General features: G+C 36.6%; 2 protein-coding genes across 4 annotated transcripts; one reads left to right on the top strand and one right to left on the bottom strand.

Annotated features, from left to right (window-relative positions):
* Positions 1–10,956: 10,956 nt before the first annotated feature.
* Positions 10,957–12,799, bottom strand: LOC110167515 (heat shock factor-binding protein 1). Its single transcript, XM_020932877.2, has 3 exons — positions 12,592–12,799; positions 12,418–12,484; positions 10,957–11,502 (listed from the first exon to the last, which is right to left on the bottom strand). Exons 1-3 carry the CDS (start codon positions 12,637–12,639, stop codon positions 11,408–11,410), a joined length of 210 nt encoding a protein of 69 aa, XP_020788536.1. The 5' UTR covers positions 12,640–12,799; the 3' UTR covers positions 10,957–11,407.
* A 653-nt stretch (positions 12,800–13,452) lies between these two features.
* slc66a2 (solute carrier family 66 member 2) lies at positions 13,453–50,069 on the top strand. Of its 3 annotated transcripts, XM_055157361.1 has the most exons (6): positions 13,453–13,735; positions 13,913–14,228; positions 14,932–15,065; positions 15,640–15,690; positions 28,596–28,812; positions 46,527–50,069. In XM_055157361.1, exons 2-6 carry the CDS (start codon positions 14,026–14,028, stop codon positions 46,735–46,737), a joined length of 816 nt encoding a protein of 271 aa, XP_055013336.1. In that variant the 5' UTR covers positions 13,453–13,735; positions 13,913–14,025; the 3' UTR covers positions 46,738–50,069. The 3 variants fall into 3 exon arrangements, with proteins under 3 accessions (XP_055013336.1, XP_020788381.2, XP_020788382.1); XM_020932722.2 differs by having other exon boundaries at positions 13,453–14,228; XM_020932723.2 differs by lacking the exon at positions 15,640–15,690 and having other exon boundaries at positions 13,453–14,228.
* Positions 50,070–52,393: the final 2,324 nt, after the last annotated feature.

Below are 52,393 nucleotides of genomic sequence, written 5' to 3'. Positions count from 1 at the left end.
ATGGTCCATGATATTATTGTGAGAACTTTGACGATACAAGATTGTGATATTTCAGTTAGTGTTACATCCCTAATAATTACATAATAACTCAAATGTATACAGTTAAATGTGAAACATATTACACAGGTATTTATGAATCAGACTTTTCCACACTATGTCTGCTGCCTCTGCTCTTGCGCTACCTGAACACAACACACGCATGCTCTGACTGTGTGACCTCCTCCTCCTCCTCATGCTGATGTGATGATCCGTTCCAGACATCCATTCCAGACACCTGCAGAGAAAACACTGATCCAGAAGAGCCCTGCACCAGAGGAGCTCCCTCCTCTTTGAACAGCACTTCACTTTTAAGGTTCATTTTATATAATTTTCTATTTTTATTATCAAATGCAATACCTTAACAGTTCATACTATTTTAAAGTTTAGATTCAAATATAACGTGCATTTCTTGACCATGGAAGCAAGACATGGACATACACCAAATATCCCATGGATTTCAGAATGATGAAATATTAGGACCTCTGTCATTATCAATTTATAACAAAACATTTAATATTTTGACTGGTGAAAAGTCTGAAAATCTTCCTTATAAGCTGAAACCCATGAATACGCTGCAGATATATCCAGTGAAAAACAACAAAATGAGGCTGTTGGATTGATAAATATATTCTCGATCATGTGGCTCGTTGTGGGAGACAGGAAGCCAGCCCTCTTTTGTCAAATGCGATACAATGGGCTCTCAGACAGACCTCATTTCCATCTCTCATGTTCCAAATGCTCCAGGTGACAAAAATACTGGCCGTCATTTGGAAAACCTTCAGCGCTAATGGTTAAAGTGTCAGGGGGAATATACAAGCACACAGGAATATTTGTGCCTTTTGTCTTACTTTATAGAGCTACAGCCTTTAGTAACGCAGTGCTTGCTCCAACGATCGGACGCATTGATTTCTTATGCTGACGTGGTTTTACATAATCTATTGACTTTATGTCCCATTATATTTATTCAGAGTTTTCAAAATGGATATAACTTTTCAAATTAAGTGAGAGTAACATTTATTTTATTTTGAAATGTGCACTTGAATGTCCAACAGTACAGTAGTGCGTTAAAAGTATGCATTTGTTTAATTTGATGTTTTCATTGCTTAGATAATACCTTGGAAAAACATGCATTCTTACTGTCACACACATCTGACCTGTATCTTCTAAGGAGATAGATCAGTTTAATGCAATACAATGGAAAATTCCAAGCTGAGCAATAACATCACCATGGAGAAGACAGGTGGCAGTCACTCTGCACCTTCCATAGAAAGCATGAGGACCAAAATATAAAATAAAGATTCTTATAACCCTTTTAGGGTTAATAACAGTAGACTACTTTTTGATCATACCACAGGGGAAATAGATTTCTCTTAGGAGTTAGTCTTTTTTTCTTGATCATATTGATATCATCATTTGTAATCATGATATAATTGTAAATGGCAGTGTAAATAAATATAACAAGAATAACCAATTACAGTCAGTACTCTGCTGTAATGGCTTAATACAGTGCAATCAGACACAATTAGGAGCTTGTGATGGTCATTAGTAAACGTATAAATAGCCGGCCCTGGTGCTGTGCAGTCAAGGTCGCTGGAGCCTTCTGTGGGGCTGTGGGAGGGGCTTCACCTCTGGACCAAGGTAAGCGTCCATCAGCCTGAGGGAGGACTGACCCACTGCATCGACTTTGTGCTCGTCCTTCAGTCCAAGGTGCTCATCAGTCACATGGACTCAAACAGAAACACATGATGGACAACTGCCTGGATGTGGCTTTGAAAAGTGACCAGATGAAATGAAGTTAATGTGTGTGGGAGGGTTTGCCATTTACTTGTCTTCATGGAGTTAATACTTTGCTTATATTGTTCCACAGTGTGGTATTAAACTTCTCATCATGGAGAAAAGCTTTCCACACCAAAAGGCAAAATTACAAGTCACATCTGTGGAGAGGCAACCATGCTCATGAATTAAAATTTAAAACTGTCTTCAGTTTTAAACTGAAAAAAAGTTTTAAGCTGTTGTTTGGTTGTATCATATAATTTTGAGAAATTGCTTACTTTAATTATAAAAGTCTAATTCTAAAAATGATTAACCAATTTATCAGTTCAATCTAATAAAAAAAAAATGCATTACTGCATTAATGAGACAGTGGAAGTTCATTTAAAATAAATCACCTCTAATTGAAACATACTTTATTAAAAACAGCATAAATTTGATATGAACCTCTGCTCCTCTTTGGCCCTATGAATATTCATGACCTGAATCTGTGTCCATCCTGTTGCCACGGGAGACAACCCTCTCATCCGTCTCTCCTCTCTTTCATCTCGCCCTCCCTCTGTCTCTACACAAACATCCAACCCTCCCTTTGGCTCTGCAAGGTGGAGCACTTGGCTTGACCCATACTATTTCCTCCTATTGAAGTTAAATACTGTTACTTAGAAATACGATGTAAAAAAAAAAAAAAAAACACTACCATCAACACTACCAGCAACTATATATAAATATTTGATCCACCCCAATAAAGAAAGTTTATGTTGTAAGTTTACTTTTTAATGTATAGATTATAATTATGAATGCTATAACATTGTGCAGCTTGAAAACCCATTCCCAGTCTTAATTTAAACACAGGTAAAACCCTTTTTTACTAGTAATATTATGGCAACAAATCCTGTTTATTTTGAATTCAGTCAACTAAATAAACACTTTGGGATAATCCTTGGCAGCAGGCTAATATGGACACAGAAGTGTTAGTATTTAATGTGGCGTGTATTCCCTGGACACGAGCCAATCAAGTATTTACATCTTGGGAGAGATGGCATGCGAAAATGAAATTCAGATCTGTGTTATGGCTTCTCAAACAGTGTCAGCATTCTACTGTATGTATTTCTGAAGGTGATGGCCTCTTAACTCTAACAGAGAGAGTTCTACAGCACACAAAGAATAAATGTACCTCCTGTCTCAGATTTCTTAATAGTAGTTTCATTTTTATCTTCTTGCAGCTTTGAATTCTGAATATTCTCTTGGCTGACACAGAGTAACTGGAGAAACTTTGATTATGTTGTAGCCTGTTTGATTGTTATTGTCTTAAAACCATGAAAAATCGAACTAGATAATTTAAAGCGATTTAGAGTGTCCAAAGAGTGTTTCGTAATTGTTACTGGCCACAGCTGAGTTTTGCCATCAAGGAAATGTTAGCACAAAACTAGCATGCTAACCACGCACTTCCAAACAAGAAAATGCTTTATAATTTGATGCGGACAGTACACTTCTGAAGAATTTTGACCTCAACAGTTGCTTATATATACCTGTACTGGGGCAAGAAATTATTATTGTAAAGGGATCTTATAATTCAAAAACTACACTAGCGGTAGGATTGTTGATTAGACAATTACTTACTTTTAATGTTTGTTTTTTTTCTAACTATTCCCTTTTTCCTGACCACCAATAAATAGTAAAATTATATTGCTCATTGTATTATCCATCTGTGTCTTTAATCTTATTCTATCATCTTAACCCCGAACCAAAACAAAATCCATGCCTGTTATAATATACTATCTTTAAATCTCACCAATATGTTACAAAAGTGGCTAAGAAACTTTTTTTATTTAACGCAAAATTTTACAAACACAATCCAACCTAAAAGAACCGACCTTTAGATTAGAACCAAAACTAATAACAACTGGTGATAAAAGACATGAACACCTCATAAAGAACGTTATTCACCAATGTTACGGTCTCTTTTTGCAGCTGTCAAAACAGAAACATTTGTCCTTTTAAACCAGACTGATGACATTCTTGTATCATTTCTTATAATAACCTTTTTATGGTTCTTTTTTTATGTCCAAATTTAATGACAGAGAGAAAATGTCTTGTAGTGATCTCTCCATTGCAGGTCACGATTTGCCATTTTGGTTTTACTTGTACAATTACAGGACTGTTGAGCAGCTAGTATTGAGTATATTGGGTATATTCTACTTCTATGGGATATTAATTGCGAACACATAACTTATTAGATCACCATGTTAACTTTTATTGTTTTGAAGATGCAGTATTTGCCGAAAAGTTTCACGTTCGTATTTGATGCTTTGAGTCTCCCTTCCCTAAGTCACTCCCCCTTCAGAGTGCTATCACAACAGAATCAGCATGCGTGCCACTAATTAAACTACAACAGATAGCATCAGGTTTGTCAAGTTGCTGTGTACAGTTTTGTTTACTGCTTTTGTATATTTATGGAGAATTGCCATGTGGGAGCATAGATGACATAAGCTTGTGTGCTGAGCATTGCAGAATTTGTCGTTTTGAATTTTAAAAAGAAATAAGTGGAGATAATTGCTGAATGATGAACAAAGTCGCTCATCTGTGCAAAGATTTTCTCCCTCTGTCACTCACTGCTATCAGCGCAGAGAAAATGAAAGGTTTACTCAGGCCTAATTGGCTATTGTTCAAATTCCTGGCCACGTCTTGCAGTCTGAATCTAAATCAATGCAGCTTCAAACCCTCAATTTGTGCAGGGTGGTGTTTATGGTAAAGGTTCAATGCACCTCTGACTAATGTGGACTAATGAGGTTTAGGTTATGACACAAAGACACTTGCACTTATCTGTAACACTATGATATAGAAAAAAATGATTTGTGCCCATAAACTGTATATAGAAGTGTATAAGGGAATGTGATGTCACCAATAATGTTTGGCTCCAATCAAATGAAACTCACAACACTAGCGGTTATAGGAGCAGAGTACCATATTAGTAATAGGAATTTATTTATGGACAAACCAGTGCAATAGAAACACCAGAATCATGTAGAGTGGGTTAATACGAACATTTTAAGGCTTAAATGACAGGGCTCACTGCAGCAGTTACAATTTTTCATTGTAGAGTCAATTGGAAACAGAGTTGATGGAGCCAGAAGCACCTCTATGTTCACTGTCTATTCTAGTGGGTTAGCTATGTCCATTTATACAGTATATACAGCCTATGTTTGTGCTATATGAAAGAAAAATGAAATGACATTCATTGGGGAGCTAAGGTGGGTGAAGTCAAAGTGTCACAACATAACGGTTGTTTGGTTCTAGTAATATTCAGGCACTACAGCTATAATCATCAGCAGACTACCAGCCAACGGTTTGGATAAAATTTTTCATCCAAGTGTCGTCTTTATTTCTATTTTACAATGTAGATTCTCATTGAAAGCATCAAAACTATGAATGACTCATATGGAATGTAGCAAAAGAAAAAACTCAAAATAACAAATAATTTCTTTTAGATTTTTATAAATAGCCTTTACCATTTGCCTTGATCAGTGTTTTGCACTTTTAGCATCTTTTGACCCTGACATAGCACAACTTTCTGAGACAATTCCATGTATCTTGGATCATATATTTGACATCATATGTAGAAAAAATTTGAAAGTATAAAACTTAAAGGTTCCATATTTTACAAAACTGACTCTTGAGCTTTTAGCCAGGTTAGAATTTTGATACCTCCTCAAAAACATATCTGAAGTTGTTTCATTCACACATTAGCCCCTTATGTCTGTCTGCATCTCTAAAGCTCAAAATGTTCAGTTCCACCTTGTGAAATCATGAAGCAGTTGTTTTAAATTAAGAGCTACCTTTTACCATTAGTTCAGTAGAGATTGTCAATTCCAATGCTGAATTTATCCAAATAATTCTAGTGAAGGTGTATGGAGTTTAAAAACACAGTGGAGCACTTCCTGTATCACTACATGACATCACAAGGTGAAACAAAGTGTTTGAAAGATGTTAGCCTAAAAATGCAGGGTTTGTGTGTTAAACATGTGTGAATGAAATATAACACAACTCCAGATATGTTTTTGATGAGGACATCATTATAACATGGATCAGAAAATAAGCTAATGTGGAACCTTTAAAGAAAAAAAATAAGTTGAAAAAGACAGTTGTCCAAACTTCTGACTGTAAACACTTCTGATTGTGTAGATTGTGGAATTCAGCACAATCAGACATTTAAAAAACAACATTCTAATCAATTTGTCCAATATCCTCATCCACAAACCACATTGGGATTCAGAAGAAAGAATCTTTTGGATAAAATATTTCCACATTCAACATTTCTTGCTTCTACAGGGAATTTAAATTGCTCCGCCTAGAGCTGTCTAATATGTTAAATATGTTAAAACTTTCACTTCTTTCCCTGAAGCAATACACTCCTTTTTAGTTCTAACAAGTCTCATCTCCGTGGCTGGACTTCACTAGTGCTAATGGCCCTGTCTTTACCCAGACCAATGGATGTGCCACCTTGGGCACTGAAGCGCTTAATCATAGAAGGGCTGAGAAGAGGAAGACTACAGGGAGAAATGATGTGACCAAGATGAAGGGTGGACAGAGGAGGAGAATGGTAGGGGGCAGGTTAATAGGACAATGGATTCACATGGATGACGAGCAGGGGTGCAGGAGCACAAAAAACCCAGGCAGAGGAGGAGGAAGGAAGGTTGTCTGGCAGATTCTTAATTAGGTGTGGTAATGAGAGGGAGAGAGGGAAACAGTGTGATGCTTAACACCTGAATGCATCTGCAAGGATTCATTATAGTCCATTCAAGCAGCAGCCATATGCTCATTATGCACGCACGCCTCTGTTGGTAATTCTCACCTGGTAACAATACTGAACTAAACCACGAGGAATGTTGATTTGTTTTTCACAAAATAATACTTAAATTAGCAGCAGTTGTATATTCATTGCAGTAATTCGACTAAGCAAAGCTAATTATTATGATTATTATTATTATTTTTTTTTTACGTTATTTATTTAAAGGTGCATTATGTGACGATCAATCAGTTAGAGGCAGAGTATTCCACATTATAGTAAAGTTTATCTAAATTTATCTATTCCTATCTAAGCATCTGTGGAGAAGTGACCCTGTTTACAGTAAGAAAAACATGTTTTTGCAAAGTATTTTGAACAATGAAAACCCTTTGTTGAATAAATGTGAGAAAAGTGAATTCCATTCCAGGGAAGGCATTCAACGAAACTGAGGTGGCAGGCCCTCAACCACAAATGTTATATAATGTGTATCATTAGTTTTCAACAAGTTAGTGGAATTACATTGTATGCCTAAGCCATTTTAGATCAATATTGCTATTTACAGTAATCACGATTTAAAATCATGATCTACAGAGATGATAGTTTATGACAAAATATATGAAAAAAAAAATGAATAAGTCTTCTTAACACCGGTGTTAACAACATTCCACTTTTATCCACTCAGATCAAGACATTTGTTGCTGTCTGACACTTTTATTTCTTTGGTCTTCTTGTCAGATTGCACCCAACCTGAACAGTGCAGCAGTTGCACACACTACTGCCATGACGACTGCCAGGTTGACCTGGTAGCCATGGACACGGATCCAGGACGGATGCTGACGGACAAAGACGTGCCTATTCCTGAGATAGAGGTGAGGGTGAGGGAGCAGTCAAGCAGTGGAAAAGAAGTGTGCCAAATATTATGATTATTTGGAAACACTTTACCAATAGCTCTTCACTTGTAACTTTTCTGGTAAAGACTGCATCACCTGCTTGTCTTCATTGAGATATTATTGCTTTGTCTGAAAAAGAATGTATGCAAGATTTTTTTTTAGTAATAAAAACTTGTAATTGAATAAAAATAGTGCACCTTCAAGAATATCCGATGCTCTAAATATTTGTCAGAAGTTATTAAAAGGCTAAATCTGCTTCCGCTGCTTCCAATCTGTGGCCATTGTGACCAATTGGCAGCCATGATTCTGTGAATTAGTCCCGGGGGAATGAGTAAACAATGCTATGCACTTCGATCAACAGGCATTATATAAATTCCGTGTATTATATTGCCCTACTTCTCAGAATCTACTGCATGAGTATTTTTGTACATGAATAGACCATACAAACCAAGTACACAAATACAGCGCTTGAGTGGTTCAAATATATGTTTCTAAGTGCAGCCTGGCAAATAGTTGTAATCTGTCGCACAGCAACAGTAGTGAGTCCACAAACAGGCTGAGTCATTGACGCTTTCAAAACTGAAGCACAGGGTAATCTCACTTGGTTTTTGGTATTTCAACAAAAATCATTATATATTTCCCCCAAAGTAATTTATTTTGCAGCATACTTTTTCCAGTAGTCGAGTTATAGTGAGGCATTAAATATTCACAGTAACACCTTAAATCATATTGTTGTTTCAACTAACATTGCATGTCAGTGACTAGAAGGGGATTATCATGAACAAAACCAGTCAAATAAAAATTATGCTAGAATTAAAAACACAAAAGCCAAAGACATTCAACATTTTGTCTTTTATTTTGAAAGCATCACTAAGGTCTGTGAACCACCTAATCATCTAATCATCTAATGAAATCAATCTGGTTTGGAGCAGAGCAGACTTTGGAAAAACACTTTTGTGTTGAAAGTACACTATGTCACTTTTTTCTGGTGGAGGGTCTTCTGCTTATAAAGCTTGTTTCCCTAGAGAAGCTATTCCTTTGGAATGTTCCACATTAAGGCATTAACTTCATCCATCTTGCATTTATTCATACCTTTACTAATACTATCTTTGCACAATAAAAACATCTTTGCTCAAAGATTTCTTGGAAAACATTCTTACTGTGAGTAGTGTCACCTTTCCACAGATCTGACTTGCAACTTGGCCTGGTGACAGAAAAGTGCAATAATATTTCCATAGAGACAAGTAGGTGCTGGGTCCTCTTCCAAAAGTTGCATAGTGCACTTATAAATTGCAATGATTAAAAGTATGTAAAAGCCTTCTTATATTGCATTAATAAGAATAATAAGACAAAATACATTTGAATAAAAAATTGGCATAGATCAATAGGAGGGAAAAAAATCATGATTTATTTTTATCATATTAAAATTTACATATGTTTCCTGTAAAACTCAACAATGCAAGACTCTCTACAACTACAAAGCCACTACGCACACTGCACCATCTGCTGTCTCTGTCAAGGTCATCCCTCTTAAAGCTACAACGTTTTCATTTACAACATCAACAGTCAGACCAAAGGAGAGAGGAGTTATAACAAATGAAGTCATAGAAATAGAAACATTTCTTTATTTTACTATATAGTAAGCTACACTGTGAACACCTGTGTGAGCCCACCACCTGCGGCTCTTTGATTCCTGGTGTGCTTTAATCTGAGCTGTCTTTTGAAGTGAAAATACGCCACGTCCAACCAGCTCTCTCTCCCTCCCTCTCTGTGTCCCTCATTCTTTCTCTACCCCTCTCCTCTTCTATCCCTCTCTCTCCATCACCGTGCCTACCATTCACTCTCTATGCATGTAAACAAAGCCACCTCACCACCACCTGTTTCCTTTGTCGTTAGTTTCGGCTGCCTAGCGATATCCCAGCAGAGGTGGAGTATTGTAATTGGGGTGACAGAAATAACATACCACCAGGATTTCACTATTTACAGCTAGAAGTAATGTAAATATATGCAAAACACTAAGTGGCAGTAATTAAGCCCTGATTTGAACAGCATGAACACCCTCTACTTTTGTACCGAAAGGAGTTCAAACAAAGCTAACAGCAATACCTTCAAAGTGGAGATGTACAAGTATAGTGAAGATAATTCAGATGCATTACGTAACTTTTGGTTGTCTCCATGGATAAGTCATTGCTCTGCCTGGAATGTTGCACAATATGATATTAGACATGGCTATTTTCATTAAAACAGTCATGTGACATCACCGAGTTAAGTTACAGGCCAGATTTATGAAGAGGTGACCATGCTCATAATAAGAATGCATATTTTTCAAGGTGTTTTTGAGCAATAAAAACAACTTTAATTGAATGAATGCAAAAGTGATATGTCTAATGGTGTGATATGGAATATTCCAGACAAAGCGTAAGTTTATTAGTTATATTGCATGTTTTTTTAGGGTTTTTCAAAGCAATAAAACGCCCAAATGCTAGAAAGTAGGTTAAATGATCCATGGTGAGAAGCAGGTGGCCTCATTCATTCAATGCACCTTTTAATGACAAATTTGGAAACACTTCCTGGATTAGCACCTAATGACATCACAAGGTGAATTGAAAGGGACATATGATGGGCTATGGCTTAATGAAAAAAAATGTAATAATGCTCATGTGTTTTCGATGTCTTAGTTTGTTCACATAAGTTGATTTTACAAGATTTTTAGAATAGCTGACCTCAACATGCATGTGGTCTGGTCCAGCAACTTAGTATATAGACTGGTGCAGAAGTGATCATAATTATTAAATTTTGTATGTTCACTTTGTAATTTCCTGTTCTCTTACCACCTCCACATCGAAGAACCAGACACATTGATACAACCAGACTATATTTTCCCTCTCCATCTGTGTGCCAGCTCTAAATTTAACTCCTCGGTTATTTCAGGCTCTGTAACATACATCACCGTCTGTCTGCTGTAATACATTTTAATCTACAGGAATAGAAACTGATTACAACTGCTGCTGCCGGTTCTAAGACATATGCAAGAGCAAGGAAGAGTTTCAGTGTTAAACCAGCCATCAAAGTTCACAAATGCAAATAGATTAGATAAGTCTTTCACTCTGTCTGCAGTGTGCTTCATTGGCTGTTTTAGTTTTTTCAGTATATCTGATATTATATATGACCATGTATATGGAATGATGTTTTTGTTTGCTGAATTGAAATTAAAATCAGGATAACAATATCGCTGTATCTTGGTAATAGAAAAAACAATTCAACTGCCCTCAACATTCTTTGGCAGAGGTGAGGCATTCAGGACCATGGACAGTGCCCCACTAACAATAGCATTTTACCACTAGAGGGAAACATATGCAGATTTATTCTTTATTCATTGAATATATATTGTTTTACCAAATGTGCATTAGGAAGTAATATTGTGTTACACAAACTGAAGCCGAGTGCAAAACTGTAACCATCAATGTAAGGTAAAGTTAAAAATATTCTTTATTTGGCAATCAAAGTGTACAGCTATAAAGAAATCTTAGTAAAATCAAAAATATAGGTCCATGTCAAAATAGTGGTAAAGCATTGTAACCAAAGCACAATGGGGATATTTACAAGGAAAACTATAAAAATTAAAAGACACTTAATATATTTTGGCAGTTTTTCAAAGAACAATGTGCACAGTGATAATTGTGGCAGTAACAGTGAAGTATCAAAACTAAAACCTCTTATGTTACATCAGTGTGGCTGACAATATCCACAGGAAAAAAAAATCATCAAACTTAGTTAAGTGGTTTAAACCATGGTAGCACCAAAAAAATCATTAAAGTAAACCAATTTGAGTGAGTATATGTCCATGTCCATATATGTCATACGACAGTCCAATGGAAACCAGCACTCTGTTTAGAGGACAGCTCCCGTGCACAGTGAGGGGTCACTTGGACACAGCCTGGTTTTCCATGCCGGCCTGTGTCATCAGCTCAGACACATTCTTCTCCAGGTCATGAATGCGGCTCCCCATTTCATCCAGTAATGAAGATAAGGAACCATTACATTAATAGCACTTAGCAATAATTATGACAATGAAGGAAAAGACTAAACAAATTCTAATGTCATAATGACATGTTAACTTTTATATGGTGCTCAATGGCCACATCAACTCCAGAAGTGAATTTACCGCATAGACCTAATTCTTAACTCTTAATATTACATAATTTAAGCTATGCAGTAACTAAATAGCAATGTTACACAACAATTTGCTGTTTTAGCTAAATATGTTTTTGAGCTGAAAATAATCACATCATTGACATAAGCCATTTACCAGGTAGCCGGTTAGCCTATGTCATGCCTTAAACACTGACAGTGATAAAAGTGAATGCAAAATTTAGTCCATTAAAGCGGAATCAAATCAGCCAAAGGTAAAGTATCTGCACAAGACCTACCTTACAGAGAAAGACAACATATTTAATTTAACATAAATAACTCTACAACCTAACATGAGCTACTTGCTTATCAATAAAGTAAGCCTAAATCAAGAGAGAACCATACCCTATAGCACACATCCAGATGGAAAAAAATTGACATTTTATTATTCATTTCTAATGACTGAGAGAAGTACAAAACTCTACAGTGTTGCATGAGAGTGTACTGTTTATTTATTCGTCTAAAGCTTCTTTTACAGTCTGTAGTCTAAAGTGACCCCTAGTGGCCACAGGCGGTGGTACATTGTTGTTGTTTCATGACTGAACACACCTTTGGGTTAGTTAGTTGTTTTTGGTTTTTTTACGTAATTATAGTCACTGATACAGGAATACACAAATAACGACCCTTAATATGACAATATGCAGTGTTAACATTGCACAATCCAATCCATGGCTTGTGAACTAAAATTAAATGACTAACAACAAGCTGCATGAGGCTAAACACATACACTAGGAAGGATATTCTTAGACTCGAGCTGATTGGACATCGCTTGGAATCTTCCCTGGAGTCGCTCCATCGTCTTTTCCATCTGGATGAAACAGTCAGCCAGGGAATATTGAAGGACGAGTGATAAAATACACCAAATGTTTGCTAGCCCAGCTGTGTCTCTGCATGGGACAGTGACGTCATACTCACCACCTCTGTCAGCTCTTGGGCCGCTTTCTCCTCGCTTTTGGACATCATTTAGAGCAAAGGACGAACTGTTTAAACTAATATGAGACTAGGAAGACTATTGTAAGAGCCAACGAGGAGACTGGTCCAAGTGCAACATTTAGAAAACGCCAGAAAAGAGAAGTCGTCCACTCCTAACTTTGTAGCAAGTTATGGGTGAAGTTCGACACATTTCAACATCCGGTTATGAAGTTGGCCATTTCAAATTAATACACTATTTTATAGCGAGTGATTTTTCTATATAAGCGACAGTTTAGCCTAATTCAGTGTCAAGGCTTATAACAAATATTATAAGTCTATCTGGCTGTAGAAAAATTAGACATGTGAAATATTTAAATAGACAAAGGTTATCTAGGCCTACTGCAGGATGTGTCACTGGTTGTATTTAATAAATGGGTCTGCTGGTAAAATTACTCATAAGCATGCATTAGGCCATAACAATTTACTTAGCTATGGCATGAAATCATGGAATCAGTGTGTTTTGCTTCTTTCATTCAACCTGTCTTTCTTTCATGGCAGCCAATGTGACCTGGTGGCATAAAAATCTAAGATCTTTTACTAGGTCTGTATGCACCATTCCAAAATTACCCAAATGCCTACTAATGTAGTTGAGGTTAACACCAATGACATTAGATAACCCATAGGCCCGTAACAATTTTATTGTAGTCGTAATCTTCTTGATAAGATATAAAAGCTTATACAAGGCTACAAATGAATATAGAATTAGAGGCATATACAACACAACTGAATAGCCTATGAAAGAAAAAAAAACAACAACAACTTTGTAGCACTAACTATCTAGCTTCAGGCTTCTCTTTGTTTGTGCGTGTGACGTATGACGTTTCAGGAAGTGGGGAGCCGCTACTACACACTAAACTCAGCTGCCTTCTATGTAAGAAGGACTGAAAATCATGCAGTATTTCTTATTTTAATTCAATTTCTCTGCATGAACTTCATCAGCATTTATCGCTGGGGTAATTTTCCACATGCCCGCGTATATTAAGGATTACGAGATAAATTTGGACTGTGAAAGCTAAAATTTGGAACTCATTTTTGAACTCAAGATAATACGGGTGGAATTGGACCAAGAATCTCCTTTGTAACTGAGGTTATTTTGATTACCATTGATTTTATATGATATGCATTTGTGTTGATCTCACGGGGACTGCCCTCTCTAGTCCGCTTTGGAGAACTGGTTTTTGTTGAACTCGTTTTGTGATGGCGTGGCATTAGAAGCCGCCGTTGTGTTATTATGCGTGTAAACAGATTATTTTTTACGCTACAGCTGATCACAAGGAGCCAAGAAGACAGGGGTTTAGACGGGAATCTACCCCACCACTCTTCTCCACTTGTCATCGTTATCGTCAGTGCAGTCTGTACAGTATTGCACTTCTGAAGATGGAAGATGAGCTGTTTGATCAGGTCGTATCCGTCTTCCAAACCGTGGTGTCGTGGGTCGCTGCGGGGGCCATGGTGTTCGGGGGAGTGGTCCCTTACATCCCCCAGTACAGAGACATCCGGCGGACACAGAATGCAGAGGGCTTCTCCACCTACGTGTGCCTGGTGCTCCTAGTGGCCAACATCCTCAGAATTCTCTTCAGGTAGATCCATTTATCTGTCCTAATCCACACAACCTTGTCCTGTATATGGATGAAAAGGAAGGCAAACATTATCATCTTAGGGTTAGTAAGTGAGTAATAACTCACTAATAGCATATTATGTGACTATATAGTCTATACTTCCGCTGATATGTTTATCCATTCTAAATGTGGTTACTGTAATTTGTATGATTTGTTCATGTTCAGCTGCTTCTGCAAACACTGACTACAGCTATCATTACTGATGTGCAAAACTAACAGGGTAGCAATTGCTGTAGGTAAACAAAGGGTATCCTGGAGTAAGAACAGACCAAACCAGTTCTTTCAGATTAAAATCTTATTTTTTCAAACCAATCTCCAGTATGTAATTGAATTGAAAGCCTCATAAGACACATGATGTTCTAGTCTTCAACTGGCAATGCATTTGTATGAGTAGTATACACTTGAGGCTACACCCTCAGTAGCAAAAGCTGACTTTACATTAACAATCTCTTAATTATTCAAAAACATTGAAGTGAAAGTACACTTTTCTCCACTCCCAATTATAGGTGGGAGATATATCAAACATTCCAATAATAATATATGATTGTTTTGGAGTTATGCAAAATTAGAATTCAGTATCGACAGTATCACTGCTTCAAGAAACTACTACCCTGAAGGAATTAGAGAAATAATGTTACTATAATGATTTGTGTTTCTTTGTCAGGTTTGGCCGGTATTTCGAGACCCTGTTGCTGTGGCAGAGCTTCATCATGATTGCCACAATGCTCACCATGTTGAACCTGTGCACAAATGTCCGAGTGACTACTGAACTCAACACCAAGAGGCGCTCATTCATAGGTCAGCTCTCCCTCCCCTGTGGGCCTCTTACAAACCTATGGCCTATTCAAATTTAGTGTGTGTGTCAGACAATATAATGTTTAACCAGAACTGTAAATAAAAGCTTATCTATTCTGAATCAAAGTTAACCAACAAACCGCATGACGAAACAATAAGTTCTTTAAGGAACGGGGGAACGGGTTGTAGTTTGGGTATTTTACCTTTTCATTTAGCTAAATACATTGCTAGTCAGCAATATTGTATATTCTTTTTGTTTTTGTGAGTCTGTCCAATTTGTGTATAAACACTTGCACAGTAAACACAGGCCTATAAGGTTCAGTAATCAAGAATATGACCACATCTGGATATAATGAAATTAGCATTCTATATTGAGACTAATCTTGTGCACTAAAGCGGACTATTATTAAGGCTCTTAACTATATTTCTTCAGTGCGGTTATACAATTTACAGGTGAGTCAAACCTCTCCTCAAATTCCTATTGTTAGAACTGAAAAGTTGTCTTCAACTCTGGCTAGAACCCAACCAAACGAGCTGTGTTTCTCTCCCTCCTTCTGCACTGTGCCTTTGTCTGTAGCCACAGACTGTAAGGATGAGGAGGTCAGACTCCCTAAGCGCCTCTTTCTGGGTATGTACGCTCCAGTGTGTCTACCATCAAACATCAACTGTAGTTCACTTTTAATTATCTTCCTCCATGTCTGCTAACTCCACTCAAAGCTAACCTCATCTGAAGCATGCCCCTACGCCCGCATGTTAAGCTGTAGTGTTTGATTCACTCACCTGGTCTGGACAAACAAGCAAGTCTTTAAGATTGCTTATTTGCATGGTCACAAGCTTGATGATTTCTTAACAGTATTTGTCTTGGTTTGTCTGTTTCATAGAAAATTCATCAAATGCTACTCATCATAATAAGAAACAGACAGATCATTATAAACCTCTAGATGACTTGACATATTTAATTTTGCTAATAGCCTGGTTATGCTAGTCTGTGCACTATTCTTGCACTCATTTTGCTTACAGTATTGAATAATAGTGTCTGATTAGCGTGCACTCTTCTGGCTGTTTAGTTGCTTTCACTGTGACAGACTTCCATAATTAAAGTGATGCATGGATTGTGCCTGAATGTTCTGTTTGCGTTGCAGCTGCAAGTGATTTTCCATAATCTGTGACAATGGCATAATTGGTTTGTTACTAACAAGCGCTCTAAACTGTTCTGAACTACATTTGGATTCAACTTTGTGAGAAACAGCTCACTTAAAAACATAAACCTACTTTTCTTCATTGATGCAGCTTCAAAATATGTTTTTAGATTACCCTGTGAAAATGCTAAATCTTCTTATTTTCCAGTTGTAGTAGTGCAGTAGTAGTTTTTATTGGGCAGTTAGCAGATGAGTATCAGTTTTGTATTGAATGACGGTTTGAACTGTTGAATTGTACGCAGTAAAAGATGAATTGTTTGGAATTGGTGAGATGAACTGACATATGCCCACAAAACGTTCTAAAATATCTAAAGCATATTTAAGTTATTATTCATCCAGCCACAAGATGGCAGTATAAAACAAGCCAAAATAGCAACACATTGCAAGCGCATTAAAAGCAAACTGTCAGAGTTTAAATTGTAAAAGAGAAAATATTTCGATTTTTTTCTTTATATTAATATTGCAAGTTGAATTCCACTCTAGACATCCTTCATTTTTTATGGCCCAAATGTAAAGCTGCATCCATTATACCTTTTAGTAAATATGATAATAATAAATACAATTGAATAGTTTTTTTTTTTTTTTGGTTTGTTTGTTTGTTTGTAGTTTTAGACCCTATTTTTTGTCTCATTTCCCCATATGTTTTAGCAAACATATAAATAATTTCTTTGCCCAAAACCTCATCCTTCTCTGATGTATGCCGGGCTAGATCAGAATTGACAGAAAACCGTGTTGGCTGATCACCACTTTGCTGCTTTATGGCTGCACATTGATCTGGCTGCGGAAATATCAAGGGTAAGCATGTTGTAATGGATTATTGATGGACACAATGAAAACTCTGGAGAAGGGAGGGGAAATGAAGAAGAGTGCTTACTCTGTGGTCACTGGTCAAGGCTGTGTGCAAAAACAGCGTATTTTGTTCAGTTTATTGAAATTCTATGGCCAAATGCTGACCTGGAGTTTTAATGATCAGTGTACTGTTCAAAATTCAAATGTAAAACAAGAATGATTTGTGAAATGGGGTCAAGGGGTTGGCATAACTTATGTTTATACTGACTTTTATTATTTATTGACTTTTAAGATTTGCTGAGGTAGATTCACAGAAGAATGATGACTGCACTGGAGCAACTTATTCATATTTCACAAATGTAGTAGGAAGATGTAGGGACAGTAGTTGATCAAAGAAATTCATGGTCAAAAATACACCTAGACAGGAGTTCATGCAAAAACAGCTATTTTTGCAGAAAAAAGTACTAGGAAATAGGATAAAGACAGATTGTGTTTGTGAATCAGAAGTTTAATCTGTGTTTTTACATATAAATACAAAAAAATATATAACTCACTATGCACTAACTTCTCCTTTCATTTCTGTTGTGCATATACATTTTGGTTGACTAGACACTATCAACTGTTTAATCGACTGACTAAATGCCAAAAGCCCTATACGATGATTAGAATGATAATAAAGAATTGGATTTGTATCTCGCCTTTCATGACATACTATGCACTTAATTTAAACTCTCAAAATATATTCAACTCTGACAAGTGATAATGATAAAAATGCAAAATTTAGGGGAGACTGACTTTACTGACGTTAATTTGAACTAACATGGCAAATCAAAAGCTCAGTTGCAAAAGAAGATCACCTTTTTATTGACTTTTTCCTTTTTCTCACCATCTTCTAAGGTTTTAATAATTAAAATCTTGTTGAGTGGATTTTATCAAAGAGAGATGGAATAATAATGTTGATTGACTAAAATACACCTGGCTTTTGAAAACATACAAAGAGTGAGCTGCAAACCTCTTATTAGTTTCTTGTAAGTGGCACTTCTCTGTTTTTGCAAATGAACTCTTAAACCTGAAAAAAGAAGAAACCTGTTAAAGTGGCACAAAAGAAAAACAGATAAATAGTGGTACTTTAAAAATGCAATATATTGCTGTAAAATATAGACAATAATATACTATTTCTTCCACCATCTACTGCTTAAATCTTATCGTAGTACAGACAAATAACAAACAGTTCCCGTTGTACAAAGAAAAAGTACCCACGATAAATCTTACCCCCCTTAAACTATAAAAAAGAATTTATTTGGAAAAAACAGATAAGTGCTTGGAGGCTTGCAGTTTACTCTTTGTATGTTTTCAAAAGCCAGATCTGTTTTACTGCAATCCAAATATTACTCCATTCCTTGATAAAATCCACTCTAAATTATTGTCAGATCTGCAGAAGATGGTATCAAAAAGGAAAATACTTTTTAACAACCTTTAAAACTATTTAAACGCTGCATATTTAAGATGAGTCCAACTGAAAACACCTTGTGATGTCACCTTGTGGTAATACAGGAAGTGCTCTGGTGTGTTTTTGAATGCCGAACTCCTTCATTACAATCAATTTGATCATTTCAGCCCAATTTCTACTGAACAAAAGGTAAAAGTTAGCTTTTAACTTGAAAACTATACCGAATAATAAAGATTTACTGAAACATATGAAACAAAGCACAACTCCGGTTATGTTTTTGATGAGGTAGAACATTTTATCATGGTTTAAAAAGCACAAGAATCCATTTTGTGTAATATAGAACCTTTAAACGATTTGTCAATATATCACAACATGCCAGCTTAGTTACTCGTCATATTGTCTTGAGACATCCCAAAACTCTCATCTGTCTTCACAAACTATTGGCTTGTCTAACTTAGTCTCCGTCAGGTTTCATCAATGCCTCTTAAGCCAGCGGGGTGAGCTCTCCTCTGTCTCTCTGTGTGTGTGTCCCCTCCATGTTCCCTGTCTTAATCACACCACATATTTATTTCCATCTCAGCACAGTGTCATTATCACACCAGGCCCCCGCCATCAAAACAGCTGGACACTTGTACCCAGAATGAAAAACACTATGAGTCCCACTTTTAATAGCACTCTCTCTGCAATTTCATTTGGATTATATGTTCCCACTGACGGTTGCTAAATAGAGGCTACGTAATGAATCGTTTTCTTTCGGCCGAAGTTTGAATTCATGCGTTATTTTTGTTGGAATGTGAAAGCTGGGGGTATTTTTGTCCGAGATGTAGGCTAAGTTTGTCGATCTGGAAATTAAAGCCATGATTGAGAAAGTTGGAGCTGCTGAAAGGCATTTGAGGGCATGGTTGAGTCACATCCATATTTGAGATTTCAGAAGGACAGGAGTGACAATTGACATCACTCTTTTGGCCTATAATTCTTAAGTATATTAAAGGCATTGATCTTGGAGCATTATTTCCAAGAGGCCAGAACAACTATGTATTGTTTTTGTTTTGTTTTTTGTGAGATCACACATATTTTCACACTTATTTTTATTTCCTATTGTTAAGTGTTTCAGGCAGACTAGAGTTGCCACATTTTGCAAAGGGTAAACATTAAAGAAAACATTTTAGATTGCTTCACCCAAATGCATACTCTTTGGCTATGTGTATCTTTGTTAGTGAAATTAGATGGTTTGATTCAATAGATTTGAACATTATTGTCTGATCAGCAGTTGACATAAATTCTTCTTTGACCATGCATCATAAATGCATTTGAGAAACATCAGTCAACTATTTTAAAAAGTTAAAGATTTCCAAAGGTCACCTCCTTCTGTAATTGTTTAACTGTAATAAGGCACTTAGACATCTGTGTAGAATGTAATAGCTTCTTGGCAATGTCAAACTACTCCAAAGTACCATTTACAGTGTGGATAGGGGCCAACAGCCATTACCAGGAGAGCCAAAGAGTAAAAAGTTTACAGACTTGCTTAAATGGCCAATATTATGCTATTTTCTGATCTATGTTATAATGTTTCCTTATCAAAAACATACCTGGAGTTGGGTCTTGTTTCATTCACACATGTTTAACAAACAAATTCTGCATACTAATGGTGAGATCTTCTCTCTCAATACTCCACCTTTTGATCTCATTTAGCAATGTTGGACACCTTCAGTAGAATCACTTTGAGTTCATCCTTGGAATGTCCAACCTCTGCTAAACAAAAAGGTGAACGGCAACTGTTAACTTGAAATGTATCGCTTCATAACATCACAAGGTGAAACTGAGCACTTTGAGCTTTGGAGATGTAGACAGAGGAATAAAATTAAAGAATGAAACACTGCATATGTTTTTAAAAAGAGAAAGCAACATTCAAACATGACTTAAAGCTCACACAAATCCATTTTGTGGTAGGACCTTTAAAGATTATCTGTTTGGCTTCATTTAAACCGCCCCCTGCCCTGGTATTGTATTGCATTGTTTCCAGACAGTGAGCAGTGTAATCCTGGTATCATACCAGCTCAGTCAGGTTTACATGGAAGACTGCCCTCTGAAATCCTGTAAAGAGATTAAAGATCAAATCATTTGGCTGTGCATGTGGTGGTCACTCAGTCAGAACCAGGTGAAAGTGTTTGGGAAAGCACAGCACAAAATCTGTAAAGAGACATTTTGACTGTGACTTGAGGTAAAGTTTTGCTCTACTTAACTTTTAAAACTTCAGAGACCTGCCGGGGAAATTAGTTGGTGTGAGGTTGAAATGGAATCATGTCAGCAAGCAGATAAGCATGGAAATTGCCTATTTGTTGTGGAAGAAATTGTGTAAACAGACTAGAGATAAATGGAAAGAAAGACAAAATTCACCAGGAAATGCAGCATATTTTGAACAGTCTATCATTTGTAGCATTCTGTTCATATGAAATGAAATTAATGAATTGTGAAGATTATTACATAATCCCAAATGAATGTTGTAAGCTTGTTGATGATTCCTAGAACGGGAATGAGATAGGTTATTTGAAGCTCACTGAAAGACAGCAGCAGATTGAAAACTGAAATGCCATGCCGTGTGTAGTTACATGTAGGTACATATTTACAGACAGCAGAGCGGCTTTTCACATTCACAGATGAGACATTTCAGTTTGTAGCATTGGTATAAGCACATTAAACAACAAAGAGCTGCAGTTTTAATTTGTTACTGTTACCATTTCTCTGACAGCAAAACTGTGCTCTGACTTCTGAAAGTTGTGAAAATCTCTTATAACTTCATTGCTCAGAATAAGTAAGATGCAACAAATTGTTTTGCAAAAGTAAGGAATAACTTTGGACCAAAACTAATTCTGTTTTTCATGTTTTAAAACCATAAAAATCAGGAACAGTGCTTTTAAGAAGGGATAAAACACAACTCTTTGATAGGTACACTATGGACTAGCTACTGCTGTATATAGTCATAAAGTTGTTAAAAGTGATTTTCATACTCCAAGTTTTGTACGTGTTTTATAAGAATGCAACGTTGAGTTTTTTATTGCAGTGGGTGACAGATCAAAACATTCTTTCAATTGTAGACTGTATATCAGTTAGATCTCGCCTTTTCAAATTTGTAAGCCTCACCGATCGAAACGCAGCAGTGTTTTATAGCCTCTCCCGATGCGCTCTCTCTATATTAATTTAATGGAGCCTGGAGTTTCAACGGTCGACTGATCCCGTATCAGAGATTTGCTGGAAACTAATATCTGCAAAGTACAAGGCAAGACAAGAGAATTGGAGCACTCTATCCGCTGATATGGCCCATTGCTCATTCTGATCCGAGAAAAGCACATACCTGTTTCTCCACTGAGTTTGTCAGCTCAAAATAAATCAGTTCATCCTCCAGGTACAGTCCTCTCCCTCCATAAATGCCAACTTTCTGCTTCAATGCTCATCTAAGGCACAGGGAATCATACTTGACAGGGACAGTGGCTCAGTGGTTAGAGCGATGGTCCCCCAGCCCAAAGGCCCAGGGATTGATTCCTCCTCAGAACAAGTTCTGTTATTGTGTTCTTTGGCAAGACACTAGGCTTTGGAAGTTGGAAGCTTGATTGGCAGCCTCTCTTCCATCAGTCTGTTCCAGGACAGCTGTGACTACAGTAGTATCTTACCACCTAGTATTATGTGAATAAGTAATGACTACAGTGTAGTGCTTTGAGAGGCTTTGACAAGTTTATATTATTATTACTTTTCCCAACTAAACACTACCTACAATATAATAATTACACAATAGTTAGAATACAATACAATAATTAATTAGACTACAATGTTTTCTTGAAATCAAGGTGTTTCAGCTAATTATCTAAAAGCCATTATTAATCTAAAATACTAGTCTAAGGAGGTAGAATTAATGCAGCCTTAAGGGGAGGAGAGCTAGACTAGTACTGGGAGGAGTTTACCACGAAACCTAGACTCACTTGACTCAGTCTCAGACTGATTTTTACTTCCGGATGGTTAGTCAAAATATTTGTATTTCCATGTCCACATGACTCCCTTTTGAAACTTTTTCCACTATGGAAGACTCCTGGAAAATGAGGGTTTACTTTGGATCTTGCTGCTGGTAAAATTTATAAACCTAAATTTTGTCTGTTTACTGTGGTGTGGTCGTGTCCTTAGGCAAGACACTTCACCCACCTTATATATACAGGACAGTATTTGTGATCTTGTGATTGGTAGTGACAGGAAGGTGCATTTTGTCTGTCCAATGGTGCTACAGACTTACCAATATAATATGGACTAAGCCATGAAGCTCCCTCAGTTGGGGACATATTATTTGAGCTGTTGCTTGGTGTCAAAAGTTTCTGAATCCATGTCATAGCCTCTCCCATGGGTGCCCCTTGAACAAGAGCAAGCCTTTTTTTTTTTTTTTTTTTTTTTGAGCTCCCTTGGCAGATTTTGTAATAGGAGCAGGCAAGTAACAGTTGGCAAAACAAGTCGATTGAATTCATCTGACCTGAGTCTTCCCACGCACAGGTCCATGGGGCCTGTGTGCACAGAGACCACCCATGTGCGTCTCCTGTCTGCTCAGATTGTACTAAAACATTGCACAATAAAGACAAGACAATATGCTGCAGGGAATAACACTGACACAAGCAGTATGGCAGTGTAGGATGAAAACTGCAGCGCTTAAATACACTTTCCTACAATGGGTTTTCTGACTTGAAGTGAGGCCATAGCTTATCCAGTCAAAGTGGGTGTATGGAAATTACACACTGTAAAAGTGAGTTTAATTTGGAGCAATTGGCAAATTTCATGCTTCTTTAACTGCGCGCGGCACCTGGAGAAAAGTGAACTTCGCAGGCTCAAATGACTTTCAGAATTAAGGATGTAAAGCAAGACGTCTAACCAGCTTAGAAGGTTTAAGGCGTTAACATTTTAATGCTGATGTTCCCAACTTTGTGAATGTAAATCAGACCCATAGCTTTATTATCATAGCTAAACTCCAGACTGGGCTCTGAGAATTGTGAAAAGTGCTTATAACTTAACTTCTATGGGGTATTAACTGCTATTATAGTATTATACATTATACATATTACCTTTTATTGTTTTGAAAATGCAATATATAAGAAAACAGTGTATTATGTTTTTATTATATGTATTACATGTTTTATAAGTTTTTTTTTATTTATTTTTATTTTTTTTGGATCCTCTGAGTTCCTCCTCCTTTTTCAGCTCTTTAAGAGTGACGTCACAACACAATCAGCGTGCAACCCGCTATTGAAACTACTGCACATCACATCAGGTTTGTTTAATATAATTTATGGAGAATTGTCATGTGGCAGCATGGGTGATGTAAGCTTGCGGGCTGCGCATTGTACACAATCATAGAGCTAACCTAGAGCTAAGAAGGGTCTGAATAGGCCCCAGGAGAGATTGCTTAATTACTGAAACATGCATGGCTGACATATAAAGCCTCTTCAGGCATGTTTTGATTAAGGAGCACTGTTATAACATGGTCCAAAAAGTTTTTTGCATAATTAAGTGAGGAATAACTTTGGGCCATTCAAGTTTTTTAAGACAGGTGTTTTTGATAAAAGGGATGGTATGTCATTAAAAAATGTTTTGTGATGAGGGCGTCCACCCTACTCTTCTATTTCTTAAAAAGGTGTTTGGAAGCAAGTGAATACTTATGATGTAGTAGTAGTTGTAGTTTTGCAAAAGGAAGAAATTAAAATAATCATTAAAATTCAGAACCAATTAGTGAAAAATCTGCCACAGTTATACATGATTAAAGCAAGAAAGAAAAAAAAAGGCAAAAAAACAAAATAAACTTAAGCAGCCAAACCTAAACTTGTGCCAGCTCTTTCAGCTGTATTGTGTACCTGTGTTATGCATTCCCCATGTTGAGTCTTTCACCTTTATACATGTCATTATGTTTGCTGTAAGCTGCGTGTTTTAGCAGCCAGGCTGGCACTGACTCTGTTGCCCCTTTAGCTTTCGTTAGCTTTGCTCGGTGTTAGCAGTTATCGTGCTGTGCCAGCCTGGTGCAGTTTTATTTGGCCCATATTCTTGTCTTTGGGCTGAACTGCCAGGGTCTACTCACATACGTGTGTTGTTTATGGTCAAAAATATACTCCCTGGACTGCTATTCTGTGCTATATAGAGAAGGACTGCACTGTGAAGCTCTGACCTGGTTTGGATTCGTTTGCTTGATGTAGTTGCGTGTACTGGATTTGTTTTGCCCGACTAAGGAACAATTGGATTGCCTCCACATTGCAAGGCCACGTTTGCGCGTTTACAGTGCCTGCCATTCATTTTCATTTGAAAATGTCAACTAAATGTCAGGTGGAATCAGTCAGTGTTAAATCTTTAACATGGCAATATTTCAGTCAGTCGCACAGTAAAATGTCACAAATAGATGGTTCTGCTTAAATGGGAAAGGACTGTTGGAGATATTTTGGGAGCTTTGAGCCATATAGAGGTATTTTTTCTAAATAGATATTTTCACACTCTATGAAAACTACTGTCCACAGGTGCACTTTGACAGTTTGTCTTATTCCCAAAGAAGACTGGCTCTTCTAAAATAAGCAAGGAGTTTGTCAAGAACCGCAAAATGAGCCTATGCTGTGACTATGTTGTCAAAACGGCCATGAGCAGTCAACACCAGACAGTATTAGTGTTTTATTAGCTTTTTATCTTATTTTTCTTCAAGTAGGATTTTATTTGATAAGCATTTGCATGCTAAAAGTCAAAGAAGCATTCTAAAATGTAATGTTATTCATCATTGAGTAGGGTGGCTCTACGCTGGCCAGTGAAACCAACCACTGAATTCTTTCAAAACTTTACGGGAAAATTGATTATCAAAGATGTTTTGTAAAGAAACAAAAAAAAAATCAGTTTAAATCCATTGTCTGATTTTTACATGCTGCCCAGACAAAGCTCATGTATGTCCTGTACATTTAAGCAAATATAGGTCCCACACTAAAGTCTAAATGGAGTCCTCATAATCTGTTCACTCACCTGTGCATACTTGTGGTGACACCAAGGGGGATTGGCAAGCTCTCCTCATGACTAGAAGGTCCTGGTCCTTGTCAACCTAAAACATGTACAAGGGCAGTTCCCCAGCTAAAGTAACCCTGACTCGTACTAGCTCAGCACCTCTGGAGATGGATTCCTGGGTGCTACAGTCAGCAGTACAATTTCACCTCACGTTAACAAACTAATAAACTTTATGTTGGAGCATTAATAGCATAATAAAAGAGTTTTCATAACAAAGGGCTGTATATGTTTCTATATCTCAATAAGTAGTTTGCTATAATCCTTCACCATGCAGTTAAGATGTGGCCACTAGATAGAGGCGGTCTCATTCAAACATAATTAAATGAAAAGACTTCAATTGCATTTGGGACTCTGTGAAATCTCACTTATGCTAAAGCAATTCACAAACATGTTTCCCTCTAGGACAGTATTAGATTCTCTAGATTACCTTCAATTCCTCATGCCTTCTCTCTGAACCAGAAAACATATTCTGTAATACTGCTGCTGGATTACAAAATAGCTTTAGGCTCAAATGTAAATGATTTATTGGTAAATGGGTCCATTATTCTGTGCATGTGTTAAGTATTGGTGCTGCTCATGAGGTAAAGGTGAAGTCTTTAGTTGCGGATCGTTTTACAGCCTTGAGATATTATCCCTGTTTTGTAGTTGATTGTATTATTGGTAGTATTGGTTTTGTTGTTTGAAAAGAGTTGGAACAGCATAGTGAACTTTATGCACATGGTCTGTTACTATATGTTATAACTCTGTCACCCCATTCATAGCTCTCACACTTGTTTGAATAGAACATCTAAACGTGAAAAGTTTATAAATCAAATGATAACCTTGGTTCTAATCTCTACTATGTTTGGCACTGGTATATAGGATTTCTGAATAAGGACTCTGGGTAGGCCTATGTGGGAATGTGTGAAGATTCACAGCTCAAGTGTGATGGTACAGGATTGCGTTTTCAGAATCTGTCTGACAAAATGGACAGTTTATGCCAGACTAATGGATAAATAAATAGATCAGGCTGGATAGTGTATATATATATATATATATATATATATATATATATATATATATATATATATATACTATAGTTGTTCAGTCTAGGGATGGGATATATATATCAGATCCAGTGGTGGATGAAGTACTCAGTTTTGTTTCTTAAATAAAAGTACAGATACTGGAGCAAACAGATTTGATTTGTGCTGAATTTTGTTCAACAGAAACAACTAAAAGTTAAATTTTTCCTGCTGTTTTTATTTGTATATTTTTGTTTGCTTAAACTATGAATGTTTTAAAAATAACCTTTCACCCTTTTCAGCAGGTCTCAATCTATATTAAAAAATACTTTAAAAATGTAGTGGAGTAGAAAGTACAGATACCTGCTCTCAAATGTTTTATTTATTTATTTTATTTAATGAGATGAGGACAGCGCATCATTTTTACAATAACTTTAACAGGACAGATGCATTGTACCAGGTTGTAGCACCAGTGCTAAATGTAGTGAGATAAAAGTAAAAAGTATCCACTTTAAAATGTGCTAAAATGTACAGATACCAAAAATGTATATTTAAAGTACAGTTCCACCACTGATCGGTTCCTGTAATGATATTAGAGGGTTTTTACAGAAATTGGTAAAGGATAGACACAAAACTGAGACAATTTAAATCATATAAGGAGCAGTGTAAGAAACAAAAATGTATATAATTTTTCTAAGCTGCTCCAGTCTCTGTGTGCCCATGTGTAATTCCCAGTTTGTCCTTGGTGCATTACATATGTCTATGTCTGTTTGAACAGACTAATGAGTATAATTGGAAACAAAAGAGCAATAATGTTAAAAATATGGCTGTATGTTTAGAGAATCATACAAACTATTTTACATATCAGATAAATACATTTTGTTATGATTTTTGCAAAGGTGAAAAAAGTTCATTTATGTACGTTACTACAAACCTGTGGGCCTTGAAACATGACATTTTAAAATCTTAGTATTGGTATCAGCAAATATTGTTTATCTGCCACAGCAGCAAGACAGATGTCTGATATCGGTATGCGCTCAAACAATCTATATACAGCCTGTCCAGAGTCAGTGGGGCAGCTCAGTGCTTCTTCTCAGACACCTTCATTAGCTCCCCTAACCAAGTATCAAGTTATGTCTAAAACCAGCTCTGTAACATACAGTACTGTCCAATATTTAGAAATTAATCAATAGTTCTTGGTTTACACTACAAGAAGCCAGCAAGTCAACCTTTTTACTATAGATGCTGTTAACTGACATATAATGTTCTTTTCCCTCTTTATCTCACTTGAGTTCAAAAACTTGCTCCCATACCCATGACTGGTCTTCAGTTGCAAATCTAAATAAAGAAATTTTGCAAGCAGCTAGCAACATCCAATTATTCATGAGAAATTGCACCTTTATAAGTTTTTTTTTTTTTTTTTACTGGCATCAAAGCCTTATCTGACATGTAAAAGCACTTATGTATTACAGAATATTGCTGATTGCCAAGTTTCCCTCATTACATAATCAAAATCATCACAAGCTGCAAGACTAAAGTCAAGGGGTGTTGCAAGAACTAATCAGAAAATTAAAAACAAGCAACTAATGAGACTTGCAAAAGTTCACCTGGAAATTTAACAATCCACTGAATTCGGGATTGGGGATATGACCAAAAATTGTATCACTTTCTTTTTACCTCATGTTGAGCACTGATATATATTTTTTTAATTTATGTCTTATTAGGCAAAATTAATTACCTAACATTTACAAGACAAATTTTGATAATTGGCAATTAACACAAAAACAGTTAAATTGCTCCAGCTCTGCTCCAAACCACATTATTTTATTGACTGAGGATTGCCTGTAGACCACTTAATTAAATAGACCCAAGCTGATCATTAACAAATAAAAATGACTAAATTTCAATCTCAATTTAAATTTGATTAACCACCCAACCCTATCACAAAGTCCCCCATATCACCATAAATTTGATCGCTTCCCAAATTAGCACTACATTTCCTTTCTGATTTAGTATGTGTTTTTGTGTGCTGTAGACTTCGACTGGAACTACTTCTGGCTGTGGACTCGCTTTGTGGACTACGTGCAGTGCGTTCTGGCCTTCACTCTGGTGGCGGCGTACATCACCTATGTGCTGTTAGATTCTGCGCTCTATGTGGAGTCGCTGGGCTTTTTGGCTGTCTTCACAGAGGCCATGTTGGGGACACCTCAACTCTACTGCAACTACCAGAACAAGTCCACAGAAGGAATGAGGTATTGTCATGTTTTGTTGTTTAACTGTCTTTGCCAGCATGGCCAGCTCAAAAGTTCCCTCTTAACACTTCGCTTCCCAGGATTGTAATGTTACAGGTAAAGGTACAGACATTTTTTGTGCTTTTAAGTCTCAAATTATCCTTCTGTTAGCATGTTGGGGAAAATTGCTAACTCTGATTGTTTATTTCTTCAATAGTAATTCCTAGGGATGTAACAATAACCAAAATATTGTGATATTGTATCGTCAAAGTTCTCACAATAATATCGTGGACCATCACAATATATCGAATTACAAGTCTCTTTGCGGTGCAGCAAATGCTGAAAAAAAAGATACAGAGAACTACATAGACCATGATCCTTTGCTCCATTTCAGTTTAGACTACATGAAGAAATAACAGTTCTAAGCACTTTTAAGTCTTAGTTTTTTTTATTAAGTCTTGTCAAGGCATTTTAAGAAGAAAAAGTATCATATTAACAGTTTTGTTAGCCTCCACAAAGTATCTCAATAAATATCATGCCGTGACATGTATATCGTGAAAATATCGTATTGAGAGATTTATTGTTACATCCCTAATCTTGAGCCTCCCCACCATATTGTGAGCTTTCCCATGATATCACAATAATATTACTAGGGGTGTAACGATATCCAAATCTCATGATAGGACAATATCGTATTGTGAGATACGCTCCCTCTCTATTTCTCAGAGAGGGAGCGTATGTATAGGAACAAGGTCTCTATTGTCTGAAGATAAACATTACTTTAAGTTTTAAACCATGAAATGTCAAGGTACTCATGAATAAATAATGCATAATATTTGTTCTTTGAAAAGCTTGAAGGCTTTCTCATCAGAATCATTTTCAGTCTCCCTCAAAACACAGTTTCACCTTGTGACATAAAAAGGTGGATATCCAGGATATATGTCCCCTTGTGTTTTTAAACTCCATACACTTTGGCCAGACTTGTTCTATTTACTTAAGCATTCACATTACCTGTGCTATTATGCATATCAACTAGAAGTCATTTTTTTGAATGAGATTAATGACTTCACTAACAGTAAGGCAAAGTAAAACGAAAAAAAGTCAAAAGAAGACAAAGCCTTTCGAATATCCATTTTTAAACATTCCTACTGGTTAGATCATTTCTGCACAGTTAGGTCATTATTCATTCAAATTTCAGAGCATTTTTTAACAATAAAAAAATAGAACCCTCTAATGATAGTATGTCAAGAGTACACATTGTCTGATTAATTTTCATGTGTCAGAAATAACTCCGCACCATTATTCTAGGTTCTGTTAGACATGAACACAAAATATCCACTGTGACTCATAGGAAGTCTGGCGGAACAAGGCTGCCATGGGCTCTATTTCAGTCTTTTAAGATTTTCTACGTAAAACTTTGTCTTGAGAAACAACATACAATTTTTGTTGAAAGAATTTATTTCAATTTGTTACATTTATTTTTACTAGTTTTTTGGACGGTGTTAAATATTCAAGATTAGCCTTCAAAATCTTCAAGTCTGTCATGCCGAAGCAGTCATGTAAATCTGCCAACATTTGCCTGTGAGAGCTGGGGAGATGCCATTTTTACTCTTGCCTTTCTGTCTGTCTGTCTTGTGCTTTTGCTTGGAAAGAATATTCAGAAACAGAACTTCTCACTCTGGATAGATCTATGACAGAATATGCCCGCTCTAGTTCGCCAAAAATCATCTCATCCTGAATTAAATTTAACTTGATCTTCTAGGAGTTTTGAAAAGTAGGTGCATTTCCTTCTCAGATACTGGATAGTGAACATAGTGAAATGCTCATACTTACAATGGTAATAATAATATAATAAGCTCGATTTTTTTTTTTTGCTTTGGCAGTTTCATAATGTGCTAAATGTCCTAGCCATTTTTCTCTATATAGTCAAAAAATCAGCACAATTAACAACAATAGTCTGTTTTATTGCAAATGGGACACTGCATTCACATTTAGAGTTATAATTAAGATTTATTGGGTGCTTGTTTTGTAAAATGAATATCAAATTATTCTCTGCATAATTTAATAACAGCTGTTACATTTGGGTAACAGTGAGAAATACTGCCATTTAAAAACATTTTTGCCCAGATAAGCAGTAAGTAAGTGGTCTCGGCAAATTGCATCTGACAAATTTTAATGGTAATAAATATGTAGATAATCAGTTTATGAATTAGAGCTACGTAAAATAAATGCTAAATGTTACAAGCTTGTAGTTCTTTCTTAATGGAGGTGTAAATTAGAGAAGCAATGCAGGACACATTACTTTGTCAATATGGTTATAGTTAGCAGTTGATTTGTACAGTTGATTTTTATAGCAATTCACTTCAGTACAGGGTTATCAGTGACTATAAATCTCAATTATCAAACAGTTGGGGTTAGTTTTATTGATCTATACCTTTCTGTTAATTGATGCTTTGCGGTGACATCATGCTGGGGGTGTTCTACATGTATCTCTTATGGTGGAATGTTTAGGAGTTACCATGGTGACAAAATGTACACATTGCAAACGCTATCAAAAAGTTTTAAGATTGTATGAAAACTCAAGAAAAAAACACAAAATTGTTGTAAAAAATTGCTCTATTTAGGAGTTTTATTTTCAGCAAAAGTAGTGTGAGAGTAACTGAAAAATGTTATCCAGCTCAAAGTCAGTTCTTTGTGGTCAGGTTCTGTTTAAATAAGCATAGATTAAAATATTAACAGAGTAGTGCCTTTAGTTAGCATCACACCCCCAGGAAATATTGATGACAAAGCTGCAAAGTATCACTACCTTCTACAACATTAGAGATTTTAAACATATCCCAGACTGCGTAACCTTGGCTGTAAACACAATGTTATGAAGATGTCAGGAGACTGGAGCACCACTGAAGCGTCTCAAATGTCAGTCAGATGTAAATCAAAACAAAGCGGCTTGTGTTGTTGACAAATGACTGTGCCCTGACTGTGATGCTCTGTGTTATTTATGAGCCTGCTGCCGTGTACACGTGAGTAATGTCTGCAGATTATCTCATCTCACTTCTGATCATTGACTCTGCCGACAGCTGCCGATTAGGTATTTTCTGACATGTGTCCTGCAGGAAGTCAGGCCAGGGACAACTATTTATTACGCTAACATGACAATTTGCCCTCTGAAGTTTCTCGGAAAATCAATGCCATAATGAGGTATTCTGTCATGCTATCGCTAATGTTTCATTTTTGAATGGCTGTGTTTGAGGCTGTGACAGAAAATAGATGGTGAAAGAATGTAGAGTGTCTTTATCGATCTTGGGTTGGTTATAGGCAGTTTGTTTCTAACAATACTTTACCATGCAAGAATATTTTTAATAAATGTTGAAGGTGCACTTTGTAAACTTTTTGGTTGGGGGTCTCTCACCTGCTTGTTTCTATGGATACATCATTGCTATACCTGGAATGCTCCACAGTATGATATTTAACAGTTCTACCCTACATTTATTAAATTACAGGTGGTTTTATGGCTTAAAAATACCTAGAAAAATGGCCTTTCTGACTGTGAGTGGAGTTGCCTCTCCACAGACCTGACCTATAACTTGGTTTGGTCTAATGAAGATAGAAAGGTCACATACCATATTGTGAAACATTTCAGAGAAAGCAATAACATCTCCATAGAGAAAAGCATTTGACAGACCCCACAGGAAAAGTTACACAATGCAGCTTTAATATTACAGTGTTCACCGCTTGTTTGTTCAGTTTTTCAGGTGCTCATTCAATGTCAGACTTTCGCTATTCCTCTTTGATGGAGAAATAGCTTTTTTTATTTTAGTTTTGTTGGATATTAAATGCTTTTATAGAGAGGCTGCCCCTTTCCAAATCAGGACCAATTTGTGGAATTTTCCTCATGTGAAAATTCCACAATTTGATGAAGAAACAGAACCATCATTAATCGAGGAATTGAAAGATTCTGCAGTCATTTTAAAGGGGCTGTACCTTTTTTTTTCTCTTGTAATTAAGTTGTTATTTAATTAATTAACAATGAGTTTGTTTTGTCCCAGTACAGATATAGGTATGAGCCATTATGTCTTTCATTATCTGTGAACCAAGAAGTGCTCTGTTAGCATGCTAGTTTTTAGCATTACCGTGATGTCAAACCTCAACTCTGGCCTCAGAATGTTGTGAAAACGTATAAACTGTCAACTGTTTAAATGAGGACCTTTGACCACCACCCATACGTCACACACTTCTCATTCACTCAGTTATGGTGGGTAAAATGTCTTGCCCAAGAACACAATTACAGTAATTGCCAAGATAAAGATCTGGGCCCCAGTTATGCCACATGATAAATAAATCATGTAATGCTTGTTCGTTATCAATTCTGTTAATTGTAAGTCATGTCTGGTTCACTTGCGCACATCAAAAAGCCAATTGGAACTAAATGGTACACTTGAAAATGTTTTTTTTAACTTGTGATTATATTTTACCTTTTTTGAAACTTTTTCAACTTTAGCAGAAGGGCTTGCTTTAGTGAACCCCATCCTTTGTACTTCCCAGGGAGATGTTATGAAGTATATTGTCCAGAGTATTGTGGTGTGAATGATGATATCAAGAGCTTCTCCAGGGGCCCTATCACAAGACCTTCTGATGACACCAGTACTTTGCATTTGTTGATAGGAGGAAATACAAGTACAAACTCCTTCTCTAAGGCATAAGGACATTTTTCTCATTTATTTCTGTTGTCTCGATCAGAACCTTGGCTATAGTCTATACCTTGCCACACATACAATATATTGACTGCAAAACAGACTATTGCAGAGCCCAAAAATTATTTATTTTTTTGCATGCAGGGACAATATTCAGACATAACAAAGTATTTAGGGTGCCAGTCACATAATATATTTAGATCACTGTGTTAACTTTTATTTTATTCAAAATGCTATATTAGCTGAAAACAATTTATAATCATAACACAATCAGCATGTATTCTACTAATGAAATTACTGCACATCGCATCATGTTTGTCAAGTTGTTATGTGCAGGTTTGTATTATGCTTTTGTATATTTATGGAGAATTGTCAAGTGGGAACATGGGGGATGAAAGCTTGTGGGCTGCACATTGGACAGAATCTTGAATAAGACTGGGAGAGATCGCTAAAATACTCTAACATTCATGGCTGACATAAAACCTCTTCAGGCATGTTTTTGAGGAGGGAACAATGTTATAACTTTGTTGACGGCCATAAAACTCGATTTTGCATAATACCCCCTCTTTAATGATGCAACATGTATTTATAAAATAGATTTACCTAGAAAACGTGGTAATATCTTTTTTTTTTGCAAAGGAAATCTTGTCAAGACTGGGTGGACTGGCTTTGTGGGATTGTAATTTCAGGCCAGTCTATCTCTGTGCATCGCGAATGATAAAAACTGCAAATCATATGGTGTTATTGATTATATCTTTATATCTATGAAGTTACATTTATTGAGTCTGTCATAATTTGTTTTCGCCACTCCAGTTCTATTCTAAAATGCTGTATCTCTTCAAGTGTGCATGTTTATGGGAGGCATGTGAGTAATAGAGAATTTTGTAATGTTCTTCTTTTATAGATTAAAATGAACAAAGCAGGCTGATTGCATGTTCTCTGTGTGGTCCCTCTGCGCTGCCCCCCTCTCAGCGTTCCTCTCCTCTGCTGCTCACAGATAACACAGCTCCAGCAGCGAGGCCAGCACCACTTAACAGGCCATGACTGCCTCCACGCTGCGCTTTTGTACACCTCCAAGCCTTATCCTGTCACTTGGACCAGGACTTGAAGGAACACGTTTTGAAATGTGTAATCTATAGCCCACATTATGCTCAACTATAAACAAACTGTAGTGAAGTGCTCATTTGCAGATTTATTCAGTTAATTGATAATCATGATTATTCAGATCACAATATTGCAAGAACTAAAAAGTAAGAATCGTGACAGTTTTAGACAATTTATGTTGACTTTGCTTTATCATTCTGAGAGTTTGATTTCATAAAACTGGTTACACTCTAGAAGAATTGTGTTGTATAAAACCAAGTAAATAAAAAAAAAAAAAAAAAAAGAAGAAGAAGATTTTACAGTTGTATGGTCATGGAGCAGAACCATCATTAAGAGAACCTGATTTTCCTCATGTAATTAAGTTACATTTGTTTTTGTCCAGTACATATAATGTATATGTCACTTGTAGGGGAAAAAAAATCTTCCTGTCTGCATCTAATTGTGGTATTTCATTGTCTGCAAAGCAGGAAGTGCTCTGTTATCATGCTAGTTGTTATTAATGTTACAGTGATGTTAAAACTGGTTACAGACTAGAGGACTTGTCTTCTATAAGATAAGTCCGTTTTCCTCTACAGCGTAAAATAAAATGTCTGTCCCTCCCAGGAATATGACAAGTTCAAATCAAATCACCTTTTTGAACTCCTAACAAATTTGTTGTCAAATTGTTTCCATTGCCTGCTAAGCATTTTTGAGGGAAATAGGGAAGTGTCATATTTTTAGCTTCATACAAACTACTTCACTCTTCAGTGCGCCTGAAAATTCAAGTATGCTTTGTGTTGAAAAAATTCATGCCAACTAAGGCTTCAAGGGATTTTCGACTTAGACACACACTGTGAGAGAGATTTACCAGAGAATAATGGTACATTACAGGCAGCTGAGTAGCCAGCAATTTGCTCTTAATTTACAGCATGGTTAGTGGTTTCCATCTAATTACATTTTGTCCCTAAAAGACTGATTAAAACAGTAGCTACTTTAAAGGTTCTATATTATGCTAAATTGACTCTTATGAGCTTTAAGCCATGTTATAATAGAGTTACCTCATCAACAGCATACCTGGACTTGTGTTTTCTTTCATTTACACAGGTTTCAGATATCCTTAATTTTAATCTGTCTACATTTCCAAAGTGGAAAATGCTCTGTTCCACCTTGTGATGTTATGAAGCAGTACTTTTCAAGTTAGCTACCTTTTACATTTTGTTCTCTAAAGATTGGTAGTTTCAGCCAGGACTTTGCGTTATTTGTCATATTACTGTTTGCCCACAAGCAAATATTGAATCCGTCTAACCATTATTGTCCTCCACTCAGCAGCTCCTGTGATTTGTCTTGCACACTTGTTTTCAGTAATCGGCACTTTCCGTGACAAGTTGTAGTCAATTGGTTTCTCATGATGCCTAGCAACAAATTCTCCAGAGATGAGCTATAAATATGCTTTCTGTTAAAGAGTACAAAGCAAGAGTAAGGGCTCGTGAACTAAAACCCATGTAAAAATTGTTTCAACAGTGTGACCATTTCTGATCATTTCTACCCATATGTTCCCTATGTTCAGTACTCATACCTGCTATTCATGTACAGTGTAGGCACACAATGGTAGTTCATATAGTACTATGAAATATAATGGAACTGCTATCCCAAGTGTGAAACCTTGATGACCAATCATGTTCCAATTCACAACCTTACTATTATTGTAACCTATTTAGTCAATTTCAAAGCCAGCATTTAGCATTAAAATCTTTGTAAGAATTTCCATAAATTGCTAGTGAATTATGTGTAATTTTATGTTGTAAAATTGCCAAGAACTCTAGTTGAGATAAAGAGGCCATACAAGCAGAGGCCATTGTCATTTGCAGTTATGTTATGTCCCAGTCTCATTCAACCTGTTGCTAGGTTACTTTTCCACAGCATCAAGGTTTTCTTTGTGAGGTGATGTGTGAGTGTGCGGTTTGACTTAGCCAGATGCCACGCTGCTCTAGCGTAATTACTACTCCTGATGCAGGTTGATGGTTAAGATCAATCCCACACTGAATCTTGTTGCTATGGTAAGGCCAGTAATTAAACGAACATGTGCACATTAGGAAATCATTCATTTGCACAGACAAAAACAAAGGTGGTAGTGATTGGGGGAAAATATAGATCGATGCCATCACTTGGTTGTCTGTGGTGTGCGCCAAGGTAAATGCCCCTTTGTCTCTGTTTATGGCTTGTGCACCACACTTCCTGGCTTCAATAGCCTCCCGTATGCATTTTTTACTTGTGATTCTTTGAATTCATCTCAATTTTAGATTCTTTTATTTTAATTTACTGTCAAAACCAAGATGTATTATTGATTTCATGAATAGACTAATCACTAAATGTTTTAAATATTTTTTAAAAAGTCAGATTTTTAGCTCTATGTATAAACTACTTTACAGAATGAGCCAATCTCATCATGGACGACAGGCATGACTGAATCTTGATCTTGGTTTAAATTTGATTAATTTCCCAGACCCATCACAGAATACATCTTTAAACAATAATACCCATGCACTAGGCCCCTGTAGTCAAGCCTTCACCTGTATTTGGTTAAACAACTGCACACTGACAAATTCGTCACCTTGAGATTTTCTTCCACTCACTGACTAACTGACTGAACATTTAGGTGTCATGGCTACTTCCAGCTCGTACATATTCAACAGAGCTGGTCAGAGCCCTCCCAAGTGAGCCATGAGAGGGCCATGAATCATTCGGCAATGTCAGCCAACCACCACTTTCTGTCGACCTGCCTCTCCCATCAACTTACAGCTCCCGTTTGGCCAGAGCAAGTATGAATGGTGCTTATATACTCCTAGTGACCATTCCAGTGATCAAGCACAGGTTGGCATTATCTCTGCAGAGGTAATTGGTCTCAGGAGATTTACAATTAGTGCCACCTATATGTTATAAGCGGTTATGTCAGGCTGTACTTCAATTAAAGACCTGCTTGCATATGGAAAGCCTTATGAAATGCCTTTGAGAGGAGGAATATGTCTTAACGCTTTTTGCATCTAAATTGCCCATTGCAAAGAAAATGTCAAGTTTTATTTTATTTTATTTGGTGAAACAGAGATGGCTTTCTCAATTAGAGAAAACTGATTTACCAATAAAATCATTTCAAAATTAGAAAATCAGTCCTTCTAATTTTTGTTTAGTTTAAACTTTGTTTTCTAGAAACCTGAATCTTATGAAAGAAAACACACATTGAAAGTACACATTACTATACATTAATACTTTTAGCTAACCAGGCTTTTCAAAGTAATATTATTTTACAAGTAAGTGATTAAAATGTGATAGATGTGCAGTTAGGACAATTGCCAAAAAAATGGATGAAGTTCAATAATGTCCTTATGTTACACTTGACCCCATAAAAGAGTGTTAAACTTTATCTTACTTTTCTACATCAAAGTCTGCCAAGAAACTGCAGGAATCAAAATGCAGCAAAAATGTGTGCCACCATTTATCGAGTTAGCTGTAAACAAAGCCGCAGGTGTCCTTCAGCATCTTCTTGTATAAAATGTTGCAGACACAACACTGTCTTTGTAATTTGGTTTAACAGTGTCGGCTACATGGATATAAACTGTATCTGGGAGCTGCCCTTTGGTTGACCCCTGGTACTAAGCGTGAGTTGAAACATATTAGAACGCTTGACTGCGTACTGTCTGATGGAGAGTCATGCAGGTGCATTCTCAGGGCACATTATGCACAATACTCAAGACCTTTTCAACTTTCATCTATAAACATGTACATTAAGTTGCTTGCGTGTCTGTTCTTTCACTGTGCTCCAAAATAAATTTTAACCCATATACAAGTAAGTGTCAGAAATGTAAATTGTTCCCATTCCAAATATGGAAAATAAAAAAAATAACTAACTAATATCAATATTTCCATGGCATGATAAAATGTGCAGTGACATGTTTTTTAGCGTAACATCTGCACTTTAATGTGAAAAGGTATAACTGGCAATCCAATCCAAAACACATATGACCTTATATATTTTAAAGGTCCTGTTTTGTGCAAAATTATCTCTTATTGTTATCTCCTTAGAGACATACCTGGAGTTATGTTTTGTTTCAGTCACATGTTTAAGTAATTCTTAATTATTTGTCTGTCTATATCTCCAAAACTTAAAATGCTCTGTTCCACCTTGTGATGTCATGAAACAGTAGTTTTGAAGTTAACAGCTACATTTTAGCTTTTGTAATAAAAATAACTCATACTATTTATGCAGTGTTTGTGTGTTAAACATGTGTGAATGAATCAAAACACAACTTTAGGTATGTTTTGATGATGAAAAAAACATTATAATATGGGCTTCTTAAATCACTTCTTTCTGTAATGCATGTAATGGTATCTTCCCTTGTACATATTTATTGCATGGGTAAAAAACAATAAAAGAAATCTTTTTTGCTAAAATACAGTTTTGGCAGCAACTACTTACCTTGAGGCTGCCCCTTGACTTTGACCACAGTGCATTAAATTGCATCGACCTAACATCCAATAAAAGTTTTAAATCTGTTGTCATCCCATTTGTTTTTATAGCATCTTTTATGATACCAGCCGCACTCAAGGTTGTAGGAAGCCCATGCCATGGATACTTCAACTACTTAAACCTCGCACTAGTGACATCAGCAGTATTGGACACACTCATTTCATAAATCTGTGTATTAATAACAATGGTCCATGGGTTTAATGAGGCCCTTGAACACTGATATAAACTCGCCCTCTTATTTACAGATGCACTCACAAAGGTGTTAGTGATTAGAAAATAATATCCACAGTAAATGTCTTCTTATGGTGCTTTGGAAGCTAGCAGGCGATAAAAATGCCAAAGCCAAATCCCCCAGTGTGCCCTACATTTGGCAGCTTGTTCATACAATAGAATTAAAAAGTTAGTTGTAAGCACAAATTTTGCAGTGCTTAATATTCCACATCGCACAAGGGATTTGAATGTTGAGTGACACTGTAAAACTTTTAAAGGGCCCGTATCATGCTGTTTTCTGGGCTGTGTTAGTGTTTCCTCATGAAAACATAACCGGAGTTGTGTTTTGATTCATTCCCATGTTTAACACACAAACCCTGCAGTTTGTTTCTCAAACTGAAATCATTTGAATAATTTCAGCCCTGGGATATCTAATCTCTTCTAGCCAAAAGGTAAAAGGTAGCTATTAACATGAAAACTATTGCTTCATAACATCACATGGAGGAACAGAGCATTTTGAGCTTTGTAGATGTAAACGGACTAATAATAAAGAATTACTCAAATGCGTGTATGACGTAAAACTCCAGGTTCTTGAGGAGGCATTATAACAAGGCTTAAAGCTCATAAGAATCAATTTTGTGTAATCGAGGACTATAAACAAAACTAAACTAAAACATATTTAGGTCAGACTTTATTTTACAGTACTTTTTTACTGTACAGTGTTGTCACAATACTAAAAATACTAAAATTTCCAACTCAACTTAGGAAAAATGTTAATACGTAATGGTAGAAAAAACTTACAATTGAACTGTAAAACACACACAAATTAGTAATAATTTCTTATATTATCATGTGGTGTTTGATCTGATATAGAGCAAGAACACTTTGGATGATGCTTGCTGAAAGGAGTAACTAATACTAGTTTTATCATGTAATTACGTAATTGTAACTAGATATGGTTAAATTATTTGCTTTTACATTGTATTGCATCTTACCGTCTGGCACGATGAATTAAGGTTAGTGAAAATATAAAGTTTTATGAGAAGTATTTAAAATTCTTTTTGATTTGTTTTTGTATTTTCAGTTTTATTTTAGAATACATACTATGTCCATACATACTATGTGGCATTTGAATTATATAACAAAGAAATGCAGACAAGTTGTGCTTGCTGACAAAATCATGTGTCTAGCATTTCTGTTCATGTTTATTTTATTGTTTCTATATTTATGTTAATATAAGCTGTATTGTTAGCTGTATTGGGTACCCCTTAGCCTATATGTATTCAGTGCAGTGCCAGTAGTATGTAATATTTAATGTCACCACTGATTGAGTGTGATGGGAGAGCGCTCTGTTTATTTGTGAGTACTTAGCTGAGGCTATTGTTAGTGTGATGCTAGTCAGGAGCACACTGATACTGTCCAGACTGCCATACGCACAGAAAACCCCACACAGGACTGAGAGACACAGTGATGGGACTGTCGCACTGCCAGGACCAGCCTTATAAGGTACTGCCTTTGAGCCCAGTCCCACTATGCCAGATAAGTCTGCCAGGCCTTATTTAGTGCAGAGTCTGCTGTCCCCACAGAACAGATACTGATGGTGGGATGTCTGCTGATGCTAGTTAAGACTTTGAGGACAGTAATGTCTCCCAAGTTGTCTATGCTCTAGAGACATCCAAATATTCAGATGACTACTTTTATCTTTAACGTTTGATGATATCAATGAGATTAAATACTAACTCCTCTTCCATTGTATTTATAGACTGTGTTGGCTAAGACATAATAATTAGTTCTGACATGTCAAAAGCATTCCACAACCTAAGATGCTCAAAATGTTGCAACTTCAGGCAGCACTAGCTCAGCATTCACCCACTAACCTGAATATAGGTCCAAAAACAAAACATTAAACTAAAACATATTTAAGTCAGAATTTATTTTGCAGTACTTTTTACTGTGTAACAACATGACGGTATTAAAATTTCCAACTCAGCTGATGGCTCCACCCTCATTCTCCCCATTTTTCACTACAGCTATCCTGTGAAGTAAAGACTTAGGGCCTAAAAATCTTGAAAAATTTGGGGGAATAGTCCAATCAGACCAGACATTTTACCCACCACACCTTGCATATGTGAAAGTGTGTGTCTTACCACCACAGTGGCACTGTGAGTGGCATTTGCAAAGCTGAATTCTGCTTTTCTTATTGATATTAATGGAACTGTAAGATTTTGATATTAAATTCCATAAACTTGACTGATCTGTGTTAACACACATACCAGGTAAACATGTTCAGTGCAAATGTAGCTCTTACTGACAACAATTGTAATGCTGATATATACTTTGTTCAAAAACACTGGACACGATGGCCAAGTTGTTAATGTTATAATTTGGTGTTTTTGTTCTTGGATGATTATATTAAGCAGAATGAGCCTCATGAAAGTCTCTCATTTGCTGCTAGTTGTTGAAGTCTCTGATCTGAATAGTCACTACTTAAACCCCAGCACCAGCAGACACTCATGAGTCAGTTGCTAGTGCAGCATCTGCAGCTCAGTGAGTGAATTCTGGAGACTCTGAGCTTTCACATAAGGCATGGCCTTTCCATATACCGAGATATACTTCTACGTGAACCGGCTTAAATAAGGGCAATCCAGGTTCTGTTGTAATTCTAGTACCTTTTTTAAAGGTCGTACAGAGTGTGGTAACATACAGTTCCTAACTTCTTTGGCCATATGGTGTTTTGACACAAGAATTCAAATACTGAGATGTTGATCTAAGTCTAAGTTGATTTGTTTTCCGTCTCTTTGGCTGTAGGTTTCTGTCTGATGCAAACATGCAGCAACCAGTTGGATGTAAGGTCCTGAGACATGCAGAGTAAACTGGAGAATAAAGCCATTTTACAGTATTTCTGAGAGGAAGTAAAATAAGAATGAATATTACAAAAGGCTGAGGTGATTGAAACATGTTTAATTCAGAGGGTTTGACTGAGAGATCTGCCAATCCAGTGCCTAAGCAGAGCAGACACGTTGAGGCTTCATCCCTTCTTTACATGTGTAAAGAGGCTTACAGAGGCTGGGCCTTCTTCAGCTCTCTGATCCTGTGCTTTCAATGGTACACATGTTTCATATGGCATAGATTCAGCACTAAATCTGGAGTGTTTACTTCAGCACTTCTACTGAATGAGTGTTTACAGTAAAGGCAATTTCAGAAGAGGCTGTATTTGTTTTACCCCATTACAAATATATTGTAGAAAAAGAACAGTTGGGGTCAAAATGAGACCACTGTGTGCTGTCTGCGTCTAACACTATGTTTTGTTTTTGTTTTGTTTTTTATCATTCGCAAACCAGGAAGGAACTCTGGTACATTGTTAGCATGCTGTTTGCATTGTGGTAAAACTGCACTCTGGCTTCTGAAAGTGAAGATTATAAACTCATTGCAGGAGATCATTTGGATGCTAGGATTGTGTGAAGAAAGTGAGGAATAACTGTGGACCACTGCAGACAACGTATAATGTAGTAGCTTTTTATGTTTTAAAAAATCGTGTACATTCCTTAAGTGTTTCTCTTTCCTCTGTGTTGCACTTTTAAAAGAATCAATCCACTTGCTTAGAGATAGACCAACTGAATATATCGAGCTGATATTTGCACTTTTTGGTGTATTGGCTTTTGGCTGACTTGCCAAAGACCAGATAGAAAGCTTTATTTTAACACTTTAATGTGAAGAGATAGACATAAAACATGACTCCACAGCTTTTTTAAAGGTTTATGGTAAAAAAAAAAAAAAAAAAGGGGAGAGTGGTACTTTTTTTTTTAATCAGCCTAAACAATCTGCATTGGCCATGAAAAAAAACATCAGTGGAGTCTTGCTGAGCACTATTGAAACTGACTATTAGAAAATGTTCATATGAAAAAGCATTTTTATTTCTAGAATAGAAATGCCTGCTTTCTTTTTTACTAGATTTTGTTTTATTTTATTAATAGTATTATAGTATGAACCTATGATTAATTGGAGGTATATTAGTTAATGTTATCTTAATTTTACTGATGGCATAGGACTTTAAAAACACAAAGGAATTAATGTCACAGAGTGCTTATGCCAAAAGGACGAGCCATTTTGGATGTAGGGAGTTATGCAGGATGACTCAAATATGTACAAATGCTTTAGGTATGTTTGTGACAAGAAAACGTTAGTTCAAAGCTCAAATAGACCACTTTACCATCATATACACCCTATACGCACTCATGACAGCTTTCTTCTGTAAAGCTCTGAACTCAATTATCTAAAGTTCTACCAGTGACAAGAGCACCCAATCAGGTCACACAAGCCCCATAAGTGATTCATCTTCTCAAAGTGAGTCGGCGAGAGACAAATCCACCATTTCTCTCCGAAACAACACATCTCAGTGCAAGAGAACCCCCTGCCAAGCATTTCCAAATAGTGCTGACCCACTAGACTGACACGCCTGAGTGAGAACATTTCAAACGGATCAGTGGGACTTGAGATTGTAGCAGGCAGCTAGCTTCAGGAGCTGGGGCAGGTATAATGGTACAAGGTTTAATATCATAAGCTAAAGTAATGAAAGAAATGAAAGGAAGTGACTCTAATAATTATAGTTACAGTTGGAGTTAAAGGTGTGATGTGTAGCTTTTTTGGTTATGGGGAACCATGTGGTTGTCTCCATAGAGATGTTATTGCTTTGCATGAAATGTGATGGTTTTGGTGTGGATCAATGTGTTTTTGTGGTTTAAACGTATCTGAAAAACAAAAGAATTCTTACTGTTTTCTGCTCTCCACAAATCTGACTTGTCACTTTGCCTGGTGGAGATAGATAAGTCTAATGTCATACTATGGAACATTCCAGGAAAATGCAATTACATTTCCATCGAGACAAGCAGGTGGTGGACCCTTGACCAGAAAAGTTTCATATTGTACTTTTAAAAACAGTACTACTCAACATACTCAATGATGATTGAATATTATAATCTGGTTTATGATTTCGAGTTAATGTAAGCAGAAAGAGGTGAGTACAATCTCTTAGTCGTCCAGATCGAAACCATGGCAAGAGGAGAAATTCAGTTTGTCAACTGGACAAAATTTTATTTGGTCGAATACGTTTCACAGCTTATACAAGGTGTAAGCTTCAGTTTTGAAGAACTGAAGAAGCAGCTTGGATGAGCTGTAAAATGTATGAGTTGAGTTGAGTAAATGTAAGTGTAACCCACCTCTTTTTTTTAATCTAAGTCGTCGGGTGAAGGCTCTCCTTGTATTGTCGACATTGCTGGCTCAGTCTTTTCTTTTGTCAGCATCACTGTCTACACTAACACTTTTGCCTCCAGCCACCAGGAATCAAGTTTATACACAAAACACACACCAGCACTCACTCAAGGGAGCAGTGCACTAGTCAGATACTCCCTATGAAGGCTATAGGGCACCTCATCCTGCAGCTATCACACTAATGAAAGAACAACCTTACACTCCTGTCCTCGCCCCTGCCTTGTATAGACGTGTGTACCTCACTGTTCATTCCCTACAGATAATAGTACAATGTGCAGAGTGGAGTTTTGAACCTGCGTTTTCAGCACTCGTTAGGCTTCCTGTGTCTCATTAGTTTCCCTGACCGAGTAAAGGAGAAAATACTATAGTGATTATATGAACGCACAGCGAGAAGAGCGTGCGCTAGGGTCAGGAGCTGGAGTTTTCATGTCCTCAGGTGGTGTCAGACATCCAACAATGAGTGTCCATGGTGCTCACAGAGAATCTTATCACTCAGAATGAAAGTGTTGGAATGGCTACAGAATCCATTAATTGCCAGTGGAACTGAGCGATGACATGAATGAAACCAGGTGTAGTTCTTATTTCTGGGGTGGTACATTGACATTACTCATGGATCAATATTTTTAGTGTCACTTTAGTTATATCAGTATCTTATAATACATTTAGACTAGAAAAATCTGTGAAAGTAGTATTGTTCCAGATTTGGCTAACTAGGTTGTCATGCTATTATGAGTATGATTCATTTTAAACATCTAATGTCACTCTTTGTTGAGTCAAAATGGTCCATATATGAAAAAGCTAAATATAACTGCTATACTGTATGAGGACTGTGCTCCAGCAAGATGTTTTTATCCAATTTGTCATGGTTTGTGCGGTAAAGGCTCTCTACTCGGTCCAACCACAATTGCATTTCTGGGACTGTGCTTTTCCTTTTTTTCCCTTTAGCTTTTCTGTAGATGACCTAATTGGAATAGCACAATTGAAAAAAAATAAATCACTGTGGAAGGAAATGAATAAAAGCTACCAGTAAGATACAAGTGCTTCTTTTGTGTAGCCTGCATTGTCTACCAATGTGCTATCATGTAAAATCAGCTTTCTGCCATTTGACAACATTCATCTGCAATATGTGTTTATGTGAAAGCCTGACGACACATGGAGCAATATGTTGATCAGAGATTGGTGTCCTTACGAGATGCTAATGCAGCCTGTCACTCAAAAAAAATGACAATGGAATCTGGTTATCCATTTTCAAGACATGAATCCATGCATATATGTATTTTAATAATGGTGAGGTTTTCTATAAATATTTCAACAAGGTCTTATTCCTTGTTTTTAAACTAATCTCGGGCACCTCTTGGAAAGCAGTGTGTGTCTTTTTGTATGAAGCAATTCCACTATGTGCAATTATATCACTATATTTAATGAATAAATATAGACAGATTTGGAAAACTACCTGTTTGGTCAATGCTTCCTGGATACGGGATAGACTTTAGAATTTTACTTTCTGGTTCATGGGTATCAGATGTAATAGATTTACACTGTAGTTAATATTTGAAAAACTTTACTTTCTTAAATGAATGTTTAAACTGAAAAATGTGTTCCTTGTGTAAATTGCCCCTGCATTTTGGATTGAATTTTGTTTTTTTATTACTTTTTTTTTTCCCTCTTCTAATTTCTTAAATTTTTTCCCAACTTCTATTCACAAATTCCCACTTGACAGGTGTAAAACTATGATAAATATTGAGCTCTTGTAGTCTAATTACGCACTAAATGAAAAAAAAAAAATTAAAAGCTATTATATGTACTTTAATTATACACAAATCAAACAACACAACAAGCTTAAAAATTATGAAAATGTCCTTTGAAACCTAGACATTGATGGCCCAAAAATTCTGTTTACTGTAGCATTGAGGCCCAATTTTATTTATTTATTTATTTATTCTATTTTTGTTCTCTTTCAGCATCAAGATGGTGCTGATGTGGACGAGCGGTGACACCTTCAAGACGGGATACTTCCTCGTGACCCAGGCTCCGGTCCAGTTCTGGATTTGCGGTCTCCTCCAAGTGTTCGTGGACTTTGCCATTTTATTCCAGGTTTACTATTACAGCCGCTACCCCCAGAAGCCCATATCCCACACCACCTCCCATACCACCAGTGCCAAAGCTCTGTGAGGGGGCTTCTCTACGGACCTCCAAGCACACTGGAGCTGCGGATATGTAGAGGTATCTGCCATTACCAAAGCACCAAGATGGCTGCCCTACAGAGTCTATATGAAGACACAGCACAGCCATAAATAAGACATGAACAAAACCTGCAGCATTTTAAGAACACATGTTACAAAAACAACTCATTTTGTCTATATTCCACTGGAGTGACTGCTTGCTAGTGTTTAGGAATGCACACACTGTACCATCATATGCTACCCTTGATCTGTGCATGTAGTCAGTATTATGCACATACATGAATATATAGTGTACTTAATGTCCACTCCCACGGACTCTTTGGAAGCCTTTTGTTGTCCAAATATGCTGATGATTGTTGCATGGACCCTCTGCCTTAAATCATCTTTAGTCATTTCCGCGAATATCGATGTTCAATCCATAAGGTGTATTTTTGATAGACTCCCTGACAGGTCTTATCCTTCTTATCCTAGAGATATTGATTAATACAAGCAAACAATCAGACAACTCAGACTGCAGCCCAAGATTTGTTTTTATGCAGAGGAGAATTCTTGAGTGTTATTTTAAGTTATTTTTACCCTCACTTAAGTCACATTTTGGCCCACATGTTTATCACCAGTAACACTATCGGTTGGTAAATATTAAATCAATCCAAAATTAAACCTTTAAATGGGAGTGTTACAATTTGCATTCTGTTTAGCCTCACATGTCTATAAGACTTTTTAAGTATGTAAATTACTTTATACCCATTTGTATAGCACACCAGTTGTATTGTTACTTAAGAATTCATTTGTTTCACACACTGGTTCACCTATTTTGTTCATTTCTGGTTTGCTTCATTACCTGATTCTACTACATAGAGTAGTAGTTGACTTTCTTTTTAAACATGTTTAGTTTTTTCCTCAAATGTAACACCCGTGTAAATCATTCTCTGATGTACAAAAAGGTGTTTGTTCACTGGTGGCTGTTCTTGTCAGTGGAGTGATGCTGGTCAGTCTTCCGCTGGTCGGTCACTGGCCTGTGCAGAGACAGAGGCCTGGAGAACACAAAGACATTGGAGTGAACTAAAGACTGTTAGAGTTTAGCAGAAGAAACCCTCCAGAAGGCCTGAAGCCTGGGTGCAAACTGTTCATGTGAAGGAGATCCAGATTGCAAAGTTTGGAGCCTGGAGACCAAAAGACTTTGTCTGGGCTTTGATGTCAACTGTTCTTGCCAATATTTGAATTGACAAACACCAACTTTTGTGTTACAGCTTAACTCTAAACTGCTGGATTTATGCCAAAAACAAATTTTTCTCAAGACACATAGTGTTGTGCACAGATTTGCATGTGAAACAATGTGAAAATGGTGGGCATTAGGTCAGTTGACTGCAGTATGATTAAACAAGGAAACTTGAACATTACTCAATGCACAGTTATTTGGTATGTTTAGATTTTACAGTGTAGACAAGAGTGTTTACTGATGTCATCTATTCATTCTCAATGTCTGTTTTCTTTTAAGAATACACATGTATGCAAAAGAGAACTTCATTTTATATTATGTCCTAAATGACCCTGCTTCTAAAATTAAAAGTAAATTAAGGTGTGAGTGCCATTTAAACACATGTCACATTCTGTTTCTGAAAATAAAAATACACTCATCTCTATTTTTGCTCATGCTCACTTACATTTTCAGTCTGCTCACCTAAATCCAGCAGGCTAGAACTGGGTCTGCTTTGAAGCCAAACTTTTTATGTTTGAAATAAAAAGGGAAAAAAATTTGTCGACATAAGAATATGTGCTTTTTTAAGTTCATATTATTTTTGTTTTGATGTATTTGCTTAACAAAATACCTTTTATTTTAATCTGGTATAAATGGTCTAAAACACATTTGTGAAACCACTCCCTAGTTGGGCACTGAGCTTTCATATAACTATATGCAGTAGTGTCTGTATAATCCCTCAGCCATTCCAGTAGGATCCATAGCATTTCTTATGCTATATATGCAGTAGTGGAAACAAATCTTTAAATGAACAGGTCATGCTGCATTACAGTTTTCCTCCTATCCTCTTATCTTCAAACAAGTCAACACCAAGACCTCCTGCAGTATGAAGAGACTTACTGTAACTTTCTGTTACTTATAGTTATATTGTTACTTTTGTCTACTACATCACCCTAACATAAGTCAACTCCATTAATGCATGCAGCAACAGATGGAGAGTTTTATTTGTCTTGTCATTATTGTCACTTATGACTCCAACCCAACAGCTGGCGAGTAAAGATCAGTCTTAACTTTTAAGGAGAACTGTAATGCAGCATATGGTTAAAACAGACTTACAACTTTATTTTCTGAACTTAGGTTATCTGTATCCCTATCTTTTAGACACAACACAATGATTATACAATGTGAAACACACATTATTATTTGATCTCTTGGTGACAGATTTGCTCCAGCTGTGGGGCGGTTGGTCCTTTGCGTGATCGCATCTGTATTAGCAGGAAGTGTCTCCTGGTTGGCTGATTATGTCCTTCATATCACAGCTCTGTGCTGGGGCTGCTCATTTCCATTTTGTCACCAAAATCTCATTTCCTCCAGAGGAAATGCAGTGGCCACAGCGCAGCAGGGTTTCTGTGTGCTTTGTGTTGTGAACGCAGCACTGGAATGGTAAATGCCACACCACCTGTCAGACGGAGCAGGGCTAAGCAGGTCCCCCTCCAAGACTCACACTAAATGAAGACAATCTAGTCCAGCAGGAAGTTTTCAGAAGTATTTGAAATCCCATAGTGCCTTTCATTAATACTGACACCCACGATGCAGTCTGGTGATAAGGGTGAGTTGTTTTGTAGTTCTGAAGACTTTCTCATCCTAAGACCCCGAGCTTCTGCAGTTCTCAAGCAATGATTCACCTAAATTCTGGACCTATTTAAACATCCTATCCTAGAACTAAATATATCTGTTGAATGGAAAAAAGTCCTGAAACTGTTGCATATACCAGTGCACTGTATGTCGGAGAAGTCATTGTGGAGAAGTCGGTAGTAGTAGGTATCAGTATTTATTCTATACATTTTAGAATCCTTGACGTATGCTGGTCTTTCTTCAAATGGTCACTGTATTGTTCTGGACAATGTGAGATGCCTACAAAGTGTCTAATTACAATCCATTGTTTCTGTTGTATTATTTCTTTTCTTTTAAAGTATTTTATCAAAGTCCAAAATTCTTTTTTCTGTTCTATTTTATTTCCATTCCTTACAAAAAAAATTTGTGAAATCTTTTATTGTATCATGCCACAATGTTCATTTGTATAACCGTTTTATTTTAAAAGGAATAAAGTGAAATAGAAAATAGTGTTGTTTTGTTTTTGTTTTGTTTTTTTTCATCTTTTCTTTTTTGTAAATAGTAGCTTTTACTTCAAAATAACATTACTCAAGTAGAGTATTAAGTAGTAAAAAGCAGCCTATTAGAAAAATTCTAGGACAAAAGGACAAAACAGTAATTAACAAAATCTGGTATTTTCAAAGGTTATACCATAATTATACCATATCCCCAAAAGTTCAAATCATTTAATATTATCAACATAAAATCACTTATAGAAAGACCAAAAAATTTACTGAAGTAAGAGTTCATTTACACTATAAAAATTATCTTTGAAAACTATATATTTTATTTAAAAATTACTTGAGAATATGAGTACTACCCAGTCAGGCTGTAAAATAATTAAAACATCGTATACCCTACTTTTCTTATTCAGGGCACTATCAAAATAATCCCCATTCTGCCTGCCAAGTTGTGCTAAAATTTTGCATCCAAACTGCATCACTCCACCGTAACTCACTTTTCTTTTCTTTTTTTTACCAGCTTCACAAAAGAGCCCTTTAAGAATGTGTCCTTGAGCAGCCCCAGTTGTCCCATAGCTGTAAACAGACAGTGAAGAGGGGCACTTGAACATGATATATCTGAGATGGTGCTGTTTGGGCCTGGGTGGAGGGTCCTCAGTGACTCCTAAGAACCGCTCTGCCTGGTACACATCACTGTCAGAAGGAGAAGGCACGGCTGCTGTAGACTCACACCTTATAAAGCAAAGAGTAAAGACTATAGTAAGTTCCATACAGCATTGGCTTATCTAACTGTAAAGACATACACGAGACAGTTAAAGTTTCTATATTACACAAAATTGACTGAACTTTAAAGGGACATGCGAAGAATCCCTCAGTCGTCCAGGTAGAATCCATGGCAAGGAGAAAAATCAGTTTGTCGACTGGACCCAACCCACCTAACTTTTGTACAGTCAACAAACTGATTTTTCTCCTTTAAAGGGATAGTGCAGGATTTTGGACATAGTGAGCCAGAATTTTGGAGACATGTGGAGATACTTTTTAAAATATTCCATCCAGTCCTTGTATTTGCAGAGGTCGCTGGTGCTAGGCTAGTGCATGTCAATGGCCATAGTTAGCCTGCCACTAAAAACAGTCTTACCCACTCCACAAAGCAAATCTCTTATTATGCCAGACTGTCGATGTAAATGTCTGTGTTGATAGAATAATGTTTGAAATAAAACTAACCTTGCATTGTATGAATAGTTGCTCGTTGAGGAACTATTTCCTCATATATCAGTCCGCTGCTGCCAAACTTTCTATCAGGAAGTACAAGCCAATGCTGCTGCTTAGAAATAAATCCTTGCAAGATTGGTTTTACTTCTAATATTAATCTATCGACACAGACATTCACATCAACAGTCTGGCGTTATAATTGTTTTGCCTCGGGTGCTTTGTGGAGTGGGTAAGACTGTTTTTAGTGGCAGGCTAACTATGGCCATTGACATGCACTAGCGTAGCACCAGCGACCTCTGCAAATAAAAGGAAAGGATGGAATATTTTTAAAAAAGTGTCTTCACACGTCTCCAACACTTTGGCTAACTAGGAAATGAGGTCCTATGTCCAAAATTCCGAACTGTCCCTTTAAGGCATGTCATAATGTTACCTTCTTCAGTTGTGTTTTGTGTGGTAGAGACTGGACTGAGCTGAAATTATCCACATGATTCTAATGAAGGTCCATGGAGTTTAAAAGCGCAGTGGAGCACTTGTATTACCACGACATCACAATGTGGAACAGAGCGTTTTCTGTTTGAGAAGACCTTCTGTGTGTTAAAAATGAAACAAAACACAACTCCAGGTATGTTTGTGAAGAGTAAACAACATTATAGCATAGATCCAAAAATAGCAAAATATGGGCCTTTTAAGATGGGAATTGCACAGGCTTAATTAAAGGCGACTAAAGCTCTGCAGTGATTAGAAGTTTAATGAAGGTGAAACACTGGGTGATATCTCTTCGGTAAGCTATTCACTGCACTCATTTAAAGGGCTTATTTGTTTTTCTAGTTCAATACTTGAAATAATAATTAGCACAACATCTATTTCCTTAAGCCCACTAAAATTGAAGTATCATTTAAGTACTGGTGTAAAAAATAAGTTGTACGCAGCCCTATACTTATTGGATTTGGTCTAATGAAATGTAAATAATATATTCCAAACGGGTGCAGTTTACAAAGATGCCAGACTTTAAACTCTGTTCCAGACGTGTGCTGTGAACATTAAGGGTGTCAGCTCCATTTCGGTCTTTCTTTTCAAATGCAAATGAACACCTCAAACCTGCTTTACTGAGGTGTACAGCT

This window comes from Boleophthalmus pectinirostris, unplaced genomic scaffold (assembly GCF_026225935.1).
Source record: "Boleophthalmus pectinirostris isolate CB_2022bp ecotype Guang Dong unplaced genomic scaffold, ASM2622593v1 HiC_scaffold_21, whole genome shotgun sequence".
NCBI classification, from domain to species: domain Eukaryota; kingdom Metazoa; phylum Chordata; class Actinopteri; order Gobiiformes; family Gobiidae; genus Boleophthalmus; species Boleophthalmus pectinirostris.
Note: the sequence above shows the minus strand (reverse complement) of the source record. Positions and strands in the feature narration are given on the sequence as shown.

What these genes read in the sequence shown, in the direction of transcription:
- LOC110167515 (XM_020932877.2), bottom strand. Translation starts at nt 12,639, where the DNA reads ATGATGTCCAAAAGCGAGGAGAAAGCGGCCCAAGAGCTGACAGAGGTG. An exon ending in CCCAAGAGCTGACAGAGGTG is followed by an intron (nt 12,485 to 12,591) that starts GTGAGTATGACG and finishes TGTTTCATCCAG; the next exon opens with ATGGAAAAGACGATGGAGCG. An exon ending in CAATCAGCTCGAGTCTAAGA is followed by an intron (nt 11,503 to 12,417) that starts ATATCCTTCCTA and finishes TATCTTCATTAC; the next exon opens with TGGATGAAATGGGGAGCCGC.
- slc66a2 (XM_055157361.1), top strand. Translation starts at nt 14,026, where the DNA reads ATGGAAGATGAGCTGTTTGATCAGGTCGTATCCGTCTTCCAAACCGTG. An exon ending in CCCTAAGCGCCTCTTTCTGG is followed by an intron (nt 15,691 to 28,595) that starts GTATGTACGCTC and finishes TGTGTGCTGTAG; the next exon opens with ACTTCGACTGGAACTACTTC. An exon ending in AAGTCCACAGAAGGAATGAG is followed by an intron (nt 28,813 to 46,526) that starts GTATTGTCATGT and finishes GTTCTCTTTCAG; the next exon opens with CATCAAGATGGTGCTGATGT.